General features: G+C 39.9%; 1 protein-coding gene across 1 annotated transcript; it reads right to left on the reverse strand.

The window, feature by feature from the left end:
• Window positions 1-32,921: 32,921 nt before the first annotated feature.
• On the reverse strand, window positions 32,922-60,630 carry LOC307154731 (B-cell receptor CD22-like; the record flags this gene model as incomplete). The annotated part of the gene is made up of 7 exons (XM_079864817.1): window positions 60,612-60,630; window positions 60,264-60,336; window positions 54,510-54,854; window positions 54,163-54,411; window positions 33,378-33,632; window positions 33,020-33,274; window positions 32,922-32,938 (listed from the first exon to the last, which is right to left on the reverse strand). Exons 1-7 carry the CDS (start codon window positions 60,624-60,626, stop codon window positions 32,922-32,924), a joined length of 1,209 nt encoding a protein of 402 aa, XP_079720943.1. The 5' UTR covers window positions 60,627-60,630.
• Between the last annotated feature and the right edge of the window lie 8,656 nt (window positions 60,631-69,286).

Here is a 69,286-nt window from a genome sequence, read left to right on the forward strand (position 1 = left end):
TTTGGAAGAAGCCTTGGTTCTTGTCCCAAGGGCCAGTGCTAGGAGCGTCATGTCGCCGGAAGTCCGTTTCGACAGATGCCTCCCTCACTGGCTGGGGCGCGGCCATGGACGGCCGCTTTGCCAGGGGTCTGTGGCAGGACCATCATCTTTCTTGGCATATAAATTGCCTGGAGATGTTGGCTGTGTTCAGAGCTCTGAGGAGCTTCCTCCCAGACATCAAGGGTTACCATGTCCTGATACGATCGGACAATACATCAGTGGTAGCTTATCTGAACCGACAAGGGGGACTCAGGTCGCGCCCTCTATCCAGACTGGCGCATCAGATCATCCTTTGGTCCCAAGGGAAACTTTTGTCTATCAGGGCAATGTACGTTCCGGGGGTTCAGAATCAGGGAGCAGACATCCTGTCGAGGCAGGGGTTGAGGCCCGGGGAATGGAGACTTCACCCAGATGTGGTGAAGTTGATATGGGAGAGGTTTGGACCTATGGAAGTGGATCTGTTTGCGTCTCGAGAGACGTCTCACTGTCCACTTTGGTTTTCCCTCACGCATCCAGCCCCACTGGGGTTGGATGCTATGGTACAGGCCTGGCCGAGGCTACGCCTGTATGCCTTTCCCCCGATCGCTCTGCTCCCAGGAGTCCTGGAAAGGGTCCGTCAGGAGGGCATCGGTCTTCTTCTGGTAGCCCCGTTGTGGCCGGCCCGAGTATGGTTTTCAGACATAGTTTCGCTCCTGATAGCTCCGCCGTGGCAGATTCCTCTGAGGAGGGATCTGTTGTCTCAGGCGGAGGGCACAATATTCCACCCTCGTCCAGAGCTGTGGAAACTGTGGGTCTGGCCCCTGAGGGGGTTCAGTACCTAGATGCTGGTCTATCAGCCGGGGTGGTTGAAACCATACTTAGCTCTAGGGCTCCATCTACTAGGAGATTGTATGGCCTCAAGTGGAATGGTTTTTCCATTTGGTGTAGAGAACATGAGTTAGATCCAGTTAACTGCCCGGTGGCTTCAGTTCTGGAATTTCTTCAAGATCGTTTCTCTGCAGGTCTCTCCCCTTCCACACTTAAGGTGTACGTGGCTGCCATTGCGGCATTCCATGCACCATTGAGTGATGGGCCTCTGGGGAGGCACCAGCTGGTCATTCGTTTTCTCCGTGGTGCGTGGAGGATGAGACCGACAGCCAGGACCAGGGTTCCTGCCTGGGACCTGGCGGTGGTTCTTGAAGGGCTATCCCTGGCCCCCTTCGAACCCCTTCGGTCGGCTTCGCCCAAGGACTTGACGTTCAAGATGGCTTTTCTCTTAGCTATTACCTCTCTAAAGAGGGTGGGAGATCTTCAAGCTCTGGCAGTAACGCCAGCTTGCTTGGAGTTTGCTCTTGGGGGAGTTAAGGCCATTTTGCACCCTAGGCCTGGCTATGTGCCTAAGGTGCCTTCTATCATGGCACGGTCTACGGTCCTGCAGGCATTTTATCCTCCACCTCATGTGTCGGCGGAAGAAGAGAGGCTCCATCTGCTCTGCCCTGTAAGAGCTCTGAGCATTTACCTCGAGAGGTCCTCTTCTTGGAGGAGGTCGGACCAACTGTTAGTGTGTTTTGGGTCACCTAATAAGGGGCTCCCGGCATCCAAACAAACTATTAGTAATTGGATTGTTCAGGCTATTGCCTCGGCCTACAAGGTGCGCAATTTGCCCTCACCTTTGGCCATAAGGGCCCATTCTACTAGAAGCATGGCGTCTTCTAGGGCCCTCCTCTCGGGAGTGCCCCTCCAGGAGATCTGTGAGGCAGCCGGTTGGGCTACCCCACACACTTTTATCAGATTTTATAGTCTACACCTCCCTAGTACGCCGGGTGCACGTGTGCTCTCGTCCTAGTTGGGTGCCTGAGTTCAGTTTCACTCCAGGACAGGCATTTATCGGTGTGTGGCCTAGTGGGCATTCGTTCCCCAAAGTGTCGTTTCACGACGCAGTGCGAGTTCCCTCGAAAGGGAACGTCTCGGGTTATGACTATAACCCTTGTTCCCTGAGAAGGGAACGAGACACTGCGTCGTCCTGCCACGCCCCTCAATACCTGAGAGCGGCTTGCTTCATCGCGAGGCTGATATGTGTGTGTTTCAGCGTCACTTTTATGCATCCGGTCATGCCGTCACATGTTACGTCATGACGCAACACCAATCAGGATTGGATTAGTTTCATTCATACTTCAGAGACGCACGCTAAGGGAGCGTCCCCAAAGTGTCGTTTCACGACGCAGTGTCTCGTTCCCTTCTCAGGGAACAAGGGTTATAGTCATAACCCGAGACGTTTCCACTGTCTTTGATAAAACTGATTATTCCTGTTTGTCATTTAAAACTTCGATCGAAAAACAGCTGTTTAGTTTAGCTACTTGTATGATCGTTAACTGAAGCGTGAAGCGTCGCGTTGGGATTCGCGCTCGGCTCGCACTTTTGTGAACATAAATCCCGCTTGCTTTAATTGGTCTCAAACATTTTGACATGACATTGACGAGCGGGTTTTTGTGTGCCGTAGCAGCTCAGATGAGGAGGTCAGTTATCATCGTGATGGGCGAATCATTGCAGCACCAAATTAGAGTTAATATTAGGCAATTATTTCACAACTTTCATTATATAGGCTACACTAGACACACATCAGACGCACATCAGAGGGGATTTTAGAAGTGGGTATACGCAATGCCGACAGAACAAGAAGTGGGTATACGCCATATACCTGCGAATACCTTGCACTACACCAGTGCATGTAATGTCACATTTACCTCAGAAAAAACAAATCCAGTGACCATAAACTCGTCAGTCAGCTAGAAAAATTAACTCTGGAGAGGAGCATTTTGTTAAATATATGCACCATATTACATATTCATTATAATTTTTAATGTTCTTCAATAATGCATGTTTGAATAAATCTGGAAAGTTTTATTATGACAGCCACCATTTACATTTTTATATAATTTCATATAACTTTATTATTATAAAAATAAATAAAAGTGTATTTTAAGTGTTTGTATACAAATCAGTTCATTTTTACCTTCAATATTATAGTAGGCTAATGAAGCCAATAGGCTACTTGACTCCCATAGTTTACAATAATAGTTAAGAGATTTGTTTTCCTTGAGGAAATTTGCAATGTATTGTAGGGGAGAGCCGGGACAGTTGAAACACTTTTCAGATAAATGTCGTTTTCTAAGATAAGGTTACAGATAGAATTTTTATTTTAAGTAATGACATAATTTACATTTTTGTGTGAACCATCCCTTTAATGTTTTCTAATGTGGTTATAATTGGTCATTGTTCTGTTTTATAAACATTTTCAATATTTTAAAGATATAAATATTTCTTGAGAGTCAAATCATCATATTAGAATGATTTCTGAAGGATGATGTGACACTGAAGATTGGAATAATGATGCTGAAAATTCAGCTTTGCCATCATAGGAATAAATTACACTTTACTATATATTTACATGTATATTTATACATTTTTAGTAAAGTTATTTTAATTTAGGAATATTTCAGAATATAACTGTTTTTAGGGTATGTTTGATCAAATGCAAGCTTAAGATGTGATCAGAAAAGTGATTTTTTTTTGTGTGAAAGATGTATTTGATGTGACAATAAATGGTTTGCAACTCTTTTGTGAATTGTCTTATTTTGACAGTAATTATGAATATTAAATATAATCATCTTTATAATCGGTTGTAATTAGGCCTGAAAAAGACGTCTTTTCAACTCACTTTACAACCTAATTTAGATGCGAGTGGGACGTCCTTTTATAGGCGTCTTTTCAACGACCTGAAAAAGACGGCTTTTCACCTTTCAACCAAATATTAAAGTTGTTTAGACGACTGGAAATGTCGTCTTTTCGACGTCTTTTCAACGCGTTTTTGCTGGGTGGGTAACGTTAGTCAGCTCATCTTTTTTGTTCTGCTTCACTTATGTTATAGCTCTTAAACCTTTAAAATGGAGTTTAGGAAGATGTATGTAACCACAGTCGTTAGCTTTGGCTAACCATTGAAGCATTTTCTCTTGTCAAAAGGCTTGACGCGACCGCCGATTTTGCGTGCAGATTCATTTCCGCCTATTTTAGACAGCCTAGTATTTTGGTATTGCATCACTCATATCTCTTAAACGTTTAAAATGGAGTTTAGGAAGATGTATCACCACAATCATTAGATTTGGATAGCTCTTAAAGGGGAAATGAAACGTCCATGTTTTGGCACTGGTAGTAGCTACATATATTAGAAAAATCACCTTGCCAAAAAATTTATTTTAAAAAGTTGTTAAAACCACAGATATGACAAAATTATTTTTGCAATTTCTAGCTAGCGAGTCGCCATTTTGGAGTGACGTCACAGCCTACGTAACGGGGTTGGTTGGTTCTGCTGGTGAGTGAAGAGAGTGAAGCGTTACTGGACCGGACTGAATACGCAATTGATTTGAAATGGAGGAAGACGAACTTGAAAGACCTGTTGAGCCCGTGTGTCCCATTGCTTGCCTTGTCGATATTTGACATTTGAGTCGATACGGCGTGGGAACCGAGCAGTGGTACGTCGCTATGTCGTACAGCCGGTGATGGACATGGCCGTAGCCAGCTATGAGGTCACCGTGACCGAGGTCCGGACCTTGGTCATTTTTTTACATTCAAGAATAAAATTTCAAGCTCTCTGAATGATTAATTAGCCGTTTAAACCACCTCATATGAGTATTTGCAATTCATTTTCCTGTGAGAATCTAGCGCAGTGAACGGGGCTTGAGAGCGCGTTGTGAGGGCGCGGGTGCGATCCCGTGTTGCCAGATCCACCTAATGGAAAGGTGGCAGTAGTCTTCTGGACTTGTATTTCTGATTTAATGTCACACTTTAGGAAGTTATTAAAGTGGAAAGTTGCATGTTAGGGTTCGTGATATATTAATCTTATTTCCAAAACACAAGCTTTGAACTTATTTCGGATTATTATTTAAAAAAAAAAAAATGTTGCTTGTTTTTCGTAGCAATATCTGGCAACATTTTACTGTCGGCATTAATAAAAAAAAAGCTTATAGAAAAACTGTAATTGCTGACAGGAAGATACCACATTCGGTAAGACAAACGCAATGATCATCGTGATTATCTGTAAGAAAGTATAACATCAAAAACAATAGCATGATACTTTGCTATTGACTGTTGTTACAGAATGAAATATGCCAAATACTGGCCAGCAGGAAGACGGCTTTTTTATTTTGTCATTTCAGTGAGCCAAGGATTGAAGAGTAGTCCACACACACACACACACACACACACAAGCTATAACGTTAGCAAATAGCCTGTAAATAGTTTGTAACATGTCTGTAAAATGTAAAACATTATATTGAATAAAAAATTATTTCACAAACATCTACAGTGTGCATGTGCAGTTTGTTAACATAACGTTAGACGTCGTCTTTTTGTCTGGTACTAATAAACTTCACTAGCTAAACACTAAGTTAGCGTTATTTAGCTAGTTCATGCTTACAGCTGTTAGCTAACAATGACTGTACCTAACGTTAGTTGTTCGCTGGTTTGACCAGCACATGCATCTTGTTAACGAGCCAGTGTGATATGAGAGGTTTGACATGATAATATGATAGCAGATGAACGCTTTTTATGCGTAGTTTAATGTTAAGATTTATGTCTTTCACTGCGTTTTACTGAACTCAGCCCAGAGCCTTTAAAGCCAACCAACCCTGTGACGTCACTGGTTAGAATACTGCACAATGGCGGCGCCCTGGCCGCGAAAGATACAACGTTTTTTTCTTTTTTTCTTTTATATGTTTACATTTGTCATGTTTCTTATATAATTGTTGATTATAGTGGAAATCCCTTTTGTAAATCGTGTAAACTTGATTGACTGCTTCATTTCCCCTTTAAAGCCTTATCTCTTGTCAAAAGGCTCAACGTGACCGCAGACTTTGATGAACACTGGCAGCAGCGACGTCTGTGTCCGTACCATTCTTATCAATGACAGCGTAATCTCGTATCTCCCTGCTCCCAAGTCATAAATCTCGTATCTCCGATTAAACATGATTTTGGGGAAATGTTGTGTTAATGTTGGTATACAACAGTATATGATAGCAATATAAGGTATAATACCAACTTTAACGATACAATGTTTAATAACTCAAAAAATATGCAGTTTTTTTAATTTCCTGAAAAATAATGGTTTTGGAGATACGCGGATTCCGCCCGACAACTACGATATTAAATTTGACATCATGAATCACCTTCCATTATTTCCCCAGATGGACTGATGCAATCACAGGATTTATTGGAGGATCTGTGTCAAATAGAAGGTATGAAAAATGAAAATATGATTCATAAAACTCACACATGACGTTTAAAGTTACAGCATCAGAGTATTTCTCTCCATGTTTATTGATGGACTTGCACTTGTATTCTCCACTGTCATCAGAGCTGATCTTTGAGATGCTGAAGATTCTTCCAGATCCTACAAAAGTTCCTCCTTTAAACCAGCTGATTTCTGCAGGAGGGTTTGAGTCACTGATGCAGTTCAGAGTCACTGAATCTCCCTCCACTATTACACCAGATCCACTTATCAACACTGAGACATTCTTTGGAGGGTCTAAAACAGAGACATATTGATATCATTAACAATCATATTAAACTTGACATCAGAGATGTTTTGAGGATTTAATGTCACAGTTACTGGACCATCATTAACTCACACATGACGTTTAAAGTTACAGCATCAGAGTATTTCTCTCCATGTTTATTGATGGACTTGCACTTGTATTCTCCACTGTCATCAGAGCTGATCTTTGAGATGTTGAAGATTCTTCCAGATTCTACAATCGTTCCTCCTTTAATCCAGCTGATTTCTGCAGGAGGGTTTGAGTCACTGATGCAGTTCAGAGTCACTGAATCTCCCTCCACTATTACACCAGATGGACTGATGAACACTGAGACGCTCCTGGGAGGATCTGAAACAAACAAACAAACAAACAAACAAACAAACAAACAAACAAACAAACAAAACATTAATAAATAAAATTTGACATCACACTTAGTTGAGACTTATAAATCACAGAGTCACTGAATCTCCCTCCACTATTACACCAGATGGACTGATGGAGATCACAGGTTTCACTGGAGGATCTACAGATGTCAGGTAAAAGTATTTATCAGAGACGGCTGGTGGAAAATGTTCTAGGAAAGGCTCCAGTTGGTTATTATTGGACAATTTCAGCAAACATCCCAGTTTAATTTTTCACTGTTTTATGCTCAAAGTTAAAGAAAAAGTTTAAGCAAAAAAGTTAACAAGGAAAAACTATTAAGACTAGAATTTGAGAGGCTTGAAACATTTGAAATACAGACAAATGTTTTACCAAGTTCTGGATTAAGTTTGAAGATTTTTTTTTTTACTTTTCCTAATTTACAATCAATGTATATAGTGCAACTGCAAAAACTGAGAGGAAAAAAAATACATGTTACATTTGTTTAGAGATTTTTTATATACAACTACAATTTTGATACTTCTTTTCCTCGCTCCTCCGTCCTCCAGCCTGTGACCCGGAAACTGATCAAACTCAGCATCTTGAAGGACATCTCAATTCTCTCCATTCCCTTCACATGTCACAATAATTTTATTTATGCTTTACTGTACCTTTGCAGTTTATATAAATTATATATCAAACATTTATCAACAGGGCATCTTGCTTTATCTTTATTATTTATGAATTTCTTAAATAACCAAACTTTAACAACATAAGGGCAGATCCCTTGATCACAGCTGTTGATGCTTTGAAGTGACGCTCCAGTGATCAAGAATATTCCAATATACAAATAGAGCGCTTCTCATTTCTTATTTGTGTATCCTCGTTTCCTTTCCTCGTGTCTCAGTTCCACCCCCTGTAGTGGTGCTCGGTTACTCAGCGGTGAACACAGGGATTGTGGCAAAGGGACGTAACTTCTCCCTTCCCTCCTTCAGGGAACGGGGGTTACATTAGTAACCTAGACGTTCACATTCAGTCATCACTATGAGTTACGTATAAATATATTTATACTGTATTTAGCGTCTAGGTTACTGATGTAACCCCCGTTCCCTGAAGGAGGGAACCGAGACGTTGCATGACTGACGAATTAGAATCGCGCCTGAGAACATATCATCATCGAAATTTAACAGAACCGCTCCAATGGACTAGCCTGGGTTTCCCCATACTGCCTTCGATTTTATTCACGCTGCTAGGCAGTCTGGACACCATGGACCAAATTTTCCCCTGAAAAAGGGAACCAATCACAGAACGGGGAGGGAGCAGCAAGACGATGACGACACCGAAGCAGTTTGTTTATATCTATGGATCCAACATGGCATCAGACTCGACGTTACCTTCTACCCTCATGTTTATCTTGCACAAACGGTAATATTCGCTAAACGCCATCGTGTACAAATAAATCTTTGACCCATCGTCTTTTTCCTCGTCGAATTTCTGTCACTCTACATACGTCATCTGGTATAATTGAATCGATTGGCTATGAGCTACATACAGGCGCATTTGATAGACATTCATAGCGCCCAATAAACGGCTCTGGGCATTCGTAAACCACGCCTCAAATACGAGAAAATGAACACGTGGTTCCCAGACCAAGTCTCAAATGAGACTTGGTCTGACGTTAGCCAGGCTACCAATGGACATTGTCGAGTGAGATTTGCATCGTGAACCCTGTGCTGTGGTTATAAAGGAAGCGATCAGAGACACTCCCCAAGTTTTCGCCGAGGAGCCGAGTGGTGCTCAACGTCAACGGGACGTAACTTCTCCCAGTTGAGAAAGACGTACTGTTAAATGTATTAAAAATGCATTAAAGTATATTTGTATTGTACTAAAAACTAGGGCTGGGTAAAAAAATATCGATTTCTCGATTTTAATCGAGTCTCATTTTTACGAAACCATATTGATTCTTAAATCCCAAGAATCGATTAGTCATCCTGTTTTCAGACGATGAATGGATGGAACATTTTTGCGCGCATCCCATCCAATAAATCGCAATAATCTTTGTGCTTTGTTATTATTGATATGAAACAAAGTCTCAGATTTAAAATTACATACATTTTCTTACGAAATTCAAAAACATAATTTTTGGCACTGTGGCGTTAGATCGCTCTGGCGCAGCTCAGCTCTAGAGAAGCAGCACATGACCTTCTCTTCCGCCTTAATAATACCAGTTACAGCGCGAAATAAACATGAATGAGCATCTGAAAGTATGTTAAAATATAGAGTACAACTTATCGAAGTCCGTATCATGTCACATGGAATCGCTCAATCAGTGTTTCGACCGTGGAAAGACGTTAGTAAACAATGTCATGTAACCAGTGATGTAGTGGTGCCTGGAGAAGTGGGTATACTCTTAATTTTTTTAAGCGTCCCAGCAAAGGATGAACGCTCTGTGTTATAAACAGTGACATGTAAGACAAGTCTTGTATATTAGTTCACCCCAAAATGGGCCAGTATAGTATTTGCACATTATCATTTAACTTTTGCTGCTTGACTTCACGGAGAAAGGATCATTATGAAATTAATATTAGCCACAGAAAAGGTGCAGTTTTTGCAATTAATACTGGCTTTTAATTATTTATTAATACTAAATAATTATTAATTTTGAGTGACTATTCCTCAGTCCATCCACACATGAAAATTGGACAACTGTTGAAGGGATCACTGCATCGCTGTCTTTACTGGGTGCAGGGCCGTACGCAGGGTTTTATAAATACCGAGGTCCCAAAAATGATCTTGCTAGGCGGGTTGGGGGATTATTACCCCCTCGAGAAAATATAGATTTTCCTGATCTTGACGTGCATTTTAAGGTGTTTAAACAGTAGCTTTAAAAGCATGTCAGAGGGCAGTAGCATGAAGTTTTTTATCAGATATTTTTAAACATGAGAATCAGTTTAAATGTCGCAATGAACGATCCACGCTACAAAATGGAAATGCAGAATGTTTATGCTTATTGTTGACAATACACAATCACATATTCGAAACGGAAATGGCCTCAATAAGAAATGATTCAAGGATTATTTTGCATAGATGTTACATTTCAAACAAACGCCAATGCAATCCTTCTGTGTCCAGAGGCATTATGAGCAATTAGTATGAGCATCAAAGATCAGTTTCAGCTACTTTTTCTTTCCTAAATTAATCAGTGTTTTGGACTAATCTGTTAATTTAATCAGTGGTTCAATTGCGCACTTATAAAGACAGTCACTTGTCGCCACCTTCTGGCTTAATGATGCAAGTTGCACAAACACAGACAAGCGGAGTGATACAAACAGTGAAAAGTCTCAGTGCTGATACTGGGGAAATATTCAAACACATTCGAGGTAATGTTATACAAATACATTTAAACATTATATTTATTATAATAATGGCAATATATTTAAAAGGGTGCTTGTATTGTTAAATTGAGCTTATAGTTTCCACTGTCTTTGATAAAACTGATTATTCCTGTTTGTCATTTAAAACTTCGATCGAAAAACAGCTGTTTAGTTTAGCTACTTGTATGATCGTTAACTGAAGCGTGAAGCGTCGCGTTGGGATTCGCGCTCGGCTCGCACTTTTGTGAACATAAATCCCGCTTGCTTTAATTGGTCTCAAACATTTTGACATGACATTGACGAGCGGGTTTTTGTGTGCCGTAGCAGCTCAGATGAGGAGGTCAGTTATCGTCGTGATGGGCGAATCATTGCAGCACCAAATTAGAGTTAATATTAGGCAATTATTTCACAACTTTCATTATATAGGCTACACTAGACACACATCAGACGCACATCAGAGGGGATTTTAGAAGTGGGTATACGCAATGCCGACAGAACAAGAAGTGGGTATACGCCATATACCTGGGAATACCTTGCACTACACCAGTGCATGTAATGTCACATTTACCTCAGAAAAAACAAATCCAGTGACCATAAACTCGTCAGTCAGCTAGAAAAATTAACTCTGGAGAGGAGCATTTTGTTAAATATATGCACCATATTACATATTCATTATATTTTTTAATGTTCTTCAATAATGCATGTTTGAATAAATCTGGAAAGTTTTATTATGACAGCCACCATTTACATTTTTATATAATTTCATATAACTGTATTATTATAAAAATAAATAAAAGTGTATTTTAAGTGTTTGTATACAAATCAGTTCATTTTTACCTTCAATATTATAGTAGGCTAATGAAGCCAATAGGCTACTTGACTCCCATAGTTTACAATAATAGTTAAGAGATTTGTTTTCCTTGAGGAAATTTGCAATGTATTGTAGGGGAGAGCCGGGACAGTTGAAACACTTTTCAGATAAATGTCGTTCCCTTTCGAGGGAACTCGCACTGCGTCGTGAAACGACTCTTTGGGGAACGCTCCCTTAGCGTGCGCCTCTGAAGTATGAATGAAACTAATCCAATCCTGATTGGTGTTGCGTCATGACGTAACATGTGACGGCATAACCGGATGCATAAAAGTGACGCTGGCACACACACACATTAGCTTTCGCTCTTCAGCAAGCGCTCTCTGTGAAACTGTCTGTCTTATTTGATGTTGTTTGTCAGTGAAATCCTCTATATTATGGCGAGTGAAGTTACACTAGGTGTGTGCACCCCTGCCCTATATTTCTCACGGGTGGAGACACGCATCAGTTGTGTGTACACTGTTAGGAGCGCAGCACGCACAGCCAGTTCTCGAGGGGGCTGCCTGTGAAGACTAAGTGAAAGTACTATAGAGTGCTGTGCTCCCACTTGGCTTGGATCGTGGGGATCGCAGAAGGATCTCACGGATGAGAACGAGACTGCCGAGGCACTTTCTTGTTCATCATCCGCAGATTCTATAACGCTCGCTCACGACGCAGAAGCCCGCGATGTGGCTTCTTCTGCCCGTGACGAGTGCCCGATGCTCGAGCTATCTGCTTCTGAGGAAGTGGATGTGCTCAGCATCGGGAACGAGGAACATGAGTCACACTCGCCAGTGTTGTTGTAACCAAAAAAAGAAAAAAAAAAGTTGTCCCACTACATTGCAATACAGAATCTATAGCTCGGATCTCGCGTTTGTCGAGGCAGCGCGTAGATGACGGCTACTCTGCAATAAAGATTCTGTGTGGGTGCGAGGCATGCACTGTCAGCTCCTGAGGGTGCTGGCTGTGGTTTTTAAGAAATATCTCGACGCACACAGCCGTGCTTTTCGGGTGTTTCAGCCTCGAGCCCGTTGACTTTCTTTTCGAAGAGATGAAAGCCAAATATATTGTGAACGACTCGAATCTCGCATTTCTTGAGGCAGCGCTTAGATTACGAGTCTGCAATAAAAGGGACACACGCGATCTGTGAAATAATACTGTTTGGGTGCGAGGCATTCACAATCAGCTCCTGAGGGTGCTGGCAGTGTTCATTGAGAAATATATCGGCGCGAGTGCAATAAAAATAAGCCGTGCGCTGTCGGATGTTTCAAACCTCGCACCTGATGACTTTCTTCTCGAGGGATGAAAGCCAAATATATTGTAACGGCTCGAATCTCGCGTTTGCCGAGGCAGCGTGTAGATTACGAGACCGTATAAATAAATATTAAAACAGTATTGTCTGGTGATTATGGCTGCATTCAATTCTATGAATTAATATGATGGAATTGAAATGATGGAATATATTATCTGACCTTAAGTAGTTAGATAATTTAATTCAACCTACCATCCAGACCGTGTTTCACTTATCGAGTGTTTTTGGCTGCATTTAATTCTGAAGAATTAAAATGATGAGCAGCGAACGTCAAAAATCGTTTAAGATTTTTCCCTGCCGGTTCTCCGCTTCAGGGCATCGAAAACGAGACGAAGATGGCTGTCCCCCCCCCCGTGGAGGTATGAGCGAGAATCGCTCCTCCGCGGAGCCCTCAGGAAATCGATGTTTATATCCAGCTTCAAGTGCACTTTGGGACACATCGGTTTTCAGCGAATGCACGCTGTAAAAGGCGCCCAAAAGGCTTGCAGCCAGTGTTTGCGTTTGCCCATCGGAACTGTTTTCGATTTATTCCCTGCCGGTCCTCCGCTTCAGGGTGTTGAGAACGAAAACCCAAAGAGCCTACCCTCTGGGGGAGCCCTCAGGAAATCGATATCTGTATCCCGCCGTAAAGTGCGCTTCGGGCCACAATGATTTCCAGTGAGCGCACACCGTGGCGTTCACCCCAAAAGCTTGCAACAGGGCACCGACTATGGTTACCAAGTCTTTCTCGACTTTTTCCTGCCGGTCCTCCGCTTCAGGAGGTCGAGAATAGTGCTCGAAAAACACCCGAGGTCAGTCTCGAGGGGCTGGTTCCCTTAGATTTTGTAGAAGAATGGCAAAATGCCTTCCGAATATATCTATATGGGTCCTGAATATTATAAAATATGGGTACAGACTGCAGTTCGGTTACCGACCTCCCAAGTTTGCTGGGGTGGTACCGACTGCACAGGTTTCAGAACAGGCTCGGGTTATGGAACAAGAGGTACAGACTCTACTGGTCAAAGGGGCCATAGAAATTGTTCCCCTACCAGAGAAAGAGTCCGGGTTTTACAGCCGGTATAGTTCCAAAGGAGGATGGCGGGCTGAGGCCGATTTTAGATTTGAGGCAGTTGAATTGTTCTCTGAGGAGATTCAGGTTCAAGATGCTCACTATTCCCATCATCGTGAATCAAATCCGATCCGAGGATTGGTTTGTCACGATAGATCTAAAAGACGCCTATTTTCATGTCTCCATCCTTCCATGTCACAGGAGGTTCCTGAGGTTTGCTTTAGGGGGCGAAGCATACCAATATCGGGTTCTTCCGTTCGGCCTAGCACTCTCTCCCCGCATGTTCACTAAGTGTATGGATGCAGCTCTGGCTCCACTGAGGCTTCAGGGCATCCGTATTCTGAATTATATCGATGACTGGCTCATATTGGCCCAGTCTCGAGGAATGGCAGTTCGGCATCGAGATGTCGTTCTTGGCCACATTCAGAAATTGGGGTTGAGATTCTACACTAAGAAAAGTGTGTTAGAACCAGCTCAGGAAACTACTTTTCCGGGCGTGGTATGGAATTCGGGTACGATGCAGGCACGTATGTCTCCCGCACGTATCGAAATCCATCCTGACCATGGTGTCAGGGATAAAGCTAGGCCAGGCCATCACTGTAAAGCAATTTTAAAGACTGCTGGGCCTCATGGCAGCGGCATCCAACATAATTCCTTTGGGCCTTCTTCACATGAGGCCCCTTCAGTGGTGGCTCAAAGCCAAGGGGTTTTTCCCCCAAGGGGAATCCGTTCCGTATAATAAAGGTTACGCGCAGATGCCTTCGTTCCCTTTTTAATATGGAGGAATTCTTGGTTCTTGTCCCAAGGGCCAGTATTAGGGACGTCATGTCGCCGGGAAACCGTTTCGACAGGCGCTTCCCTCACTGGCTGGGGCGCGGTTATCGGCCGCTTTGCCAGGGGTCTGTGGCAGGACCATTATCATTCTTGGCATATAAATTGCCAAGAAATATTGGCTGTGTTCAGGGCTCTGAGGAGCTTCCTCCCAGACATCAAAGGTTACCACGTCTTGATACGTTCAGACAATACATCAGTGGTAGCGTATCTGAACCGACAAGGGGGGACTCAGATCGCGCCCTCTATCCAGATTGGCGCATCAGATTACATTATGGTCCCAAAGGGAAAATATTATCTATAAGAGCAATATATGTCCCGGGGGTTCAGAATCAGGGAGCAGACATCCTGTCGAGGCAGGGGCTGAGGCCCGGGGAATGGAGACTCCATCCAGAGGTGGTGGAGCTGATATGGCAGAGGTTTGGACCAATGGAAGTGGATCTTTTGCGTCTCGAGGGACGTCCCACTGTCCAGTTTGGTTCTCCCTCACTCATCCAGCCCCGCTGGGGTTGGATGCCATGGTACAGGCCTGGTCGAGGCTTCGCCTGTACGTTTTTCCCCCGATCGCTCTGCTCCTGGGAGTCCTGGAGAGGGTCCGTCAGGAGGGCATCAGTCTTCTTCTGGTTGCCCCGTTTTGGCCGGCCCGAGTATGGTTTTCGGACTTAATTTCACTCCTGATAGCTCCGCCATGGCAGATTCCTTTGAGGAGGGATCTGTTATCTCAGGCGGAGGGCACTATATTCCATCCTCGCTCAGAGCTGTGGAAATTGTGGGTCTGGCCTTTGAGGGGGCTCAGTACCTAAATGCTGTCTATCATCTGGGGTGGTCTAAACCATTCTTATCTCCAGGGCTGCGTCGACTAGGAGATTATATGGCCTTAAGTGGAATGTTTTTCCACTTGGTGTAGAGAACGTGTGTTAGGTCCAGCTAACTGCCCAGTGGCTTCAGTTCTGGATTTTTTCTCAAGATCGTTCTCTGCGAATCTCTCCCCGTCCACTTGGATGGTGCACATGGATGCCATTGCGGCGTTCCATGCACCACTGAATATTGGGCCTTTGGGGAGGCACCATCTGGTCATACTATTTCTCCTTGGTACATAGAGGATGAGACTGACAGTCAGGTCCAGGGTTCCTTCCTGGTACCTGGCGGTGGTTCTCGAAGGGCTATCCCTGGCTCCCTTCGAATCCCTTCAGTCGGCTTTGCCTAGGACCTCATGTTCTAGATAGCCTTTCTCTTAGCTACTTCTTATAAAGAGACTGGGAGATCTCCAAGCCCTGGCATTAACGCCAGCTTGCTTGGGGTTTGCCCCGGCGGAGTTAAGGCCATCCTGCATCCGAGACCCAGCTATGTGCCTTAAGTGCAATTTAACATGGCTAGGTCCATGGTCCTGCAAGCATTTCATCCTCCACCACATGTGTCGGCAGAAGAGAAGAGGTTCCTTGCTCTGCCAGTCAGAGTTCCGAGTATTACCTTGAGAGGTCCTCTTCTTGGAGGAGGTCGGACTTACTGTAGTGTGTTTCGGGTCACCTAATGAGGGGCTCCCGGCTAAACAAACCATAAGTAGGCCTACAAGGTGCGCAATTTGCCTTCACCTTTGGCCGTAAGGGCTCATTCTACTAGAGGCATGGTGTCCTCTAGAGCCCTCCTCTTGGGAGTGCCCCTTCAGGAGGTCTGTGAGGCAAGCCGGTTAGGGCTACCCCACACACTTTTATCAGGTTTTATAGTCTGCACCTCCCTAGTACGCCGGGTGCACGTGTGCTCTCGTCCTAGTTGGGTGCCTGAGTTCAGTTTCACTCCAGGACAGGCATTTATCGGTGCGTGGCCTAGTGGGCATTCGTTCCCCAAAGAGTCGTTTCACGACGCAGTGCGAGTTCCCTCGAAAGGGAACGTCTCGGGTTATGACTATAACCCTTGTTCCCTGAGAAGGGAACGAGACACTGCGTCGTCCTGCCACGCCCCTCAATGCCTGAGAGCGGCTTGCTTCATCGCAAGGCTAATGTGTGTGTGTGCCAGCGTCACTTTTATGCATCCGGTTATGCCGTCACGTGTTACGTCATGACGCAACACCAATCAGGATTGGATTAGTTTCATTCATACTTCAGAGGCGCACGCTAAGGGAGCGTTCCCCAAAGAGTCGTTTCACGACGCAGTGTCTCGTTCCCTTCTCGTTCCCTATAGTCATAACCCGAGACGTTTTCTAAGATAAGGTTACAGATAGAATTTTTATTTTAAGTAATGACAGAATTTACATTTTTGTGTGAACCATCCCTTTAATGTTTTCTAATGTGGTTATAATTGGTCATTGTTCTGTTTTATAAACATTTTCAATATTTTAAAGATATAAATATTTCTTGAGAGTCAAATCATCATATTAGAATGATTTCTGAAGGATGATGTGACACTGAAGATTGGAATAATGATGCTGAAAATCCAGCTTTGCCATCATAGGAATAAATTACACTTTACTATATATTTACATGTATATTTATACATTTTTAGTAAAGTTAGTTTAATTTAGGAATATTTCAGAATATAACTGTTTTTAGGGTATGTTTGATCAAATGCAAGCTTAAGATGTGATCAGAAAAGTGTTTTTTTTTGTGTGTGAAAGATGTATTTGATGTGACAATAAATGGTTTGCAACTCTTTTGTGAATTGTCTTATTTTGACAGTAATTATGAATATTAAATATAATCATCTTTATAATCGGTTGTAATTAGGCCTGAAAAAGACGTCTTTTCAACTCACTTTACAACCTAATTTAGATGCGAGTGGGACGTCCTTTTATAGGCGTCTTTTCAACGACCTGAAAAAGACAGCTTTTCACCTTTCACTTTTCAACCAAATATTAAAGTTGTTTAGACGACTGGAAATGTCGTCTTTTCGACGTCTTTTCAACGCGTTTTTGCTGGGTGGGTAACGTTAGTCAGCTCATCTTTTTTGTTCTGCTTCACTTATGTTATAGCTCTTAAACCTTTAAAATGGAGTTTAGGAAGATGTATGTAGCCACAGTCGTTAGCTTTGGCTAACCATTGAAGCATTTTCTCTTGTCAAAAGGCTTGACGCGACCGCCGATTTTGCGTGCAGATTAATTTCCGCCTATTTTAGACAGCCTAGTATTTTGGTATTGCATCACTCATATCTCTTAAACGTTTAAAATGGAGTTTAGGAAGATGTATCACCACAATCATTAGATTTGAATAGCTCTTAAAGGGGAAATGAAACGTCCATGTTTTGGCACTGGTAGTAGCTACATATATTAGAAAAATCACCTTGCCAAAAAATTTATTTTAAAAAGTTGTTAAAACCACAGATATGACAAAATTATTTTTGCAATATCTAGCTAGCGAGTCGCCATTTTGGAGTGACGTCACAGCCTACGTAACGGGGTTGGTTGGTTCTGCTGGTGAGTGAAGAGAGTGAAGCGTTACTGGACCGGACTGAATACGCAATTGATTTGAAATGGAGGAAGACGAACTTGAAAGACCTGTTGAGCCCGTGTGTCCCATTGCTTGCCTTGTCGATATTTGACATTTGAGTCGATACGGCGTGGGAACCGAGCAGTGGTACGTCGCTATGTCGTACAGCCGGTGATGGACATGGCCGTAGCCAGCTATGAGGTCACCGTGACCGAGGTCCGGACCTTGGTCATTTTTTTACATTCAAGAATAAAATTTCAAGCTCTCTGAATGATTAATTAGCCGTTTAAACCACCTCATATGAGTATTTGCAATTCATTTTCCTGTGAGAATCTAGCGCAGTGAACGGGGCTTGAGAGCGCGTTGTGAGGGCGCGGGTGCGATCCCGTGTTGCCAGATCCACCTAATGGAAAGGTGGCAGTAGTCTTCTGGACTTGTATTTCTGATTTAATGTCACACTTTAGGAAGTTATTAAAGTGGAAAGTTGCATGTTAGGGTTCGTGATATATTAATCTTATTTCCAAAACACAAGCTTTGAACTTATTTCGGATTATTATTTAAAAAAAAAAAAATGTTGCTTGTTTTTCGTAGCAATATCTGGCAACATTTTACTGTCGGCATTAATAAAAAAAAAGCTTATAGAAAAACTGTAATTGCTGACAGGAAGATACCACATTCGGTAAGACAAACGCAATGATCATCGTGATTATCTGTAAGAAAGTATAACATCAAAAACAATAGCATGATACTTTGCTATTGACTGTTGTTACAGAATGAAATATGCCAAATACTGGCCAGCAGGAAGACGGCTTTTTTATTTTGTCATTTCAGTGAGCCAAGGATTGAAGAGTAGTCCACACACACACACACACACACACACACAAGCTATAACGTTAGCAAATAGCCTGTAAATAGTTTGTAACATGTCTGTAAAATGTAAAACATTATATTGAATAAAAAATTATTTCACAAACATCTACAGTGTGCATGTGCAGTTTGTTAACATAACGTTAGACGTCGTCTTTTTGTCTGGTACTAATAAACTTCACTAGCTAAACACTAAGTTAGCGTTATTTAGCTAGTTCATGCTTACAGCTGTTAGCTAACAATGACTGTACCTAACGTTAGTTGTTCGCTGGTTTGACCAGCACATGCATCTTGTTAACGAGCCAGTGTGATATGAGAGGTTTGACATGATAATATGATAGCAGATGAACGCTTTTTATGCGTAGTTTAATGTTAAGATTTATGTCTTTCACTGCGTTTTACTGAACTCAGCCCAGAGCCTTTAAAGCCAACCAACCCTGTGACGTCACTGGTTAGAATACTGCACAATGGCGGCGCCCTGGCCGCGAAAGATACAACGTTTTTTTCTTTTTTTCTTTTATATGTTTACATTTGTCATGTTTCTTATATAATTGTTGATTATAGTGGAAATCCCTTTTGTAAATCGTGTAAACTTGATTGACTGCTTCATTTCCCCTTTAAAGCCTTATCTCTTGTCAAAAGGCTCAACGTGACCGCAGACTTTGATGAACACTGGCAGCAGCGACGTCTGTGTCCGTACCATTCTTATCAATGACAGCGTAATCTCGTATCTCCCTGCTCCCAAGTCATAAATCTCGTATCTCCGATTAAACATGATTTTGGGGAAATGTTGTGTTAATGTTGGTATACAACAGTATATGATAGCAATATAAGGTATAATACCAACTTTAACGATACAATGTTTAATAACTCAAAAAATATGCAGTTTTTTTAATTTCCTGAAAAATAATGGTTTTGGAGATACGCGGATTCCGCCCGACAACTACGATATTAAATTTGACATCATGAATCACCTTCCATTATTTCCCCAGATGAACTGATGCAATCACAGGATTTATTGGAGGATCTGTGTCAAATAGAAGGTATGAAAAATGAAAATATGATTCATAAAACTCACACATGACGTTTAAAGTTACAGCATCAGAGTATTTCCCTCCATGTTTATTGATGGACTTGCACTTGTATTCTCCACTGTCATCAGAGCTGATCTTTGAGATGCTGAAGATTCTTCCAGATCCTACAAAAGTTCCTCCTTTAAACCAGCTGATTTCTGCAGGAGGGTTTGAGTCACTGATGCAGTTCAGAGTCACTGAATCTCCCTCCACTATTACACCAGATCCACTTATCAACACTGAGACGTTCTTTGGAGGGTCTAAAACAGAGACATATTGATATCATTAACAATCATATTAAACTTGACATCACAGATGTTTTGAGGATTTAATGTCACAGTTACTGGACCATCATTAACTCACACATGACGTTTAAAGTCACATTATCAGAGTATTTCTCTCCATGTTTATTGATGGACTTGCACTTGTATTCTCCACTGTCATCAGAGCTGATCTTTGAGATGTTGAAGATTCTTCCAGATCCTACAATCGTTCCTCCTTTAATCCAGCTGATTTCTGCAGGAGGGTTTGAGTCACTGATGCAGTTCAGAGTCACTGAATCTCCCTCCACTATTACACCAGATGGACTGATGGAGATCACAGGTTTCACTGGAGGATCTACAGATGTCAGGTAAAAGTATTTATCAGAGACGGCTGGTGGAAAATGTTCTAGGAAAGGCTGCAGTTGGTTATTATTGGACAATTTCAGCAAACATCCCAGTTTAATTTTTCACTGTTTTATGCTCAAAGTTAAAGAAAAAGTTTAAGCAAAAAAGTTAACAAGGAAAAACTATTAAGACTAGAATTTGAGAGGCTTGAAACATTTGAAATACAGACAAATGTTTTACCAAGTTCTGGATTAAGTTTGAAGATTTTTTTTTTTACTTTTCCTAATTTACAATGAATGTATATAGTGCAACTGCAAAAACTGAGAGGAAAAAAATACATGTTACATTTGTTTAGAGATTTTTTATATACAACTACAATTTTGATACTTCTTTTCCTCGCTCCTCCGTCCTCCAGCCTGTGACCCGGAAACTGATCAAACTCAGCATCTTGAAGGACATCTCAATTCTTTCCATTCCCTTCACATGTCACAATCATTTTATTTATGCTTTACCTTTGCAGTTTATATAAATTATATATCAAACATTTATCAACAGGGCATCTTGCTTTATCTTTATTATTTATGAATTTCTTAAATAACCAAACTTTAACAACATAAGGGCAGATCCCTTGATCACAGCTGTTGATGCTTTGAAGTGACGCTCCAGTGATCAAGAATATTCCAATATACAAATAGAGCGCTTCTCATTTCTTATTTGTGTATCCTCGTTTCCTTTCCTCGTGTCTCAGTTCCACCCCCTGTAGTGGTGCTCGGTTACTCAGCGGTGAACACAGGGATTGTGGCAAAGGGACGTAACTTCTCCCTTCCCTCCTTCAGGGAACGGGGGTTACATTAGTAACCTAGACATTCACATTCAGTCATCACTATGAGTTACGTATAAATATATTTATACTGTATTTAGCGTCTAGGTTACTGATGTAACCCCCGTTCCCTGAAGGAGGGAACCGAGACGTTGCATGACTGACGAATTAGAATCGCGCCTGAGAACATATCATCATCGAAATTTAACAGAACCGCTCCAATGGACTAGCCTGGGTTTCCCCATACTGCCTTCGATTTTATTCACGCTGCTAGGCAGTCTGGACACCATGGACCAAATTTTCCCCTGAAAAAGGGAACCAATCACAGAACGGGGAGGGAGCAGCAAGACGATGACGACACCGAAGCAGTTTGTTTATATCTATGGATCCAACATGGCATCAGACTCGACGTTACCTTCTACCCTCATGTTTATCTTGCACAAACGGTAATATTCGCTAAACGCCATCGTGTACAAATAAATCTTTGACCCATCGTCTTTTTCCTCGTCGAATTTCTGTCACTCTACATACGTCATCTGGTATAATTGAATCGATTGGCTATGAGCTACATACTGGCGCATTTGATAGACATTCATAGCGCCCAATAAACGGCTCTGGGCATTCGTAAACCACGCCTCAAATACGAGAAAATGAACACGTGGTTCCCAGACCAAGTCTCAAATGAGACTTGGTCTGACGTTAGCCAGGCTACCAATGGACATTGTCGAGTGAGATTTGCATCGTGAACCCTGTGCTGTGGTTATAAAGGAAGCGATCAGAGACACTCCCCAAGTTTTCGCAGAGGAGCCGAGTGGTGCTCAACGTCAACGGGACGTAACTTCTCCCAGTTGAGAAAGACGTACTGTTAAATGTATTAAAAATGCATTAAAGTATATTTGTATTGTACTAAAAACTAGGGCTGGGTAAAAAAATATCGATTTCTCGATTTTAATCGAGTCTCATTTTTACGAAACCATATTGATTCTTAAATCCCAAGAATCGATTAGTCATCCTGTTTTCAGACGATGAATGGATGGAACATTTTTGCACGCATCCCATCCAATAAATCGCAATAATCTTTGTGCTTTGTTATTATTGATATGAAACAAAGTCTCAGATTTAAAATTACATACATTTTCTTACGAAATTCAAAAACATAATTTTTGGCACTGTGGCGTTAGATCGCTCTGGCGCAGCTCAGCTCTAGAGAAGCAGCACATGACCTTCTCTTCCGCCTTAATAATACCAGTTACAGCGCGAAATAAACATGAATGAGCATCTGAAAGTATGTTAAAATATAGAGTACAACTTATCGAAGTCCGTATCATGTCACATGGAATCGCTCAATCAGTGTTTCGACCGTGGAAAGACGTTAGTAAACAATGTCATGTAACCAGTGATGTAGTGGTGCCTGGAGAAGTGGGTATACTCTTAATTTTTTTAAGCGTCCCAGCAAAGGATGAACGCTCTGTGTTATAAACAGTGACATGTAAGACAAGTCTTGTATATTAGTTCACCCCAAAATGGGCCAGTATAGTATTTGCACATTATCATTTAACTTTTGCTGCTTGACTTCACGGAGAAAGGATCATTATGAAATTAATATTAGCCACAGAAAAGGTGCAGTTTTTGCAATTAATACTGGCTTTTAATTATTTATTAATACTAAATAATTATTAATTTTGAGTGACTATTCCTCAGTCCATCCACACATGAAAATTGGACAACTGTTGAAGGGATCACTGCATCGCTGTCTTTACTGGGTGCAGGGCCGTACGCAGGGTTTTATAAATACCGAGGTCCCAAAAATCAAACCAAAGATCTTGCTAGGCGGGTTGGGGGATTATTACCCCCTCGAGAAAATATAGATTTTCCTGATCTTGACGTGCATTTTAAGGTGTTTAAACAGTAGCTTTAAAAGCATGTCAGAGGGCAGTAGCATGAAGTTTTTTATCAGATATTTTTAAACATGAGAATCAGTTTAAATGTCGCAATGAACGATCCACGCTACAAAATGGAAATGCAGAATGTTTATGCTTATTGTTGACAATACACAATCACATATTCGAAACGGAAATGGCCTTAAATAAGAAATGATTCAAGGATTATTTTGCATAGATGTTACATTTCAAACAAACGCCAATGCAATCCTTCTGTGTCCAGAGGCATTATGAGCAATTAGTATGAGCATCAAAGATCAGTTTCAGCTACTTTTTCTTTCCTAAATTAATCAGTGTTTTGGACTAATCTGTTAATTTAATCAGTGGTTCAATTGCGCACTTATAAAGACAGTCACTTGTCGCCACCTTCTGGCTTAATGATGCAAGTTGCACAAACACAGACAAGCGGAGTGATACAAACAGTGAAAAGTCTCAGTGCTGATACTGGGGAAATATTCGAACACATTCGAGGTAATGTTATACAAATACATTTAAACATTATATTTATTATAATAATGGCAATATATTTAAAAGGGTGCTTTTATTGTTAAATTGAGCTTATAGTTTCCACTGTCTTTGATAAAACTGATTATTTCTGTTTGTCATTTAAAACTTCGATCGAAAAACAGCTGTTTAGTTTAGCTACTTGTATGATCGTTAACTGAAGCGTGAAGCGTCGCGTTGGGATTCGCGCTCGGCTCGCACTTTTGTGAACATAAATCCCGCTTGCTTTAATTGGTCTCAAACATTTTGACATGACATTGACGAGCGGGTTTTTGTGTGCCGTAGCAGCTCAGATGAGGAGGTCAGTTATCGTCGTGATGGGCGAATCATTGCAGCACCAAATTAGAGTTAATATTAGGCAATTATTTCACAACTTTCATTATATAGGCTACACTAAACACACATCAGACGCACATCAGAGGGGATTTTAGAAGTGGGTATACGCAATGCCGACAGAACAAGAAGTGGGTATACGCCATATACCTGCGAATACCTTGCACTACACCAGTGCATGTAATGTCACATTTACCTCAGAAAAAACAAATCCAGTGACCATAAACTCGTCAGTCAGCTAGAAAAATTAACTCTGGAGAGGAGCATTTTGTTAAATATATGCACCATATTACATATTCATTATATTTTTTAATGTTCTTCAATAATGCATGTTTGAATAAATCTGGAAAGTTTTATTATGACAGCCACCATTTACATTTTTATATAATTTCATATAACTTTATTATTATAAAAATAAATAAAAGTGTATTTTAAGTGTTTGTATACAAATCAGTTCATTTTTACCTTCAATATTATAGTAGGCTAATGAAGCCAATAGGCTACTTGACTCCCATAGTTTACAATAATAGTTAAGAGATTTGTTTTCCTTGAGGAAATTTGCAATGTATTGTAGGGGAGAGCCGGGACAGTTGAAACACTTTTCAGATAAATGTCGTTCCCTTTCGAGGGAACTCGCACTGCGTCGTGAAACGACTCTTTGGGGAACGCTCCCTTAGCGTGCGCCTCTGAAGTATGAATGAAACTAATCCAATCCTGATTGGTGTTGCGTCATGACGTAACATGTGACGGCATAACCGGATGCATAAAAGTGACGCTGGCACACACACATTAGCTTTCGCTCTTCAGCAAGTGCTCTCTGTGAAACTGTCTGTCTTATTTGATGTTGTTTGTCAGTGAAATCCTCTATATTATGGCGAGTGAAGTTACACTAGGTGTGTGCACCCCTGCCCTATATTTCTCACGGGTGGAGACACGCATCAGTTGTGTGTACACTGTTAGGAGCGCAGCACGCACAGCCAGTTCTCGAGGGGGCTGCCTGTGAAGACTAAGTGAAAGTACTATAGAGTGCTGTGCTCCCACTTGGCTCGCGATCCCCGCGGTTCGAGTCCCGCGTCCGTTGAGGCGGCGCGGTGGCTTGGATCGTGGGGATCGCAGAAGGATCTCACGGATGAGAACGAGACTGCCGAGGCACTTTCTTGTTCATCATCCGCAGATTCTATAACGCTCGCTCACGACGCAGAAGCCCGCGATGTGGCTTCTTCTGCCCGTGACGAGTGCCCGATGCTCGAGCTATCTGCTTCTGAGGAAGTGGATGTGCTCAGCATCGGGAACGAGGAACATGAGTCACACTCGCCAGTGTTGTTGTAACCAAAAAAAAAAAAAAAAAAAGTTGTCCCACTACATTGCAATACAGAATCTATAGCTCGGATCTCGCGTTTGTCGAGGCAGCGTGTAGATGACGGCTACTCTGCAATAAAGATTCTGTGTGGGTGCGAGGCATGCACTGTCAGCTCCTGAGGGTGCTGGCTGTGGTTTTTAAGAAATATCTCGACGCACACAGCCGTGCTTTTCGGGTGTTTCAGCCTCGAGCCCGTTGACTTTCTTTTCGAAGAGATGAAAGCCAAATATATTGTGAACGACTCGAATCTCGCGTTTGTTGAGGCAGCGCTTAGATTACGAGTCTGCAATAAAAGGGACACACGCGATCTGTGAAATAATACTGTTTGGGTGCGAGGCATTCACAATCAGCTCCTGAGGGTGCTGGCAGTGTTCATTGAGAAATATATCGGCGCGAGTGCAATAAAAATAAGCCGTGCGCTGTCGGATGTTTCAAACCTCGCACCTGATGACTTTCTTCTCGAGGGATGAAAGCCAAATATATTGTAACGGCTCGAATCTCGCGTTTGCCGAGGCAGCGTGTAGATTACGAGACCGTATAAATAAATATTAAAACAGTATTGTCTGGTGATTATGGCTGCATTCAATTCTATGAATTAATATGATGGAATTGAAATGATGGAATATATTATCTGACCTTAAGTAGTTAGATAATTTAATTCAACCTACCATCCAGACCGTGTTTCACTTCTCGAGTGTTTTTGGCTGCATTTAATTCTGAAGAATTAAAATGATGAGCAGCGAACGTCAAAAATCGTTTAAGATTTTTCCCTGCCGGTTCTCCGCTTCAGGGCATCGAAAACGAGACGAAGATGGCTGTCCCCCCCCCCGTGGAGGTATGAGCGAGAATCGCTCCTCCGCGGAGCCCTCAGGAAATCGATGTTTATATCCAGCTTCAAGTGCACTTTGGGACACATCGGTTTTCAGCGAATGCACGCTGTAAAAGGCGCCCAAAAGGCTTGCGGCCAGTGTTTGCGTTTGCCCATCGGAACTGTTTTCGATTTATTCCCTGCCGGTCCTCCGCTTCAGGGTGTTGAGAACGAAAACCCAAAGAGCCTACCCTCTGGGGGAGCCCTCAGGAAATCGATATCTGTATCCCGCCGTAAAGTGCGCTTCGGGCCACAATGATTTCCAGTGAACGCACACCGTGGCGTTCACCCCAAAAGCTTGCAACAGGGCACCGACTATGGTTACCAAGTCTTTCTCGACTTTTTCCTGCCGGTCCTCCGCTTCAGGAGGTCGAGAATAGTGCTCGAAAAACACCCGAGGTCAGTCTCGAGGGGCTGGTTCCCTTAGATTTTGTAGAAGAATGGCAAAATGCCTTCCGAATATATCTATATGGGTCCTGAATATTATAAAATATGGGTACAGACTGCAGTTCGGTTACCGACCTCCCAAGTTTGCTGGGGTGGTACCGACTGCACAGGTTTCAGAACAGGCTCGGGTTATGGAACAAGAGGTACAGACTCTACTGGTCAAAGGGGCCATAGAAATTGTTCCCCTACCAGAGAAAGAGTCCGGGTTTTACAGCCGGTATAGTTCCAAAGGAGGATGGCGGGCTGAGGCCGATTTTAGATTTGAGGCAGTTGAATTGTTCTCTGAGGAGATTCAGGTTCAAGATGCTCACTATTCCCATCATCGTGAATCAAATCCGATCCGAGGATTGGTTTGTCACGATAGATCTAAAAGACGCCTATTTTCATGTCTCCATCCTTCCATGTCACAGGAGGTTCCTGAGGTTTGCCTTAGGGGAGCGAAGCATACCAATATCGGGTTCTTCCGTTCGGCCTAGCACTCTCTCCCCGCATGTTCACTAAGTGTATGGATGCAGCTCTGGCTCCACTGAGGCTTCAGGGCATCCGTATTCTGAATTATATCGATGACTGGCTCATATTGGCCCAGTCTCGAGGAATGGCAGTTCGGCATCGAGATGTCGTTCTTGGCCACATTCAGAAATTGGGGTTGAGATTCTACACTAAGAAAAGTGTGTTAGAACCAGCTCAGGAAACTACTTTTCCGGGCGTGGTATGGAATTCGGGTACGATGCAGGCACGTATGTCTCCCGCACGTATCGAAATCCATCCTGACCATGGTGTCAGGGATAAAGCTAGGCCAGGCCATCACTGTAAAGCAATTTTAAAGACTGCTGGGCCTCATGGCAGCGGCATCCAACATAATTCCTTTGGGCCTTCTTCACATGAGGCCCCTTCAGTGGTGGCTCAAAGCCAAGGGGTTTTTCCCCCAAGGGGAATCCGTTCCGTATAATAAAGGTTACGCGCAGATGCCTTCGTTCCCTTTTTAATATGGAGGAATTCTTGGTTCTTGTCCCAAGGGCCAGTATTAGGGACGTCATGTCGCCGGGAAACCGTTTCGACAGGCGCTTCCCTCACTGGCTGGGGCGCGGTTATCGGCCGCTTTGCCAGGGGTCTGTGGCAGGACCATTATCATTCTTGGCATATAAATTGCCAAGAAATATTGGCTGTGTTCAGGGCTCTGAGGAGCTTCCTCCCAGACATCAAAGGTTACCACGTCTTGATACGTTCAGACAATACATCAGTGGTAGCGTATCTGAACCGACAAGGGGGGACTCAGATCGCGCCCTCTATCCAGATTGGCGCATCAGATTACATTATGGTCCCAAAGGGAAAATATTATCTATAAGAGCAATATATGTCCCGGGGGTTCAGAATCAGGGAGCAGACATCCTGTCGAGGCAGGGGCTGAGGCCCGGGGAATGGAGACTCCATCCAGAGGTGGTGGAGCTGATATGGCAGAGGTTTGGACCAATGGAAGTGGATCTTTTGCGTCTCGAGGGACGTCCCACTGTCCAGTTTGGTTCTCCCTCACTCATCCAGCCCCGCTGGGGTTGGATGCCATGGTACAGGCCTGGTCGAGGCTTCGCCTGTACGTTTTTCCCCCGATCGCTCTGCTCCTGGGAGTCCTGGAGAGGGTCCGTCAGGAGGGCATCAGTCTTCTTCTGGATGCCCCGTTTTGGCCGGCCCGAGTATGGTTTTCGGACTTAATTTCACTCCTGATAGCTCCGCCATGGCAGATTCCTTTGAGGAGGGATCTGTTATCTCAGGCGGAGGGCACTATATTCCATCCTCGCTCAGAGCTGTGGAAATTGTGGGTCTGGCCTTTGAGGGGGCTCAGTACCTAAATGCTGTCTATCATCTAGGGTGGTCTAAACCATTCTTATCTCCAGGGCTGCGTCGACTAGGAGATTATATGGCCTTAAGTGGAATGTTTTTCCACTTGGTGTAGAGAACGTGTGTTAGGTCCAGCTAACTGCCCAGTGGCTTCAGTTCTGGATTTTTTCTCAAGATCGTTCTCTGCGAATCTCTCCCCGTCCACTTGGATGGTGCACATGGATGCCATTGCGGCGTTCCATGCACCACTGAATATTGGGCCTTTGGGGAGGCACCATCTGGTCATACTATTTCTCCTTGGTACATAGAGGATGAGACTGACAGTCAGGTCCAGGGTTCCTTCCTGGTACCTGGCGGTGGTTCTCGAAGGGCTATCCCTGGCTCCCTTCGAATCCCTTCAGTCGGCTTTGCCTAGGACCTCACGTTCTAGATAGCCTTTCTCTTAGCTACTTCTTATAAAGAGACTGGGAGATCTCCAAGCCCTGGCATTAACGCCAGCTTGCTTGGGGTTTGCCCCGGCGGAGTTAAGGCCATCCTGCATCCGAGACCCAGCTATGTGCCTTAAGTGCAATTTAACATGGCTAGGTCCATGGTCCTGCAAGCATTTCATCCTCCACCACATGTGTCGGCAGAAGAGAAGAGGTTCCTTGCTCTGCCAGTCAGAGTTCCGAGTATTACCTTGAGAGGTCCTCTTCTTGGAGGAGGTCGGACTTACTGTAGTGTGTTTCGGGTCACCTAATGAGGGGCTCCCGGCTAAACAAACCATAAGTAGGCCTACAAGGTGCGCAATTTGCCTTCACCTTTGGCCGTAAGGGCTCATTCTACTAGAGGCATGGTGTCCTCTAGAGCCCTCCTCTTGGGAGTGCCCCTTCAGGAGGTCTGTGAGGCAAGCCGGTTAGGGCTACCCCACACACTTTTATCAGGTTTTATAGTCTGCACCTCCCTAGTACGCCGGGTGCACGTGTGCTCTCGTCCTAGTTGGGTGCCTGAGTTCAGTTTCACTCCAGGACAGGCATTTATCGGTGCGTGGCCTAGTGGGCATTCGTTCCCCAAAGAGTCGTTTCACGACGCAGTGCGAGTTCCCTCGAAAGGGAACGTCTCGGGTTATGACTATAACCCTTGTTCCCTGAGAAGGGAACGAGACACTGCGTCGTCCTGCCACGCCCCTCAATGCCTGAGAGCGGCTTGCTTCATCGCAAGGCTAATGTGTGTGTGTGCCAGCGTCACTTTTATGCATCCGGTTATGCCGTCACGTGTTACGTCATGACGCAACACCAATCAGGATTGGATTAGTTTCATTCATACTTCAGAGGCGCACGCTAAGGGAGCGTTCCCCAAAGAGTCGTTTCACGACGCAGTGTCTCGTTCCCTTCTCGTTCCCTATAGTCATAACCCGAGACGTTTTCTAAGATAAGGTTACAGATAGAATTTTTATTTTAAGTAATGACAGAATTTACATTTTTGTGTGAACCATCCCTTTAATGTTTTCTAATGTGGTTATAATTGGTCATTGTTCTGTTTTATAAACATTTTCAATATTTTAAAGATATAAATATTTCTTGAGAGTCAAATCATCATATTAGAATGATTTCTGAAGGATGATGTGACACTGAAGATTGGAATAATGATGCTGAAAATCCAGCTTTGCCATCATAGGAATAAATTACACTTTACTATATATTTACATGTATATTTATACATTTTTAGTAAAGTTAGTTTAATTTAGGAATATTTCAGAATATAACTGTTTTTAGGGTATGTTTGATCAAATGCAAGCTTAAGATGTGATCAGAAAAGTGATTTTTTTTGTGTGTGAAAGATGTATTTGATGTGACAATAAATGGTTTGCAACTCTTTTGTGAATTGTCTTATTTTGACAGTAATTATGAATATTAAATATAATCATCTTTATAATCGGTTGTAATTAGGCCTGAAAAAGACGTCTTTTCAACTCACTTTACAACCTAATTTAGATGCGAGTGGGACGTCCTTTTATAGGCGTCTTTTCAACGACCTGAAAAAGACGGCTTTTCACCTTTCACTTTTCAACCAAATATTAAAGTTGTTTAGACGACTGGAAATGTCGTCTTTTCGACGTCTTTTCAACGCGTTTTTGCTGGGTGGGTAACGTTAGTCAGCTCATCTTTTTTGTTCTGCTTCACTTATGTTATAGCTCTTAAACCTTTAAAATGGAGTTTAGGAAGATGTATGTAACCACAGTCGTTAGCTTTGGCTAACCATTGAAGCATTTTCTCTTGTCAAAAGGCTTGACGCGACCGCCGATTTTGCGTGCAGATTAATTTCCGCCTATTTTAGACAGCCGAGTATTTTGGTATTGCATCACTCATATCTCTTAAACGTTTAAAATGGAGTTTAGGAAGATGTATCACCACAATCATTAGATTTGAATAGCTCTTAAAGGGGAAATGAAACGTCCATGTTTTGGCACTGGTAGTAGCTACATATATTAGAAAAATCACCTTGCCAAAAAATTTATTTTAAAAAGTTGTTAAAACCACAGATATGACAAAATTATTTTTGCAATTTCTAGCTAGCGAGTCGCCATTTTGGAGTGACGTCACAGCCTACGTAACGGGGTTGGTTGGTTCTGCTGGTGAGTGAAGAGAGTGAAGCGTTACTGGACCGGACTGAATACGCAATTGATTTGAAATGGAGGAAGACGAACTTGAAAGACCTGTTGAGCCCGTGTGTCCCATTGCTTGCCTTGTCGATATTTGACATTTGAGTCGATACGGCGTGGGAACCGAGCAGTGGTACGTCGCTATGTCGTACAGCCGGTGATGGACATGGCCGTAGCCAGCTATGAGGTCACCGTGACCGAGGTCCGGACCTTGGTCATTTTTTTACATTCAAGAATAAAATTTCAAGCTCTCTGAATGATTAATTAGCCGTTTAAACCACCTCATATGAGTATTTGCAATTCATTTTCCTGTGAGAATCTAGCGCAGTGAACGGGGCTTGAGAGCGCGTTGTGAGGGCGCGGGTGCGATCCCGTGTTGCCAGATCCACCTAATGGAAAGGTGGCAGTAGTCTTCTGGACTTGTATTTCTGATTTAATGTCACACTTTAGGAAGTTATTAAAGTGGAAAGTTGCATGTTAGGGTTCGTGATATATTAATCTTATTTCCAAAACACAAGCTTTGAACTTATTTCGGATTATTATTTAAAAAAAAAAAATGTTGCTTGTTTTTCGTAGCAATATCTGGCAACATTTTACTGTCGGCATTAATAAAAAAAAAGCTTATAGAAAAACTGTAATTGCTGACAGGAAGATACCACATTCGGTAAGACAAACGCAATGATCATCGTGATTATCTGTAAGAAAGTATAACATCAAAAACAATAGCATGATACTTTGCTATTGACTGTTGTTACAGAATGAAATATGCCAAATACTGGCCAGCAGGAAGACGGCTTTTTTATTTTGTCATTTCAGTGAGCCAAGGATTGAAGAGTAGTCCACACACACACACACACACACACAAGCTATAACGTTAGCAAATAGCCTGTAAATAGTTTGTAACATGTCTGTAAAATGTAAAACATTATATTGAATAAAAAATTATTTCACAAACATCTACAGTGTGCATGTGCAGTTTGTTAACATAACGTTAGACGTCGTCTTTTTGTCTGGTACTAATAAACTTCACTAGCTAAACACTAAGTTAGCGTTATTTAGCTAGTTCATGCTTACAGCTGTTAGCTAACAATGACTGTACCTAACGTTAGTTGTTCGCTGGTTTGACCAGCACATGCATCTTGTTAACGAGCCAGTGTGATATGAGAGGTTTGACATGATAATATGATAGCAGATGAACGCTTTTTATGCGTAGTTTAATGTTAAGATTTATGTCTTTCACTGCGTTTTACTGAACTCAGCCCAGAGCCTTTAAAGCCAACCAACCCTGTGACGTCACTGGTTAGAATACTGCACAATGGCGGCGCCCTGGCCGCGAAAGATACAACGTTTTTTTCTTTTTTTCTTTTATATGTTTACATTTGTCATGTTTCTTATATAATTGTTGATTATAGTGGAAATCCCTTTTGTAAATCGTGTAAACTTGATTGACTGCTTCATTTCCCCTTTAAAGCCTTATCTCTTGTCAAAAGGCTCAACGTGACCGCAGACTTTGATGAACACTGGCAGCAGCGACGTCTGTGTCCGTACCATTCTTATCAATGACAGCGTAATCTCGTATCTCCCTGCTCCCAAGTCATAAATCTCGTATCTCCGATTAAACATGATTTTGGGGAAATGTTGTGTTAATGTTGGTATACAACAGTATATGATAGCAATATAAGGTATAATACCAACTTTAACGATACAATGTTTAATAACTCAAAAAATATGCAGTTTTTTTAATTTCCTGAAAAATAATGGTTTTGGAGATACGCGGATTCCGCCCGACAACTACGATATTAAATTTGACATCATGAATCACCTTCCATTATTTCCCCAGATGAACTGATGCAATCACAGGATTTATTGGAGGATCTGTGTCAAATAGAAGGTATGAAAAATGAAAATATGATTCATAAAACTCACACATGACGTTTAAAGTTACAGCATCAGAGTATTTCTCTCCATGTTTATTGATGGACTTGCACTTGTATTCTCCACTGTCATCAGAGCTGATCTTTGAGATGCTGAAGATTCTTCCAGATCCTACAAAAGTTCCTCCTTTAAACCAGCTGATTTCTGCAGGAGGGTTTGAGTCACTGATGCAGTTCAGAGTCACTGAATCTCCCTCCACTATTACACCAGATCCACTTATCAACACTGAGACGTTCTTTGGAGGGTCTAAAACAGAGACATATTGATATCATTAACAATCATATTAAACTTGACATCAGAGATGTTTTGAGGATTTAATGTCACAGTTACTGAACCATCATTAACTCACACATGATGTTTAAAGTCACATTATCAGAGTATTTCTCCCCATGTTCATTGATGGACTTGCACTTGTATTCTCCACTGTCATCAGAGCTGATCTTTGAGATGTTGTAGATTCTTCCAGATCCTACAGTCGTTCCTCCTTTAATCCAGCTGATTTCTGCAGGAGGGTTTGAGTCACTGGTGCAGTTCAGAGTCACTGAATCTCCCTCCACTATTACACCAGATGGACTGATGAACACTGAGACGCTCCTGGGAGGATCTGAAACAAACAAACAAACAAACAAAACATTAATAAATAAAATTTGACATCACACTTAGTTGAGACTTATAAATCACAGAGTCACTGAATCTCCCTCCACTATTACACCAGATGGACTGATGGAGATCACAGGTTTCACTGGAGGATCTACAGATGTCAGGTAAAAGTATTTATCAGAGACGGCTGGTGGAAAATGTTCTAGGAAAGGCTGCAGTTGGTTATTATTGGACAATTTCAGCAAACATCCCAGTTTAATTTTTCACTGTTTTATGCTCAAAGTTAAAGAAAAAGTTTAAGCAAAAAAGTTAACAAGGAAAAACTATTAAGACTAGAATTTGAGAGGCTTGAAACATTTGAAATACAGACAAATGTTTTACCAAGTTCTGGATTAAGTTTGAAGATTTTTTTTTTTACTTTTCCTAATTTACAATCAATGTATATAGTGCAACTGCAAAAACTGAGAGGAAAAAAATACGTTACATTTGTTTAGAGATTTTTTATATACAACTACAATTTTGATACTTCTTTTCCTCGCTCCTCCGTCCTCCAGCCTGTGACCCGGAAACTGATCAAACTCAGCATCTTGAAGGACATCTCAATTCTCTCCATTCCCTTCACATGTCACAATAATTTTATTTATGCTTTACCTTTGCAGTTTATATAAATTATATATCAAACATTTATCAACAGGGCATCTTGCTTTATCTTTATTATTTATGAATTTCTTAAATAACCAAACTTTAACAACATAAGGGCAGATCCCTTGATCACAGCTGTTGATGCTTTGAAGTGACGCTCCAGTGATCAAGAATATTCCAATATACAAATAGAGCGCTTCTCATTTCTTATTTGTGTATCCTCGTTTCCTTTCCTCGTGTCTCAGTTCCACCCCCTGTAGTGGTGCTCGGTTACTCAGCGGTGAACACAGGGATTGTGGCAAAGGGACGTAACTTCTCCCTTCCCTCCTTCAGGGAACGGGGGTTACATTAGTAACCTAGACGTTCACATTCAGTCATCACTATGAGTTACGTATAAATAAATTTATACTGTATTTAGCGTCTAGGTTACTGATGTAACCCCCGTTCCCTGAAGGAGGGAACCGAGACGTTGCATGACTGACGAATTAGAATCGCGCCTGAGAACATATCATCATCGAAATTTAACAGAACCGCTCCAATGGACTAGCCTGGGTTTCCCCATACTGCCTTGCTCGCAGCGCGATTTTATTCACGCTGCTAGGCAGTCTGGACACCATGGACCAAATTTTCCCCTGAAAAAGGGAACCAATCACAGAACGGGGAGGGAGCAGCAAGACGATGACGACACCGAAGCAGTTTGTTTATATCTATGGATCCAACATGGCATCAGACTCGACGTTACCTTCTACCCTCATGTTTATCTTGCACAAACGGTAATATTCGCTAAATGCCATCGTGTACAAATAAATCTTTGACCCATCGTCTTTTTCCTCGTCGAATTTCTGTCACTCTACATACGTCATCTGGTATAATTGAATCGATTGGCTATGAGCTACATACAGGCGCATTTGATAGACATTCATAGCGCCCAATAAACGGCTCTGGGCATTCGTAAACCACGCCTCAAATACGAGAAAATGAACACGTGGTTCCCAGACCAAGTCTCAAATGAGACTTGGTCTGACGTTAGCCAGGCTACCAATGGACATTGTCGAGTGAGATTTGCATCGTGAACCCTGTGCTGTGGTTATAAAGGAAGCGATCAGAGACACTCCCCAAGTTTTCGCAGAGGAGCCGAGTGGTGCTCAACGTCAACGGGACGTAACTTCTCCCAGTTGAGAAAGACATACTGTTAAATGTATTAAAAATGCATTAAAGTATATTTGTATTGTACTAAAAACTAGGGCTGGGTAAAAAAATATCGATTTCTCGATTTTAATCGAGTCTCATTTTTACGAAACCATATTGATTCTTAAATCCCAAGAATCGATTAGTCATCCTGTTTTCAGACGATGAATGGATGGAACATTTTTGCGCGCATCCCATCCAATAAATCGCAATAATCTTTGTGCTTTGTTATTATTGATATGAAACAAAGTCTCAGATTTAAAATTACATACATTTTCTTACGAAATTCAAAAACATAATTTTTGGCACTGTGGCGTTAGATCGCTCTGGCGCAGCTCAGCTCTAGAGAAGCAGCACATGACCTTCTCTTCCGCCTTAATAATACCAGTTACAGCGCGAAATAAACATGAATGAGCATCTGAAAGTATGTTAAAATATAGAGTACAACTTATCGAAGTCCGTATCATGTCACATGGAATCGCTCATTCAGTGTTTCGACCGTGGAAAGACGTTAGTAAACAATGTCATGTAACCAGTGATGTAGTGGTGCCTGGAGAAGTGGGTATACTCTTAATTTTTTTAAGCGTCCCAGCAAAGGATGAACGCTCTGTGTTATAAACAGTGACATGTAAGACAAGTCTTGTATATTAGTTCACCCCAAAATGGGCCAGTATAGTATTTGCACATTATCATTTAACTTTTGCTGCTTGACTTCACGGAGAAAGGATCATTATGAAATTAATATTAGCCACAGAAAAGGTGCAGTTTTTGCAATTAATACTGGCTTTTAATTATTTATTAATACTAAATAATTATTAATTTTGAGTGACTATTCCTCAGTCCATCCACACATGAAAATTGGACAACTGTTGAAGGGATCACTGCATCGCTGTCTTTACTGGGTGCAGGGCCGTACGCAGGGTTTTATAAATACCGAGGTCCCAAAAATCAAACCAAAGATCTTGCTAGGCGGGTTGGGGGATTATTACCCCCTCGAGAAAATATAGATTTTCCTGATCTTGACGTGCATTTTAAGGTGTTTAAACAGTAGCTTTAAAAGCATGTCAGAGGGCAGTAGCATGAAGTTTTTTATCAGATATTTTTAAACATGAGAATCAGTTTAAATGTCGCAATGAACGATCCACGCTACAAAATGGAAATGCAGAATGTTTATGCTTATTGTTGACAATACACAATCACATATTCGAAACGGAAATGGCCTCAATAAGAAATGATTCAAGGATTATTTTGCATAGATGTTACATTTCAAACAAACGCCAATGCAATCCTTCTGTGTCCAGAGGCATTATGAGCAATTAGTATGAGCATCAAAGATCAGTTTCAGCTACTTTTTCTTTCCTAAATTAATCAGTGTTTTGGACTAATCTGTTAATTTAATCAGTGGTTCAATTGCGCACTTATAAAGACAGTCACTTGTCGCCACCTTCTGGCTTAATGATGCAAGTTGCACAAACACAGACAAGCGGAGTGATACAAACAGTGAAAAGTCTCAGTGCTGATACTGGGGAAATATTCGAACACATTCGAGGTAATGTTATACAAATACATTTAAACATTATATTTATTATAATAATGGCAATATATTTAAAAGGGTGCTTGTATTGTTAAATTGAGCTTATAGTTTCCACTGTCTTTGATAAAACTGATTATTCCTGTTTGTCATTTAAAACTTCGATCGAAAAACAGCTGTTTAGTTTAGCTACTTGTATGATCGTTAACTGAAGCGTGAAGCGTCGCGTTGGGATTCGCGCTCGGCTCGCACTTTTGTGAACATAAATCCCGCTTGCTTTAATTGGTCTCAAACACTTTGACATGACATTGACGAGCGGGTTTTTGTGTGCCGTAGCAGCTCAGATGAGGAGGTCAGTTATCGTCGTGATGGGCGAATCATTGCAGCACCAAATTAGAGTTAATATTAGGCAATTATTTCACAACTTTCATTATATAGGCTACACAAAACACACATCAGACGCACATCAGAGGGGATTTTAGAAGTGGGTATACGCAATGCCGACAGAACAAGAAGTGGGTATACGCCATATACCTGCGAATACCTTGCACTACACCAGTGCATGTAATGTCACATTTACCTCAGAAAAAACAAATCCAGTGACCATAAACTCGTCAGTCAGCTAGAAAAATGAACTCTGGAGAGGAGCATTTTGTTAAATATATGCACCATATTACATATTCATTATATTTTTTAATGTTCTTCAATAATGCATGTTTGAATAAATCTGGAAAGTTTTATTATGACAGCCACCATTTACATTTTTATATAATTTCATATAACTTTATTATTATAAAAATAAATAAAAGTGTATTTTAAGTGTTTGTATACAAATCAGTTCATTTTTACCTTCAATATTATAGTAGGCTAATGAAGCCAATAGGCTACTTGACTCCCATAGTTTACAATAATAGTTAAGAGATTTGTTTTCCTTGAGGAAATTTGCAATGTATTTTAGGGGAGAGCCGGGACAGTTGAAACACTTTTCAGATAAATGTCGTTTTCTAAGATAAGGTTACAGATAGAATTTTTATTTTAAGTAATGACAGAATTTACATTTTTGTGTGAACCATCCCTTTAATGTTTTCTAATGTGGTTATAATTGGTCATTGTTCTGTTTTATAAACATTTTCAATATTTTAAAGATATAAATATTTCTTGAGAGTCAAATCATCATATTAGAATGATTTCTGAAGGATGATGTGACACTGAAGATTGGAATAATGATGCTGAAAATTCAGCTTTGCCATCATAGGAATAAATTACACTTTACTATATATTTACATGCATATTTATACATTTTTAGTAAAGTTATTTTAATTTAGGAATATTTCAGAATATAACTGTTTTTAGGGTATGTTTGATCAAATGCAAGCTTAAGATGTGATCAGAAAAGTGATTTTTTTTTTGTGTGTGAAAGATGTATTTGATGTGACAATAAATGGTTTGCAACTCTTTTGTGAATTGTCTTATTTTGACAGTAATTATGAATATTAAATATAATCATCTTTATAATCGGTTGTAATTAGGCCTGAAAAAGACGTCTTTTCAACTCACTTTACAACCTAATTTAGATGCGAGTGGGACGTCCTTTTCTAGGCGTCTTTTCAACGACCTGAAAAAGACAGCTTTTCACCTTTCACTTTTCAACCAAATATTAAAGTTGTTTAGACGACTGGAAATGTCGTCTTTTCGACGTCTTTTCAACGCGTTTTTGCTGGGTGGGTAACGTTAGTCAGCTCATCTTTTTTGTTCTGCTTCACTTATGTTATAGCTCTTAAACCTTTAAAATGGAGTTTAGGAAGATGTATGTAACCACAGTCGTTAGCTTTGGTTAACCATTGAAGCATTTTCTCTTGTCAAAAGGCTTGACGCAACCGCCGATTTTGCGTGCAGATTAATTTCCGCCTATTTTAGACAGCCTAGTATTTTGGTATTGCATCACTCATATCTCTTAAACGTTTAAAATGGAGTTTAGGAAGATGTATCACCACAATCATTAGATTTGAATAGCTCTTAAAGGGGAAATGAAACGTCCATGTTTTGGCACTGGTAGTAGCTACATATATTAGAAAAATCACCTTGCCAAAAAATTTATTTTAAAAAGTTGTTAAAACCACAGATATGACAAAATTATTTTTGCAATATCTAGCTAGCGAGTCGCCATTTTGGAGTGACGTCACAGCCTACGTAACGGGGTTGGTTGGTTCTGCTGGTGAGTGAAGAGAGTGAAGCGTTACTGGACCGGACTGAATACGCAATTGATTTGAAATGGAGGAAGACGAACTTGAAAGACCTGTTGAGCCCGTGTGTCCCATTGCTTGCCTTGTCGATATTTGACATTTGAGTCGATACGGCGTGGGAACCGAGCAGTGGTACGTCGCTATGTCGAACAGCCGGTGATGGACATGGCCGTAGCCAGCTATGAGGTCACCGTGACCGAGGTCCGGACCTTGGTCATTTTTTTACATTCAAGAATAAAATTTCAAGCTCTCTGAATGATTAATTAGCCGTTTAAACCACCTCATATGAGTATTTGCAATTCATTTTCCTGTGAGAATCTAGCGCAGTGAACGGGGCTTGAGAGCGCGTTGTGAGGGCGCGGGTGCGATCCCGTGTTGCCAGATCCACCTAATGGAAAGGTGGCAGTAGTCTTCTGGACTTGTATTTCTGATTTAATGTCACACTTTAGGAAGTTATTAAAGTGGAAAGTTGCATGTTAGGGTTCGTGATATATTAATCTTATTTCCAAAACACAAGCTTTGAACTTATTTCGGATTATTATTTAAAAAAAAAAAAATGTTGCTTGTTTTTCGTAGCAATATCTGGCAACATTTTACTGTCGGCATTAATAAAAAAAAAGCTTATAGAAAAACTGTAATTGCTGACAGGAAGATACCACATTCGGTAAGACAAACGCAATGATCATCGTGATTATCTGTAAGAAATGTATAACATCAAAAACAATAGCATGATACTTTGCTATTGACTGTTGTTACAGAATGAAATATGACAAATACTGGCCAGCAGGAAGATGGCTTTTTTATTTTGTCATTTCAGTGAGCCAAGGATTGAAGAGTAGTCCACACACACACACACACACACACACACACACACACACACACACAAGCTATAACGTTAGCAAATAGCCTGTAAATAGTTTGTAACATGTCTGTAAAATGTAAAACATTATATTGAATAAAAAATTATTTCACAAACATCTACATGTGCATGTGCAGTTTGTTAACATAACGTTAGACGTCGTCTTTTTGTCTGGTACTAATAAACTTCACTAGCTAAACACTAAGTTAGCGTTATTTAGCTAGTTCATGCTTACAGCTGTTAGCTAACAATGACTGTCCCTAACGTTAGTTGTTCGCTGGTTTGACCAGCACATGCATCTTGTTAACGAGCCAGTGTGATATGAGAGGTTTGACATGATAATATGATAGCAGATGAACGCTTTTTATGCGTAGTTTAATGTTAAGATTTATGTCTTTCACTGCGTTTTACTGAACTCAGCCCAGAGCCTTTAAAGCCAACCAACCCTGTGACGTCACTGGTTAGAATACTGCACAATGGCGGCGCCCTGGCCGCGAAAGATACAACGTTTTTTTCTTTTTTTCTTTTATATGTTTACATTTGTCATGTTTCTTATATAATTGTTGATTATAGTGGAAATCCATTTTGTAAATCGTGTAAACTTGATTGACTGCTTCATTTCCCCTTTAAAGCCTTATCTCTTGTCAAAAGGCTCAACGTGACCGCAGACTTTGATGAACACTGGCAGCAGCGACGTCTGTGTCCGTACCATTCTTATCAATGACAGCGTAATCTCGTATCTCCCTGCTCCCAAGTCATAAATCTCGTATCTCCGATTAAACATGATTTTGGGGAAATGTTGTGTTAATGTTGGTATACAACAGTATATGATAGCAATATAAGCAGGGATGCACATAAGTGGTGCGCAGGTGCGCATGCGCTACCCAATTAAACAATGCGTACCAGATGAATTGCCGCAACCCTCATTTGCGTACCTAAGATTTGGGGATAGATTGGTGCGCAATCTGTGGTGTTGGATAGGCCTCAGAACTAGAGATGCGCGGATGGGCTATTTCATCCGCAACCGCATCGCAAAACTCATCATCCGTCCGCCATCCATCCGCACCAACGTTTTTGACCAATTTTCAAAACCGCACCCGCCCGCCATCCGCTGATTGGGCAATGCAAGGCGCTGCTGATGACAGCCGCGAGACTAGAAAACTCTCTTACCTCAGAATATCAGCAGTGAACTCCGTCTCCGATCGGCGCACATGGACAAAAATAAATAAATAATTTAAATAAATAAATAGCCTAAATTAAACGAACTTCGGCAAACCTGACCGTACAATATTTTCATTGTAGCCTAACAGAAAACGCATTTTGGCACATCATTTAGGATTTTTCATTGGTGCGCCATCAGCTAGCCTATGCCTACAAAAGACAGATGAAATTTAATATTAATAATTGATCCATGTCGGTATACACAGCCTAATATTTTACACTTAGGCTATAATTAAAAAATAGCCTAAACAATCAAGACAGCCTATTTAATTTTTTATTTATTAAAAGCACGAAATCGGTTAATGAAACATGGATTAAAATTAAGATACAATTAATACAAAACGAAATTCGCTTTAAAGAAATGCTTTGTGCTTTCTGTTTGAGGTCTCTGTGAAAGTTTGAAAGTCTTTTAGTGCCGTGGCGCTTTCAGAGTGGTCGCGTCCGTAATGGAGAACTGTCACTCACGTAAGATTGTTTTTTCCTCATAAATGACAAAATACTTAAAAAAAAAAAAAAAAAAGACAAACCATCAATTAAAAAAAAAAAAAAAAATATATATATATATATAAAAAAGGATGGATTTATAGCGTTTTGGGGGAAAAATGGATGGATGACCTTCTATTGCCTTTGTTTTTAATTATCCTTTTTTGAGTTTGTCACGTAAAGTTACCTCCTTCGCCGGCGTTACCATCTCAGATAATAACAAGTCTGCATAGACTCGACTAGGCCATATTAGCCTACTGCCTGATAAAAATGTGACTATTTTAAAGTGTGCTCGATTTTTTTTATTTTTTTTTTTTTATTTGGATGTAGGTATAGTCAGATAACAATATTTAACAATATATTAGGCTATGCATCCCTCTAATTTGTTCCTCCCGTGAGGTGGGTTAAGGAAAAAATGCATTTGAAAATGTGAGGACCAAGCAACAACCCCAGGTTCTCCCCTGAGAACAAGACCAAAAATGTTATGTGCACCCCTGAATATAAGGTATAATACCAACTTTAACGATACAATGTTTAATAACTCAAAAAATATGCAGTTTTTTTAATTTCCTGAAAAATAATGGTTTTGGAGATACGCGGATTCCGCCCGACAACTACGATATTAAATTTGACATCATGAATCACCTTCCATTATTTCCCCAGATGAACTGATGCAATCACAGGATTTATTGGAGGATCTGTGTCAAATAGAAGGTATGAAAAATGAAAATATGATTCATAAAACTCACACATGACGTTTAAAGTTACAGCATCAGAGTATTTCCCTCCATGTTTATTGATGGACTTGCACTTGTATTCTCCACTGTCATCAGAGCTGATCTTTGAGATGCTGAAGATTCTTCCAGATCCTACAAAAGTTCCTCCTTTAAACCAGCTGATTTCTGCAGGAGGGTTTGAGTCACTGATGCAGTTCAGAGTCACTGAATCTCCCTCCACTATTACACCAGATCCACTTATCAACACTGAGACGTTCTTTGGAGGGTCTAAAACAGAGACATATTGATATCATTAACAATCATATTAAACTTGACATCACAGATGTTTTGAGGATTTAATGTCACAGTTACTGGACCATCATTAACTCACACATGACGTTTAAAGTCACAGCATCAGAGTATTTCTCTCCATGTTCATTGATGGACTTGCACTTGTATTCTCCACTGTCATCAGAGCTGATCTTTGAGATGTTGAAGATTCTTCCAGATCCTACAATCGTTCCTCCTTTAAACCAGCTGATTTCTGCAGGAGGGTTTGAGTCACTGATGCAGTTCAGAGTCACTGAATCTCCCTCCACTACTACACCAGATGGACTGATGGACACTGAGACGCTCCTGGGAGGATCTAAAGACAAAAATTAAAATTCACAACACATAATAAAAAATTATGATTTTAATGTTTTTTAGACAATGTGCAGGTGATCATTAACTCACACATGACGTTTAAAGTTACAGCATCAGAGTATTTCTCTCCATGTTCATTGATGGACTTGCACTTGTATTCTCCACTGTCATCAGAGCTGATCTTTGAGATGCTGAAGATTCTTCCAGATCCTACAGTCGTTCCTCCTTTAAACCAGCTGATTTCTGCAGGAGGGTTTGAGTCACTGATGCAGTTCAGAGTCACTGAATCTCCCTCCACTATTACACCAGATGGACTGATGGACACTGAGACGCTCCTGGGAGGATCTGAAACAAACAAACAAACAAACAAAACATTAATAAATAAAATTTGACATCACACTTAGTTGAGACTTATAAATCACAGAGTCACTGAATCTCCCTCCACTATTACACCAGATGGACTGATGGAGATCACAGGTTTCACTGGAGGATCTACAGATGTCAGGTAAAAGTATTTATCAGAGACGGCTGGTGGAAAATGTTCTAGGAAAGGCTGCAGTTGGTTATTATTGGACAATTTCAGCAAACATCCCAGTTTAATTTTTCACTGTTTAATGCTCAAAGTTAAAGAAAAAGTTTAAGCAAAAAAGTTAACAAGGAAAAACTATTAAGACTAGAATTTGAGAGGCTTGAAACATTTGAAATACAGACAAATGTTTTACCAAGTTCTGGATCTGATTAAGTTTGAAGATTTTTTTTTTTTTTACTTTTCCTAATTTACAGTGAATGTATATAGTGCAACTGCAAAAACTGAGAGGAAAAAAATACATGTTACATTTGTTTAGATTTTTTATATACAACTACAATTTTGATACTTCTTTTCCTCGCTCCTCCGTCCTCCAGCCTGTGACCCAGAAACTGATCAAACTCAGCATCTTGAAGGACATCTCAATTCTCTCCATTCCCTTCACATCACAATTATTTTATTTATGCTTTACCTTTGCAGTTTATATAAATTATATATCAGACATTTATCAACAGGGCATCTTGCTTTATCTTTATTATTTATGAATTTCTTAAATAACCAAACTTTAACAACATAAGGGCAGATCCCTTGATCACAGCTGTTGATGCTTTGAAGTGACGCTCCAGTGATCAAGAATATTCCAATATACAAATAGAGCGCTTCTCATTTCTTATTTGTGTATCCTCGTTTCCTTTCCTCGTGTCTCAGTTCCACCCCCTGTAGTGGTGCTCGGTTACTCAGCGGTGAACACAGGGATTGTGGCAAAGGGACGTAACTTCTCCCTTCCCTCCTTCAGGGAACGGGGGTTACATTAGTAACCTAGACGTTCACATTCAGTCATCACTATGAGTTACGTATAAATATATTTATACTGTATTTAGCGTCTAGGTTACTGATGTAACCCCCGTTCCCTGAAGGAGGGAACCGAGACGTTGCATGACTGACGAATTAGAATCGCGCCTGAGAACATATCATCATCGAAATTTAACAGAACCGCTCCAATGGACTAGCCTGGGTTTCCCCATACTGCCTTCGATTTTATTCACGCTGCTAGGCAGTCTGGACACCATGGACCAAATTTTCCCCTGAAAAAGGGAACCAATCACAGAACGGGGAGGGAGCAGCAAGACGATGACGACACCGAAGCAGTTTGTTTATATCTATGGATCCAACATGGCATCAGACTCGACGTTACCTTCTACCCTCATGTTTATCTTGCACAAACGGTAATATTCGCTAAACGCCATCGTGTACAAATAAATCTTTGACCCATCGTCTTTTTCCTCGTCGAATTTCTGTCACTCTACATACGTCATCTGGTATAATTGAATCGATTGGCTATGAGCTACATACAGGCGCATTTGATAGACATTCATAGCGCCCAATAAACGGCTCTGGGCATTCGTAAACCACGCCTCAAATACGAGAAAATGAACACGTGGTTATCGAGTCTCATTTTTACGAAACCATATTGATTATTAAATCCCAAGAATCGATTAGTCATCCTGTTTTCAGACGATGAATGGATGGAACATTTTTGCGCGCATCCCATCCAATAAATCGCAATAATCTTTGTGCTTTGTTATTATTGATATGAAACAAAGTCTCAGATTTAAAATTACATACATTTTCTTACGAAATTCAAAAACATAATTTTTGGCACTGTGGCGTTAGATCGCTCTGGCGCAGCTCAGCTCTAGAGAAGCAGCACATGACCTTCTCTTCCGCCTTAATAATACCAGTTACAGCGCGAAATAAACATGAATGAGCATCTGAAAGTATGTTAAAATATAGAGTACAACTTATCGAAGTCCGTATCATGTCACATGGAATCGCTCAATCAGTGTTTCGACCGTGGAAAGACGTTAGTAAACAATGTCATGTAACCAGTGATGTAGTGGTGCCTGGAGAAGTGGGTATACTCTTAATTTTTTTAAGCGTCCCAGCAAAGGATGAACGCTCTGTGTTATAAACAGTGACATGTAAGACAAGTCTTGTATATTAGTTCACCCCAAAATGGGCCAGTATAGTATTTGCACATTATCATTTAACTTTTGCTGCTTGACTTCACGGAGAAAGGATCATTATGAAATTAATATTAGCCACAGAAAAGGTGCAGTTTTTGCAATTAATACTGGCTTTTAATTATTTATTAATACTAAATAATTATGAATTTTGAGTGACTATTCCTCAGTCCATCCACACATGAAAATTGGACAACTGTTGAAGGGATCACTGCATCGCTGTCTTTACTGGGTGCAGGGCCGTACGCAGGGTTTTATAAATACCGAGGTCCCAAAAATGATCTTGCTTGGCGGGTTGGGGGATTATTACCCCCTCGAGAAAATATTGATTTTCCTGATCTTGACGTGCATTTTAAGGTGTTTAAACAGTAGCTTTAAAAGCATGTCAGAGGGCAGTAGCATGAAGTTTTTTATCAGATATTTTTAAACATGAGAATCAGTTTAAATGTCGCAATGAACGATCCACGCTACAAAATGGAAATGCAGAATGTTTATGCTTATTGTTGACAATACACAATCACATATTCGAAACGGAAATGGCCTTAAATAAGAAATGATTCAAGGATTATTTTGCATAGATGTTACATTTCAAACAAACGCCAATGCAATCCTTCTGTGTCCAGAGGCATTATGAGCAATTAGTATGAGCATCAAAGATCAGTTTCAGCTACTTTTTCTTTCCTAAATTAATCAGTGTTTTGGACTAATCTGTTAATTTAATCAGTGGTTCAATTGCGCACTTATAAAGACAGTCACTTGTCGCCACCTTCTGGCTTAATGATGCAAGTTGCACAAACACAGACAAGCGGAGTGATACAAACAGTGAAAAGTCTCAGTGCTGATACTGGGGAAATATTCGAACACATTCGAGGTAATGTTATACAAATACATTTAAACATTATATTTATTATAATAATGGCAATATATTTAAAAGGGTGCTTGTATTGTTAAATTGAGCTTATAGTTTCCACTGTCTTTGATAAAACTGATTATTCCTGTTTGTCATTTAAAACTTCGATCGAAAAACAGCTGTTTAGTTTAGCTACTTGTATGATCGTTAACTGAAGCGTGAAGCGTCGCGTTGGGATTCGCGCTCGGCTCGCACTTTTGTGAACATAAATCCCGCTTGCTTTAATTGGTCTCAAACATTTTGACATGACATTGACGAGCGGGTTTTTGTGTGCCGTAGCAGCTCAGATGAGGAGGTCAGTTATCGTCGTGATGGGCGAATCATTGCAGCACCAAATTCGAGTTAATATTAGGCAATTATTTCACAACTTTCATTATATAGGCTACACTAGACACACATCAGACGCACATCAGAGGGGATTTTAGAAGTGGGTATACGCAATGCCGACAGAACAAGAAGTGGGTATACGCCATATACCTGCGAATACCTTGCACTACACCAGTGCATGCAATGTCACATTTACCTCAGAAAAAACAAATCCAGTGACCATAAACTCGTCAGTCAGCTAGAAAAATTAACTCTGGAGAGGAGCATTTTGTTAAATATATGCACCATATTACATATTCATTATATTTTTTAATGTTCTTCAATAATGCATGTTTGAATAAATCTGGAAAGTTTTATTATGACAGCCACCATTTACATTTTTATATAATTTCATATAACTTTATTATTATAAAAATAAATAAAAGTGTATTTTAAGTGTTTGTATACAAATCAGTTCATTTTTACCTTCAATATTATAGTAGGCTAATGAAGCCAATAGGCTACTTGACTCCCATAGTTTACAATAATAGTTAAGAGATTTGTTTTCCTTGAGGAAATTTGCAATGTATTGTAGGGGAGAGCCGGGACAGTTGAAACACTTTTCAGATAAATGTCGTTTTCTAAGATAAGGTTACAGATAGAATTTTTATTTTTTGTGATTAACAACTCACATATGTGTTCTCTTAGTATCATGTGTTATTCTGTACTAATATAGAATGATTTAAGTAAAATTTGACTTTGAACGGTAGTTGTGCTTTGTTTCAATCGTCCCGCCTGAGCGGGACGATTGCAGCACAGGGGTGGGACGGATGAAACATAACAGTTTAAACGGCAACTATTCATCTAATGCTTATTTTTTTGAACAATACCTGACAAGTAACTTATGTACATATTGTTACAAACATATTTTGTAATTTATTTTAATTTAAAGGTTCATATTAACCATTTTTGTTATGGCGCCCAATAAACAATAGGCGATAAGCATATGCTCATTTTGTAATCTTTCTAACAGGCTATTTTGACGAAGACAGACAAATCCGTTTACAATTAATTTTCTTACATTTCTTCCTTGAGTCATATTGAGTGTTTGCTAGTTGAATAGCCTGTTATAATGAAGAAAACAAGGTTAACCAGAAGACGATAAATGACATTTATTGAAGATTGAAGATTGGACAATTGATGATTATTATACAGAGATAACATGTGTTGCGTAATTGAAAATTAATTTGCATTAAAAGAAACACAAGTCTAGGAACAGTATATGAATCTATGAACAGTATAGGCTATGACCAGGTTTAACGGGCAGGACGCGTTGTCGGGACGGTTTAAACACTTGTTTCAACCGTCCCGACAGCGCCTCCTGTCAGTTAAACCTCTTTTGCGCTTAAACTAAAAAACTCTGATATTGCACACTTAAAGGGACTATGTGTAGGAATTTCTCCCATCTAGTGGTGAAACCAAAATAAGGTGAAACCTTATGTACCAAAAAGCTATGACAGGATGTCTTATAATAGCACTTCGAGTTTTTCTTTGGGTGAACAGGTTTGTTATTTAAAACAAACTGAAACAACGAAAAAAAATTACTGACTGTGAAAAACATTAACTATTAAATCTGATTTTAAAATCTGGTTTTAACAGAAAAGAATTTTATTTGAAAATTGCAGTGATAATTCATTCTCTCTCTTCCAGCGCGTGCGCGCCTTTCTCTCTCTCTCTCTTGCTCTGCATCTCGCGCACGCACCTCTCTGTGTCTCTCTCTCTCTCTTGCTCTGCGTCTCGCGCGCACCTCTCTCTCTCTCTCTCTCTCTCTCTCTCTCTCTCTCTCTCTCTCTCTCTGCGTCTCGCGCGTGCACCTCTCTCTGTTTCTCTCTCTCGCTCGCTCGCTCTGCGTCTCGCATGGCAGAGAGGAGCAGCATTTTAATTCAGTTAAACACAGATATTATGTTGCTTCTCTAATTTTACATGCAAGTATAGCCGAAATCATTTGTCTTAATGGGTCGCGTTTCAGTCACTATTTCATATTAATTCCGTTGTTTTTTCTCCCTTTCCCCCCGTGATTTTGTCTATATCGCGAATATAAGACGATCCCCCATTTTTCAGCCTATTTTTAGGACAAAAACCTTGTCTAATATTCGGGTATATACGGTAATAAAGTACACAACCAAGCAATGAAAAAAAAAGCTTGTAATTAAGACCTTAACATTGACTTACCTGTCGAGAAGAAAGCAGGCAACTTCAGGGTCTCTTTTAAAAGCTTTCTCCTGCATTAGCTATCCCGACATTAACCCTTGTTTTTGTAATCTCCGGTCACGTTTCCTTTTACGGTCTATTTTGGACTTTTTCGACGACGAGGACTTCTTATCCTGTGACTCAGCATATGTATGAATGAACGGTGTATAAATAACCGTGCAGTGCAGCCTTTTAAACTTGCCGCGGCAGTGACAAGCGCCTCTCTCTGCTCTGCTCCTCCGCTTCTGCTGGCTTCAGTCACGTGACGCTGGTTCTGAACGAAAACGCGTTGTGGAAACGCGTTGGCCTAGTACTTTTTGTCCCTCTCTGCTATTATAGTTTTTCAAGATGGCGGAACTACATGGAAGCCTCCGTGGACTTACCCGTCCCATGTATATAAAGATAATAAATTCTTCGTTTACGAGGATTAGTCAGATCATTGGCAGAGGTATTTGTACTCCATTGAGGGCATATTTATGAATAAAAATATTGATTTTAGATAATAAAATACCTAAAAAGCTACACATAGTCCCTTTAAGGGTGTGTTGCAGTACTAATACACCTGCTGTATTATCATTACAATGGCACATGAAACAATAAATCCAACTTGTCAGTCCAAAAAAAGTACCGCACGAAAAAATTCACATACCGCACTAAAAAACAGCTTTGCGGCTTTAACTCCAAAACGGCACGACGTAAAGAAGAAATATTTTCGCAGGTATGTTAGGCATTGCGTGCTGTACGTGCTAACGAAATTTGACGTACATGACGTGAGTGGTTTTCAAGGAAATCTCAGTGTTTCATCCGTCCCGCGTTTCAATCGTCCCGGCTCTCCCCTACCTGATATCCAAAATAATCAATATTGAATCGAATCGAATCGTAATTGAAATCGAATCGAATTGCAAGCTTGTGAATCGAAATCGAATCGAATTGTGAAATTTGTGTCAATACCCAGCCCTACTAAAATCATACTCAAGTACATTTTTAATATATTTAATTGTACGTCTTTTTCACCTTGGCTCCCTTCCCTCCTTCAGGGAACAGGAGTTACATTAGTAACCTAGACGTTCCCATTCAGTCGTCACTATGAGTTACGTCAGTGATTGATGAATTGGGATCCCTAAGAAAAACGCCACAAACACTGTCTTCCAGCGCCTCATGTAAACCGCCTGATCCCCCGCACCCTCGGAGAAGGAGAGGGCTTTACACAGAGAAGTCAATCACTGCTGTTCCTGCTTGTTAACGCCTACTTGTCACTGTTCTGCCATTTTCACTATGATGGTATAAATAAATTAATTAATTAAATAAGTAAATAAATAACCCTTTAACTTTGAGTTCAAAACTGAATGGTAGAAACTTAGAAGAAGTGAATTATTTTTTGAGTCTATTTACCCGTGGAAGAATACACATATAGGATCACCGCATATGGGCACCAGTCCAGCACAGGGGCTGACCACTGACCAGAGTCACTTCTGACTCCAGAGGAGGAGATGGCGGGCGAGTTGTGACATGAGATGGGAGCGTAGATCACCTTGACGGTTTATGTACGCATATCGATGTGTTGTCCGTTCGGACCAGTATATGCTTGTCTTGCAGCAACAGCAGAAACCGGCGGAGAGCAAGGAATACTGTGAGCAACTTGAGACAATTGATCTGCCACTGGAGTCGAGTTTGCTCTTTCCCAGTTGACCTGAAGCCCCAGATGGCTGAGGTGTCTGAGCACCAGGTCCCTGTGTTCACACAACTGATCTCGCGAGTGGGCCAAGATGAGCCAGTCATTGAGATAGTTGAGGATGCGAACACCAACCTCCCGTAACAGGAAAAGGGCGGCCTCCGCGACCTTTGTAAAGACGCCGGGTGACAGGGAGGACTTTGTACTGGTATGCTCGTTCCTCGGACTCAAAGTGTAGGAACGTTCTTGTGTCGAGAGAGAATTGAGACATTAAAGTATGCGTCCTTCAGGTCGATCGCTACAAACCAATCTTAGGGACGAACACATTCGAAAAGGTGTTTCTGTGTTAGCATTTTGAACGGAAGCTTGTGAAGGGCCGATTCAAAACACGCACATCCAAGATTTGCCGTAACCCACCACTCTTCTTGGGAACAATGAAGTTGGGCTGTAAAACCCTGACCTTACATCGGCTGGAGGGACCGGCTCGATCACGTCCTTCGCCAGGAGAAACATGAGGTCTGCAAAATCTGCATGCAGAACAGGGGCCTCTACATTCACCACTGAGGTTAAACGGATGCCACTAAATCTGGCACTGGGAGAACTGAATCGCATAGCCAAGTCTGATTGTCCGAATGAGTCAGCGTAACGGGCTGGGAAGCTCTAGCCAGGCTCCCAGCAACCGAACCAGCAGGACCAATGGGACCACAGACGCACCCGTGGAGGGGCAGCGAGGTGGAGGACAGGGACCCGTCCCGGAGTGGGGTCTGAGTGTGCAGTGCAACACTTACATGGCTCCACAGTTTGCCAGGGGTGCGTGAGAAAGCATGCCGCTTGTTCTGAGACACTGCTTATAATTGATAGGGATTAAAGGGATAGTTCACTTTGAAATAAAATTTTGGTATGTTTTAGCTTACCTCAAGGGCATCCAAGATGTGGATGTCCTTTTTTCCGCAGTAGTTTTAATTTTGATATTTTTAGGTCAAACCGTTCTTGTCTGTCAGTCATATAATGCAGGTATACAGTCACTGTCTCAAAGAGCATGCACAGAGTCCAAATTAAAACAATTCCACATCGTCCAAATTAATCAATTCCCCATCGTAAGTACACATTGACGGCCTAAGACACGAAACGAGCGGGTTGTGTGAGAAAACGAACAGTATTTATATCGTTGTTACCTCTTGAACACAGCCGCGTCTAAATGATCTGAGGGCGCGGGCGGGTATAGATATATACACTAGATGTCGCCTTGGCTACGGTTTCGTTCCAATGAACTGCAGTAGCCAAGGCGACGTCTATGTATATATCTATACCCGCCCGCGCCCTCAGATCATTTAGACGCGGCTGTGTTCAAGAGGTAACAACGATATAAATACTGTTCGTTTTCTCACACAAACCGCTCGTTTCGTGTCTTAGGCCATCAATGTATACTTACTTAAAATATCAAAATTGAAACTACTGCGGAAAAAAAGACACCTACATCTTGGATGCCCTTGAGGTAAGCTAAAACATACCAAAATTTTATTTCAAAGTGAACTATCCCTTTAAAAAAGAAGAATGGGAAGATGTTTATCATTATGTGGTGGTTGTGTACACACACTGCTGATACATTTATGTTCAAACACTATGTAAAGTGAATTTTGCAAAATAGGTGCCTTTAAAAATCTTTAAAAATCTTATAATACTTCAGAGCACAGACTTACAGTACCAGTCAAAAGTTTGGAAACATTACTATTTTTAATGTTTTTGAAAGAAGTCTATTATGCTCATCAAACCTGCAGTTAAAAAAAAAAGTAATATTATGAAATATTATTACAATTTAAAATAATGGTTCTCTTTTTTAATATATTTTAAAATGTAATTTATTTTTGTGATGCAAAGCTGAATTTTCATCAGCAAGTACTCCAGTCTTTGGTGTCTTATGATCCTTCAGAAATCATTCTAATATGATGATTTGATACTCAGTTATTATCAATGATGGAAACAGTTGTGCTGTTTAATATATTTTTTTGGAATACTTTTTTCAGGATTCATTGATGAGTAAAACGTTAACAGCATTTATTCATAAAAACAGCATTTATTCAAAATAAAAACATTTCTAACAATATAAATCGTTACCATCACCTTTTATCAATTTAACGCATCCTTGTTGAATTAAAGTACTAATTTCTTAAAAAAAAAAAATAGTTATTGTTCCCAAACTTTTGAACGGTAGTGTATATTGTTACAAAAGATTTCTATTCTAAATAAATACAGTTCTTTTAAACTTTTTATTCATCAAATAATCCTGAAAAAAGTATCTCAGGTTATAAAAAAAATATTAAGCAGCACAACTGTTTCCGACATTGATCATAAATCAGCATATTAGAATGATTTCTGAAGGATCATAAGACACCAAAGACTGGAGTACTTGCTGATGAAAATTCAGCTTTGCATCACAAAAATAAATTACATTTTAAAGTATATATATATATATATATAAAAAACATTATTTTAAATTGTAATAATATTTCATAATATTACTGTTTTTTTTTTTTTTTAACTGCAGGCTTGATGAGCATAAGAGACTTCTTTCAAAAACATTAAAAATAGTAACGTTTCCAAACTTTTGACTGGTACTGTAAGTCTTAAAATCTTTTTAAAGGGAACACTTCACAGATTATTGTAGATTTTTATTTTAAATTTACAAAAAGCATCAGAAGTTTAATTTTATGAAAATAATAATAATATAATAATAACTTTTTTTTTAATATAGCACTTTTAAAGCAGCTTCTTAAGGCGCTTTACATAATAGAACAAGCACATTTAAAATACAACACACAGTGAAAAAAATAGAATGAACAAAGATAAAAAAAAAAGTCAAGTAAAAGCTAACCTAAAAATATGCGTTTTCAAATGAGAGAGCAAATGTAAAATTTATATTTTTATATTTTATACAAAATATAAATTTTACAAAAAATATTCAACTAAAACTTCAAGAAAACAAATTTTAGGAAAAAAAAAAAAATCAGTGCGATTTTTTGAGCGCAGGACCAAACTTTTCCACTAGATGACATCCAGACTCCTCTGATGACCATATAAGGACTCTTCGATTTCCATATATGGATTAAGTGATATAAACTACAGTCTGCATGCTTTCAAATGCTTTATAGTTTGTCAAGATTACTTTAGGTTTAGACTAAGATATTATTATTATAAATGTATAATGGCAAGTGTCCCACGGGTGTTGGATAGTCTTAAAAATAGTGGTTAAAACATTTTTATAAATCATAAATTCAGATATTTATTCCTTGTAATGTTTGAAAGTCAATCTGTACTCACACATGACATTGAGCTGAACAGCAGGAGAGATGTGAGTGTGTCCATCTACAGCACAGCTATATCTGCCTGAATCCTCTCTTCTGACTGACTGCAGCAGGAGTTCATTGTTTCTGTCTCTTCTCTCAGTTAATGGCTGTGAATTTCTGTACCAGATGAATGTTGCTCTGTCAGTCAGAGCGCAGCTGCTTTTACATCTCAGAGTGACTGAATCTCCCTCTGTCACTCTCTCAGGAGACTCCACCTGAAGATCTGAACACAACACACACATTATATCTAGTGCTGCTGTCATACACTGATTATTATTCAACATAATGCACAGAAGAAGAGATAAACCTCACCAAAGTCACCTGTGACAGTAAGAGTCACTCCTGAATCACCAGTATATGTTCCATCAGGTTTATCAGTGATGATTCTGAAATAGTACATGTGTGAATCCTTCAGTGTCACATGGCTCAGTCTGACGGTGCAGTTCTGCTGTTTATCTCCCAGATACTGAAGCCTCTGACTGTATTCAGGGTCCTTAGACAGATCTGGAGGCTCATCACCCTTTTCAGGGTTTTTGGTCCAGAACGCTTCCTTTATCTGATGTCCAGTAGGGTATGTATAAGTGCATCTCATTATCACTGTTGAGTCCTTTAGTGCACAGATGTGTGAAGGACTGTAACTCACACTCCAATCATCACTAGAAACCCCTGAAACACAGAATTCATCAAACTGTAAATGTTGTTTTATCTGTTATATTGGGCCATGAAACATGACAATACTTTATTACTATATGAAAACAGCGACTCATTACAGGAAATATAAGATAAATGTAAATAAATAATCTCAGTGTGAATTACTTTAAGACAGAGGAGTGAAGAGAGAACCAAGAAATCAGCCAAAAACAACAAGCTGCACAATTACAGTTTTTCTGAATTGCTAAAGCACATTTCTTGAAACCATCACTCACTTTCTCAAAACCTTAAACACAAAAGCAAATGTTCAAAACTCATTCAGAGAATCTCTGACTCTTCTGGCAAAATCAAACAATGCTTTCAGATCTTACACACATCAGTCAATATTAGAAACACTACAGATCATTCGTTAGACACTACATGAAGAATGGAGAACACAGAATCCAAAGCATGCAGTTACAGGAGAAATATTTAGTTATATATTGTAACAAAGTAAACAAATTTTGCAATTATGTAAAAATAAAGTAGTGCTGACACCTGACAGTGGTGAGTGAATAAATACTGTATGCACTGCAAGTACTGTATAGTATTGCACTGAATATTGTATAGTATTGAATGTCTGTATATTCAGCATTTGCATACTGTGAAATACAGTGACCAACTGCAGAAGCCCAAAAGGTTACAGTAAAAAACTGTAAATGAAAAGCATGTTACTGTAAAGTACAGTCAGAAGAGTTGAGCAACTACAGAATCAAGGTCAGTGAGAGAGATTTATTCTGCTTCAGCTTCACGTCTTCATGTCGGTCCGGCCGGAGAATATCATCTCTGCAGGAGAAGAGAAAAACCCTGAAGCAGATCCAGCCTTGACAACATTCTCCACACCTTCCTCTTCCTCTTCCTCCTCGTTCATCACCTCTTTCACACACTCTTCCTCCTCTTATACTCATACTCTTCCTCCTCTTATACTCATACTCTTCCTCCTCTTATACTCACACTCTTCCTTCTCCAACTCACACTCTTCACCCTCTTATACACACACTCTTCCTCCTCTTATACTCACACTCTTCCTCTTATACACTCTTCCTCTTATAATCATACTCTTCCTCCTCTTATACTCATACTCTTCCTCTTATACACATACTCTTCCTCCTCTTATACTCATACTCTTCCTCTTATACACATACTCTTCCTCCTTTTATACTCATACTCTTCCTCCTCTTATACTCATACTCTTCCTCTTATACTCATACTCCTCTTACACACATACTCTTCTTCCTCTTATACTCATACTCTTCCTCCTCTTATACTCTTCCTCTTATACACACACTCTTCCTCCTCTTATATTCATACTCTTCCTCCTCTTATACTCATACTCTTCCTCCTCTTATACTCACACTCTTCCTCCTCTTATACTCATACTCTTCCTCCTCTTACACACATTCTTCCTCCTCTTATACTCATACTCCTCCTCTTATACTCATACTCTTCCTCCTCTTACACACACTCTTCCTCCTCTTATACTTATACTGTTCCTCATCTTATACTCATACTCTTCCTCCTCTTATACTCACACTCTGGGACCGCAGCCCCAGCAGTTTCACCCCAGCAGTTTTGCCCTGTCACATTTCATTTTTAAATCTTAGCGACTGTTCTGTCCTAAAACTATCTAATGGTTATTGTTACTCCTGCTGCTATTTTTTGCTCCTGCTGTTACTCCTTTAACCCTTGTGTGGTGTTCATATTTTTGTTACTCAGCCAGTGTTTGTGGGTCTGGTGGACCCACTGCATTTTTGGGTTTTTAATTCAACACAATCAAAAATGTTATGTTAAAATACTCAACAGATGTTTACTTCATCCCAATTACAAGCAATATAAACAGCATATATGGTTAATATTTTCTCTTTACCTTTGTTAGATCACATTTAAGAATTGCAACCTCATGTGGGAATGGCAGGAGTAGAAACACAAAACTCACCCTAGCACTCTTTCACACTTACACACAATCTCTCTCTCACACGCACGCACACACACACTCATGCACACACATACACACACACCCACAACACACACACAAAACACACACCCACACACACACACACACACACACACACACATATACATGCACATACACACACACACTCACTTGGATATGTGGTGTACGGTCACTCTCCATAGGCATAATGGTTTTTCTAATGTACAAACTGTATAATCTATCCCCCTACACTAACCCTACCCCTAAACCTACCAATCACAGACAACTTTTGGCATTTTTTGAATTTCAAAAAACTCCATTTAGTATGTTTTAGTATGAGGACACAGATGTCGTCATAAACCATGTTTACGTTGTAATACCCATGTCATTATACACATTTGTGTCCTCATAAACCATATACAAGAACATACACACACTAACAGCAGGCCCTGACAGGAGGAGGACAGAGTAAAGGTACACAGGACCTACAATTTCCATACTTTTATTAGCCCCGGGTCCAGTGGACCCGAACATCCTCTGTGTAATGTAAATGTGTAGGGGGGGTGTACAGTGTGTTTTCATTGAAAAGGTGTTCTGATATATATTCCTCACAGAAAATGAGCCAAGGCCATTGAGTCTCAGTTTGAAAAAATAATTTATTGTATAATTTTTCTTTTGATAAAAAATGAAAACGGGTCCAACAGACCCGAACACCATACAAGGGTTAATGAAATAAAATAATGCTTGTGTCATGAACACTTCAATCTCCAAAAACGAACAGCCTGGTATAATAAACACACTTTATTTTTGAAAGCCTGGCATAACAAACTTTTGCATAGACATTCAAAGGGCAGTTATTAGTCTAAAGTCAAGATAACTCTTAATTCCTTAAGTTAATTAATTCTGCCTGGGGTTAATGCGTAAACTTGAACACAAATAAAACTTAATTTCAAACAGGCTGAAAGTGTGAACATATTATTAATTTGTTGGAGACATAACCAAGAATACAATTTAATTTAAATTTACCTTTCAGTTAGGGCTGGGCGATTTAAATCGCGATATTATGCGCATTTCGTCAGTAAAGCCGGTTCCTTGATTAGTAGTAAATCGCCTTCACCTGCTTTCAGATGAAGCGGCATTTAGGGCTGAGGAGATAATTAAGTGATTAATTTAGTGATTATTGAGCGTTATTGAAGACACCTGATGTTAACAAGCAGAATCACTGAAGAAGAAAATCACAAATTGTAAGTTACCATTAAGGTGATGGGTGTTTGCTTTAGTTGGGCTCTAGAGCATTATATGTTTACTTTAATATTTACTGTTGTTTGTCTGCTGTTATTGATTTATAACAGTCAAATTAACAAAGTAAAATGTTATCTTATAGTGTTGGTTATGTTTTTACATAATCATGCTGTGATCTGAAAAAGGAAACTTATTGAGATAGTTTGGTTTAACTTGTTAGCAGCAGTTTAGTGATTCTTCAGCCTATGATTATCAGTACTTTACTTATAATTCAAAATATTTAATAAACATTGTTCTGATCAAAAGACATTCATATAAATTAATTTAAAACACAGACATCAATAATCAGCCTGTGAATCTCAACAATGGTGACAATACTAAAGCATGTTGCAGTGGCTGCCACCAATCACAACTCATTAATGGCTCCCATCATGCATTGCGGTATGAATAAATTATGATCTGAATTGTCTATGTAATTTACTTTTCCTAATTGAATATTCTGCTCCTCACCATTGTTGAGATGCATAGACTGAATCTTAACATCTGTGTGTGCCTAAAATAATGATTTTTTTTTTTTTTAAACAACTTTTAAGAAATCCTTTATATTATATCAAAAATTTTGGGCATTTATGCAGATTCATTAACCAACAACATAAATCGAAGTCAGAAAGAAGGATTTTAATGAGTTCAGTGATCAAGTTCAAATGATGATTGTCATAACATAACCAACACCATCAGAACACTTTTTTCTTTGTTCAACTGGTGATTATAATTCAGAAACAACAGACAAACAAAATCTAAAGTTAATAATATATGGGTCAAGAGTCCAACTAAAGCAACCATTGATCGTCATAACGGTAACTTACAATTTGTGATTTTCTCCTTCAGTGATTCTGCTTGTTAACATCAGGTGTCTTCAATAATGTTCAATCATCACTAAATTAATCACTTAATTATCTCATTAACTTAAACACTCTTGAGTGTGGACTCATACACTCCCAGGAGTGTTAATTTAACACTGGAGTTTTTGCTGTGTACAAAGAGCCGTAGTTAACTGACAAGCTGAGCCATATCGCATTAATTATCGCTGGCGATACGTCCGCGATATGCAATATTGCACAGCTTGTCAGTTAACTACGGCTCTTTGTAGTAAATGCCGCTCCATCTGAAAGCAGGTGATGGCGATTTACTACTAATCAAGGAACCGGCTTTACTGACGAGATGTGCATAACAATATCGCGATTTAAATCGCCCAGCCCTACTTTCAGTGCGGACATACCATTATGTTACCATTACCACAATTACAGAAAACACAGCCTCTTCTGTGTGTGCAACACCTCACACATAATATCGATCAATCAGTGTTTTTCAGCCGTGGAAAGAAGTCAATAAAACAGCTGGAGAACAAGTACATCACATAACGTTACATAACGCTGGAGAAGCATAACATTACATTTACCCCAGGAAAGCCATTTACTGACCAAAGCACATTAGTTGGCTAGAAAAATTATCTATAGAGACCATTTGCTAAATATGTGCACTCTATTAGCCTACATATTTATTAGATTTTTACCTATATCACTACAATATTATTATGTTGTTAGTATAATAAAAACACATTATATTTAATTAGAGTTGTTATTTTTGACCTTTAATAATAATAGCTGACAGGGCTCTGTATGTTTACAGCAATGTGTGAATTTTTTTATTTCCTTGAGAAAAATAAACATGTATCTATTGTACCTAAAGTTTATCCAAATTAATCGATATTGAATCAAATCGGAATCAAATCACAATAATTGAATTCGAGAAAGAGATTGAAAATGAAGGTTTTTTTTTACACCCCATCAATCCCCCTTTCATAATCATCACTCCAAACTAAACTCAAAAGTTGGCAGCCCTGATGAGCTTTGATGGAGGGTGTTGCTGAAAAGCAGAAGAAAATTTACAGACAGAGTGAAGAGAGTTTTGTCCAATCAAATGCTCTGAACTTTGAGAAAGTCCCTCCCCCTAAACCATGTGACACTGACCAGCAAGTAGCAAAAGACTATTGGACATTTCTAAAAGGAGTGTTTGACATGTTCAACACAAACTTCCTGTTTCAGAGAGAAATATGTGAGAACAGGACAGAAGAAAGTGCAGATCAGCCGCTCATGAGGCCTTAAATAAAACATCAGAGTGTTTCTAATGTGAATGTAAGAGAGACTCACCGTGAATCATGAGCAGAAAGAAGATCAGAGGAAGAGGAGGAGCCATTCTGACCCACATCAGCATAACATATATCTATAATACAGCATTCAATTCAATTCACATTAATAAGTTATGTAGGCCCTATTTCAGAAATGTACATATACAAAATAACAGTTAATCACAAAAAATTAAACAATGTAATAATTTAAGGCAGAAACAATGAGCTCATTGAAGTAATGAATACTTGCGTTGATATATTCATCTCTTAAACAAGTATATGTAAATCACCCTATTCTTATCATTTCTCATGTAAAGACACGTATGTTATATGAGCAATAATCATTTAAGCAAGAGTGTGTTTGTCTTACCGTGTTGAAGCTCATCAGATCAACAGCAACCAAATGACTGACTGTTTTAACACAAGCACTTTAGCTTTACAGTGAAGGACTCTGTGTGGTTAACACTGTTAATTAAAGAACGCCCAGCAACGGAAATATCACTGTCCCTCCCTCAACAAGAGAACAACATTACTGAACTAAACCTACTTAAACAGAAATGATGATCTTTTTCTGTAAGTTGAAGATGTATAAATGTGAGGATGAATGTAGATGAATGATAGTGATTTACAGGTGAGGCTCATCAAGGTTGATGTCAGTCGCAGGAGATGTGACCTCTGGTGACAGTTTGAGGGATTGAACGAGCACATATGAGACGAGATGTGTCTGACTGCAGAACTATATACGTGACAGCAGTTTCAGGCCAGCAGTTTCAGACCAGACGTTAGGAGCTGACGATCACCTAAAGCCTGCTTTATACCAGAGATGGTCTTATTACTGGGAGAGACCAGGATCTGAGGATCTACCATTGTAAAGTGTAACAGCTGACTTTTATCATGTGTTCCTTGACAACCAATCGCATTACAGCCTTGACGTCACTGAGGCTGTGCAGGGCCGGTTGTAGACATTTGGAGGCCCTAGGCAAAATATATGTTGGAGGCCCCCCGCTACGCCCTCCTCCCCTCCACCTTTCAGAATTCACGAGTTCACACTTACATCAAATTAAATAGAGTAAAGATCATGCGTATTTGGCGTGCTGTCCAGGGGAAGGTTCTGGGCTCTGAATTTTGGCCCGAACCCAGAGTATTACCCCCGTTTGTGATAGGAATAATCTAGAACTATTGCATTGTATTTTGGATTGTGTTGTTTACATCCAATAAGAGATTATTAAAATCAAAGTGAGGAGATGGGGTGGTGGAGGGATGCTGATAAACTGTCAATGAACAGAGGTAAGTCTGCAGTATATATACCTCTTATCTCGTTGATTGGGTTGATTAACTGAATGTGTGTCACTCGTGTTTAATTAGGTTTAATTATCTTAACTTTGTTATTAAAACATCATTAAATAAAAAGCACTTGAAGCAATTATGATTCCTAACCATTTTATTTATACAAAACCTTTTATCAGTATTTTTATATTTTTACTTAAATGTGCATATTAATTTAACTTTAATTAAGTTAAACACACAAAAAAATGTCATCTGGACCAGCACTTATTATTCTTATTCCATGGTCTACAGGGGCTCTTCTGCTTCTTTTTTTTTTTTTAAAGGGGTCATACACTGGATTATTTTATTATTTTATAATGTTTCCTGGGGTTCCCTTATAATGTTAGTATGATTTTAACATAAAAAATTGTCATAATTTATAAATAAAAGGCATTTTTCCAAGCCTGATTTTAGCCTCTGATTTGAACGCTCTGTTTTGAAGGGGCGTGTCTGCTGTGAGACTTCAGTGTAAACGCCTGTGATTGGCTGACATGTTTGCATAAGAAATAGCTAATATTACATGTGGAACTCTCTCAAAAACTTTTACTACGTTTTTACTATCGGTCTTTGTCAGACACATGGGTTTGTTGTGTGTGACATCACCGCGGCACCATTTTTGAGGTATTGCTACTGACTGAGAATTAAAGAGATTACAGGAGTAGAAGTAAATAAAATAACTAAGATAACTAATAAGATAACTATCTAGATAAGAAGTAAATATAACTCGCAAACCTGGAGAAGCAAAAGAAAACTGAGAAAAGGCCATACCGAGATAAACTCGATAAAGATGCCAGGGACCGTTATTTGGAGAAATTGTCATCCATTCAGAACATAGATCCATATGAGCTGACTGCAGTAAGTTGGAGTGCTGACCCCGCATTGCTACCTCCATCCTCATATTTAGACATTGTCAATTATCTTGTTTATGGTATAAGCACATAATACCAGTGAATAATTAAAAAAATTATAAATCTCTGGAAGCCCACGGACATTTCACTAATGGCTGGGTACAGGATTTATTTACATTCCTACCGAAGGACTGCGACAACACAGTAGTGACAGCAAAGGTATGTTTGCTGTAATGATGATGATGATGATAATGTCATGTTAACTGTATATCATCAGTGCCTGATTAAGGATGGTTTGTTTAGTTTGAACGTGTCAAATAAATTGTAATACTACCCTCTTTTCATGCATTTTTTTCTTTATTTTATTAATTACACAAACCAATACCTAACACAATAAAACAGAAACATTGTTCCAATAAAATAAGTCATCATCATGAAACAAATTGTCTGACATATTACTGAACTACAGCCAAAGTGAGTTGTTGTCTACAGATCTTGCACTCGCAACGGCTGAATGACACACCACTCAAGCCCTGGGCCATCATCAGCTTATCAGGGGCTAACTTCTGGTCACTGCACATATATGGCAGGAATTGCCGAAACATGCACACATGTTGCAGCTTTGCTCTTCAAGTTGGAAGCAGTAGTTAGATGCAGAGAGACAACAACAGTTACTGGCCAATCTGCATACTGGATGATACCAAGTAACATCACTAAAGTGAGGTAGGACACAGAATAGACTTTACTTCTTTACAGTCTACGTGATTAAAAAAATAAACCCAAACCCGCGTTAAAATCCCTGGCCAAATTAGTACCTACTGTTTTTTGACAAACAGGTCATGTGGTAATTTAATTGCCGTCTGAATCCACATCTCTGAGTTTACAAGAAGAGATTCAAAATTCCATGCCTAAGATGTACGCTTTTATTACTGAAATGCTGGAAAGTATTTACAAGAACACTATTTCATCGCAGCTCCACCTCAGTGAACAAAAATGGGAAAAAGAAGAAAGCATGTAAAATTTGAAATGGTTATGGCAGCAATATATGATCCAATTTTAAAATATGTAGGCTAGGCTATTATAGGCTATTACAGTTTGGATTATTTTTTATAATATACCATGAGTCCTAATAAATGCAGTTTCAACTATTTCTGAAGTGCTTCTTTTATAAAGAACACCGCTTTCTCACATAAACAGCCCTTGCACGAGAGAATAATTGATTCTCGAGCCATCGATATCAACCAATTCAGCAGCATCGTCACGGACAGCGCCAGGTAACGTCGCACGTAAAAAGGTATATCTTAAGCAGCTTTCTAAGGTATGATTCAGGGAACACGCCTATCAATGGTATACCTTCAGTTAAGTTATACCTTACAAGTCTTCGTAGCGCGTTAACAGACAACGTTATCGGGAAACCCAGCCCAGATTATGTGTAATGCTGCATTGCGTCATATTGACTAGTCTAACACACCGGTAAATCTGATTGGTTTCTCTACTTTGGGAAAATGTTCTGTTTGGAATTGTTAATTGGAAAAAAGAGCAATTACACAAAAACAAAATATTCTTAATCTTTTTTTGCTAACAAAATTTTATATAGCCTACATAAATGTACATTTTCAGGTCAGAAACCACTTTTCTATGTTTTGCTTACTGAAGTACAACATTACTTTGGGACTATCTCTGACTCCTGTAACAAGAAGACTTTAAAAACAATTTAAATATGTAAGTCTTTTAATCTTTTCCTTTGATATTCTGATTTGTTAGGCCTGTCTTGTGTCGTCTTTTTTTTTCCCTTTCGTTTATTTGTTCTACATTTTGACTGTTTCCTTCTTTGTTTATTTAATGTTCTCAATAAAAAAATAAAATAAAAAAATAAATAAATTTGATTGGTTTTCATTCATTTTGCGAAACGGTGACGTGTCACGCACTCACGCTACTCAACATCGACGGGTCGTGGAAAACAAAAGTGAACCCAATCTTTTCCAGAAGGGTCTTTCCATGAATTAGCCAAGTGTACATGTGATGCTCACTTCGAGGAAGCGCTTTTGCCGTCCGTTTATGATCACATGATACAGGATTCATGAAAACTGAGGTAATTTACTGACGTTACTGGGATAAAACCTGTTTAAATAAAATGAGAAATGTTCCTTACAAATGTATTTGTTTTTCCACACACCACACAAAGAAACATAAATACCAAATATTTTATTTATCAGACAGCTTAACAGAAGAATGAATTTCGATATGATTATGTCATGGCAACCCACTGTTTCAAACACTATAACTTTTAGTTTCTACAACAGTAATATATACTATTTAATTTGTGGGTTTTTTTTATCTCAATGGGCTCTTTTATATTAATTTGAAACACATATTTTGCATGCTTGCAACAAAGTCTATTTTACGATCTTGATCTTGTTACATGCTCTAAGCGCTGTACAGGCTAAGAAATAATTTTTTGGTGGCCATGAATACGCTTTTCTTAGAATAAATGAATAATCAAAAGAGTTCGTTGGACGAACTGATTAATTGATTGTAATATTAATTTAGTTAAGGTGAAACTAAAGATAACCCAATTAACTGACCCAAATATTAATAATTAATTATTAAAATTTCCCCATTTGAGCTAACTCATTACAGCCCCAATCTGAAGAACAAACTCTATACTAACAGATAAAAAAAAATAAAAAAAAAAATAAAATAAAATAATATATATATATATATATATATATATATATATATTAAATTAATTTATATATAAATTACACACAAAAAATTATACAAATAAGAAACAGACTTTACATCAGTCCAGCACACAATTACTGTCATTCTCTCACAAAGGGTCAAAGAGAACAAATGAGTCTTAATGTGGGTGATGAACCTGTTTGTATTGGTTGAGGTCTGAACAGATGAAAATAAATTATATTTGAAAGGTAAATTATTCCATAACTATACAATCATCCACCAATAACCAATCGTTCATTAAACGATTGAACACAGGCTTTGTGTTCGCTGGTCTCTATCACTCATTTGACGCTGCTGTAGATCACTGATGAATCTTCCACAATCTGAACAGTTGATCGCCTAAACAATCAAAACAAACAGGAGCACAACAATATTATAGCCCAGATTATATGATATGTGGTTGTTAAGATAGTACTGGTTAAATTGGTGCTGGTTAAGCTGGTGCTGGTTAAGTTGCACTGGTTAAATTACTGGTTAAATTGGTACCGGTTAAAGGGACACTAGGTAACTTTTTAACCTTAACTGAACAGCGTCGGAGTCAGTGGAATGGCAGCCCGGTCTCACCCCAAAACGTCGTGTACTGACGGGTCTTGACCATACGGCAACATACGACGAAAAGGGTACCCCTAAAACATCCATATGAGACGAAGACATAAGCGCACCAGCAGCGCCTCCTAGCGGTACCCTAACGCATACCTAAACCTACCCATAACCCGAATCGTCACATATGGACGTTTTAGGGGTACCCTTTTCGTCGTATGTTGCCGTATGGTCAAGACCCGTCAGTATGTGACGTTTTGGGGTGAGACTGTTTTAGGAATGGTTATATTACTTATTTCGGGTTGAATGGTGGTGGTTTCGCACCCCCCTGGTGCCCGAGAGCGGAAAAAACTCACTTGCAACTTTGGGCCGGCGGGTCGGCGTCAGGAACTATCGCGTGATATCAGGTCTCGTGATGTAACGAATTGCTTGACGGCACTGCACACGTACACGCCCCCATTCAAGCACCGGCTATGTATAAGCAAAGGGCAACGATTGATTGAGTTATGGCTGAGGCTGAGCCTGTAAAAAAAGAAGCAGAAAGCTAGGAAATCTTTGTCGGAGGACCAACGAAAGAGGAAACGAGACTGACCGAGCAAGAAGTCAGACTCGAGTAAATATATCGGACCGTTTTTTCAGAATCGTGAGAACTGAGAGAAACAGAAGCCTGCAAAACGGATGCTGACCTGGCCTTATTGCTGTTGCACTTGTAAGTATCTTTGGAATAAACCGTGTTTAATATTTAAATTTCAAGTAATTGCGACCTCAGGATGTTTGCTATTGTCTGTAAAGGTTTTTTATTATGATCACTGTCTGTTACGGGCTTACTAGTACGCTAGATACTATAACTTTGATGTTAGCATTGTCATTAGCAAACACGTTTGATTTCTGTAGTTGTGTGGCCGATCCTCTGTCGGTTTTATTTGTGTAACTTACACTTTTATTTTATGTCACTAAGTCAACGCGTCTGATAGTAGGCAATATCAGACGCGCAAAATGTTGCACATATCATGATCGAGCTAGAAAAAAACGTTCTGATGTTTTCTTAGACAAGCAAAGGTAAACCATCATTCTACCAGATGAACTTATAGATCTTGCTAATATAACTTTAGACAAATATTAGCCTCCGATATATATATATTTTTTATGCTCATGCCCATTCTCCCAAAAACAAACAAACAGGAAAGCAGTAGTTCGCCTCGTTCATATCGTTCGTTCCCGGTAAAAATACTAGTATGCATGACAACACAATAAAAAAAAAAAATAATTGCCATCAGTTGGAAAGAAAGTATTGCTTTACTTGCCTCGGTAGACATAACTGGTTTTGAAATAGCCGGTTCCTCTGCTCAGCTGGGTTGCTCGTGGTGAGGGGGGAGGGACAACAGTTCGTTTTTATGACAGAGTGTTTGAAAGCATTATACTACCAGACACTAGGGGGAGCTTCGTAGAGAAAAAACACTCAGACTTGCATAGTGTCCCTTTAAGTTGGTATTAGCTGGTGCTGGTTAAGCTGGTGTTGGTTAAGCTGGTGTTGGTTAAGTTGTTTTTTCTCACCTCACTGCAGCATCAGGCTGATGAACTCTTATATCGTCATATTGACATTCATTCTCCTCTGCTCTCTTCATCTTTGTCTTTCTGTGATGTTGGACAGTTGTGTACTGGATCTCCTCAGTATCTCTGGATTCAGGAGTTTTTCCTCTGAATCTTCTGGATTTCACACTGGCATACAGAGTGTCGTTGGCTGAATCCGGTTCAGAAAGAGGCTTATCATGGACTGAAACGCTCTGTGACGCATCAGAATAGAGATCATTCTGAAATACAAGAACATTTTCAATTATTATTAAGACATGTAAATCAGTTTGATCTGAAGATTCTCAGTCTAGAGCAGTTTGCCTCAAACTTTTCAGATCAAGTATCAGGTTATAGATCAAATCAATGTTGTGATGACTCAACAGCAGTGCAAAATATGAAAAGACAATGCAGAAAAGCAGAACGCATGTGGCGGAAGACTAAACTTGTAGTCCATTATAACATCTACAAAGACAGCCTTCATGCTTTCAATATGGAACTAGGCAAAGCTAGACAGACTTTCTTCTCAAATATTATAAACAGCAATTTAAACAACACACGCACTCTTTTTGCTACTGTAGAGAGACTGACAAACCCTCCAAGCCAGATTCCCAGTGAAATGCTCTCAGTGAACAAGTGTAGTGAGTTTGCTTCGTTCTTCTCTGAGAAAATCAGTAATATCAGAAAGGTGATCAGCACATCCTTGAGTTGCGCTGAGGTCAGACAGATCAGACCACCTGTGAAAGTAGTTACTATGTCTGATTTCAAAGAAATTGATGGCAAAATTTTGGAAGAAACTGTACAGCACCTTAAAACATCAACCTGCGCTCTTGACACACTTCCCACATCATTTTTCAAAAGTGTGTTAAACAGTTTAGAAGCAGATCTCCTAGAAGTGGTAAATGTCTCACTTCGCTCTGGGAGTTTTCCATACTCCCTGAAAACTGCAGTTGTCAAGCCCCTCCTGAAAAAGAGCAATCTGGATAAGACCATATTAAGCAACTATAGACCGATCTCAAATCTTCCTTTCATAGGCAAGATCATTGAAAAAGTTGTCTTCAATCAGCTGAACAAATTCTTGAGCTTGAATGGATACTTTGACAATTTTCAATCTGGTTTCCGACCGCACCACAGCACAGAGACAGCGCTCATAAAGATAATAAACGATATTCGCTTAAATACTGATTCAGGCAAATTATCAGTGCTGGTACTACTCGACCTCAGTGCTGCATTTGACACTGTCGATCATAACATACTTCTTGACAGGCTGGAAAACTGGGTGGGGCTTTCTGGGATAGTCCTAAAATGGTTCAGGTCATACTTAGATGGGAGAGGTTATTATGTGAGTATAGGAGATCATAAGTCTGAGTGGACATCCATGACATGCGGAGTCCCTCAAGGCTCAATTCTTGCGCCACTCCTGTTCAACCTGTATATGCTCCCAATGAGCCAAATAATGAGAAAGAACCAAATTGCTTACCACAGCTATGCAGACGACACACAGATCTACTTAGCCCTATCGCCTAACGATTACAGCCCCATTGACTCCCTGAGCCAATGCATCGATGAAGTCAACAGTTGGATGTGTCAAAACTTTCTTCAGTTAAAAAAAGACAAAACTGAAGTCATTGCGTTTGGAAACAAAGATGAAGTTCTCAAGGTGAACGCATACCTTCACTCTAGGGGTCAAACAACTAAAAATCAAGTCAGGAATCTCGGTGTGTCCCTAGAGTCAGACCTTAGTTTCAGTAGTCATGTCAAAGCAATAACTAAATCAGCATACTATCATCTGAAAAATATTGCAAGAATTAGATGCTTTGTTTCCAGACAAGACTTAGAGAAACTTGTTCATGCTTTCATCACCAGCAGGGTGGATTACTGTAATGGACTCCTCACTGGCCTTCCCAAAAAGACCATAAGACAGTTGCAGCTCATACAGAACGCTGAGCAGAACCAGAACATATGAACATATCACACCAGTCCTCAGGTCTTTACACTGGCTCCCAGTAAAATTTAG

Source organism: Squalius cephalus (assembly GCF_949319135.1).
Source record: "Squalius cephalus genome assembly, chromosome: 2".
NCBI classification, from domain to species: domain Eukaryota; kingdom Metazoa; phylum Chordata; class Actinopteri; order Cypriniformes; family Leuciscidae; genus Squalius; species Squalius cephalus.